The sequence below is a fragment of the Salvelinus sp. IW2-2015 genome, linkage group LG16, assembly GCF_002910315.2.
Source record: "Salvelinus sp. IW2-2015 linkage group LG16, ASM291031v2, whole genome shotgun sequence".
Taxonomy (NCBI): Eukaryota; Metazoa; Chordata; class Actinopteri; order Salmoniformes; family Salmonidae; genus Salvelinus; species Salvelinus sp. IW2-2015.
Genome location: NC_036856.1, coordinates 26,388,163 through 26,460,251, shown reverse-complemented (window position 1 = coordinate 26,460,251; position 72,089 = coordinate 26,388,163). Strand labels below are relative to the sequence as shown.

Here is a 72,089-nt window from a genome sequence, read left to right as displayed (position 1 = left end):
AACAAGATTATAATGGAACTTGTCTTATCGGTATTGTCCCTGGGCAAAGTCCCCATGAGATTACCCTGCTATTCAAACTACTGTGTGAATAGGGAAAGCATCACCTACAGTAAAGTTAACGTGTGAGTTTGTTTGTCTAGCTGGTGTTAACATGATCCTGTAGGTTGTGAGGGAAGGAAGTGTGGTATCCCTACACTTAAGATTATGGACAAACAGGATGTTTGGTTGATACTGGGTTGAGAGAGATGTACAGTAGGTAGGGTATGATAACAAACTTTGTGATTGTGTGTGTGTGTGTTGTGTGTGTGTGTGGTGTGTGTGGGTGTGTGTGGTGTGTGTGTGTGTATGTGTTGGTGTGGTGTGTGTTGTGTATGTGTAGTGTGTGTATGTGGTGTAGTGTGGTGTGTGTGTGTGTGTGTGTTGTGTGTGTGTGTGCATACGTGCGTGCGTGTGTGTGTGTGTGTGTGTGTGTGTGTGTGTGTGGTGTGTGTGTGTGCGTGTAGTGTGTTTTGTAGTGTGTGTGTGTGTAGTGTGTGTTGTAGTGTGTGTCACAGGCACAAAGGGTAATTTAATATTTAAACATCATAAACAACTACAGTTCCCTTTTCTGTCCAAATATAAAAAAAGTATTGATCCCTTTATCAGTAGCCTACATCATCTCACCCTGCCTTTTCTCAGACTATAGGTGGTGTTTGGGGAAGATTATGTGGCTTACATGAAGATAAGACCACAGCACAAAATGAGTGAAAACAATATTGAGGAACCTAGATTCACACATTTATTAACCAGTGGACCAAATGGAGCAAGAACATTTATTGGTATTTCCATCACAATGGTGTACTATGCTTATAGTACCTGCGTCATAGTGTTTATGTGAAATAAGAGGCTAAGAATAGACCAAGAAAGAGAATGGGTTGTTTTGTTGTAAGCAGAAGTCACTGTAGGTCAAAATCACATCTCTAATGTCATCATATGACCAATGACCTTTAAAACCTCTTAGCGCTAGGGTTTTCTTTTCAAATAACGTACCCAACGTAAACGACCTTTCTCTGGCCCAGATCGTAGAATATGCATATAATTTACAGATTAGGATAGAAAACACTCCAAAGTTTCCAAAACTGTCAAAATATTGTCTGTGAGAAAAATWATATTTATTCTGCAAGCGAAATCCTGAGAAAAAGTTACCCGGAAGTGATATTTTTCAAAATAAATCTTTGTTTCCTTTCCCCTCTAACCTCCATTTAAGGGGTATCAACCAGATTCTTTTCCCAATGGCTTCCTCAGGCTGTGACCAGGCTTTAGACATAGTTTCAGGCTTTTATTTTGAAAAATGAATGAGATTTTTCAGAAGTAGTCAGGTGTACTCTGAATATTTCCTGCACGGCAGAGGGGAGCTCTCCATTTTCCTTTTGTCTCTTAATGAATAGGTTATGCTCCGGTTGAAATATTATCGATTATGTTTGTTAAAGACAACCTGAGGTTTGATTATAAAAAACATTTGGAATGTTTCTACGACAATTTCGGATATTTTTGGGGATTTGTCGAACGGAACACGGCTTTTGTTTTCTCAAAATATTGCGCAAACCTAATGGCGGTGTTTTGTGATAAAAGTTATATTTATCGAACAAAAAMAACATTTGTTTTGTAACTGGGAGTCTCGTGAGTGGAAACACCCGAAGATGATCAAAGGTAAGCGATTAATTTGATTGCTTTTCTTACTTTCGTGACCAAGCTAGCCAAGCTAAGGCTAAACTGTTATAGCATTGAAAGCTACACTCACAAAAGCTTGGATTTCTTTCGCTGTAAAATATATTTTCAAAATCTGACACGATAAATGGATTAACAACAAGCTAAGCTGTGTTTTGGTATATTTCACTTGTGATTGCATGATTATAAATATTTGTAGTAATATTTTTTAATCTGATACGTTTGGAAATTTCCGTTTTCCTTTCAGGACCGGAATGAGGCTGTAGTTTTTTTCATCATAACGCGCAACACAAATGGCGTTTTTTTTGTGATAAAAGTAATATTTATCGTACAAAAATAAGATTTGTTGTGTAACTGGGAGTCTCGTGAGTGGAAACATCCAAAGATTATCTAAGGTAAGCGATTCATTTTATTGCTTCTCACACTTTCGTGACCATGCTAATTTGGGGTTAGCTGATGTAGCATTGAAAGCTACACTCACAAAAGCTTGGATTTCTTACGCTGTAAAATACATTTTTAAAATCTGACACCATAGGTGGATTAACAACAAGCTAAGCTGTGTTTTGGTAGATTTCACTTGTGATTGCATGATTATAAATATTTTTAGGAATATTTTTGAATTTGGCGCCCTGCAATTCAGCGGTTGTTTAGGAAAGTGAACCCGTATTCGGTATCCGTAGATCAGAGAAGTTAACAGAGGATTTAAGTTTTCTGAGTGCAAATATACCCCCAGGCAGTTTTCAAGCCCTATTACATTAGAACGCAAAAAACACTCCACCATGGTCTGACTAGAGAACTGAAAGTTAACATTGACGTAAATAGATACAGTGCCTTAAGAAAGTATTCACACCCCTTGACTTTTTCCACATTTTCTTGTGTTACAGCCTGAATTTAAAATGGATTGTGTGTCACTGGCCTACACACAATACCCCATAACATCAAACTAGAATTATGTTTTTAGAAATGTTTACAAATTAATAAAAAATGATAGGCTTGAGTCAAAAAGTGTTCAACCCCTTTGCTTTGGCAAGCCTACATACAGTTGAAGTCGGAAGTTTACATACACTTGGGTTGGAGTCATTAAAACTCGTATCTCAACCACTCCACAAATTTCTTGTTGACAAACTATAGTTTGGGCAAGTCGGTTAGGACATCTTCTTTGTGCATGACACAAGTCATTTTTCCAACAATTGTTTACAGACAGATTATTTCACTTATAATTCACTGTATCACAATTCCAGTCGGTCAGAAGTTTACATACACTAAGATGACTGTGCTTTTCAACATCTTAGAAAATTCCAGAAGATTATGTCATGGCTTTAGAAGCTTCTGACAGGCTAATTGACATCATCTGTGTACCTGTGGATGTATTTCAAGGCCTACCGTCAAACTCAGTGCCTCTTTGCTTGACATCATGGGAAAATCAAAAGAAATCAGCCAAGACCTCAGAATAAAATTGTAGACCTCCACAAGTCTGGTTTCCAGACGCAATGTCCAAACGCCTGAAGGTACCACGTTCATCTGTACAAACAGTACGCAAGTATAAACACCATGCGACCACGCAGCCGTCATACTGCTCAGGAAGGAGACGCGTTCTGTCTCCTAGAGATGCATGTACTTTGATACGAATCCCAGAACAACAGCAAAGGACCTTGTGAAGATGCTGGAGGAAACAGGTACAAAAGTATCTATATCCACAGTAAAAACGAGTCCTATATCGTCACAATCTGAAAGGCCGCTCAGCAAGGAAGAAGCCACTGCTCCAAAACCGCCATGAAAAACCAGACTACGGTTTGAAACTGCACATGGGGACAAAGATCATACTTTTTGGAGAAATCTTTTCTGGTCTGATGAAACAAAAATAGAACTGTTTGGCCATAATGACCATTGTTATGTTTGGAGGAAAAAGGGGGAGGCTTGCAAGTCGAAGAACACCATCCCAACCGTGAAGCACGGGGGTGGCAGTATCATGTTGTGGGGTGCTTTGCTGCAGGAGGGACTGGTGCACTCCACAAAATAGATGGTACCATGAGGAAGGACAATTATGTGGATATATTGAAGCAACATCTCAAGGCATCAGTCAGGAAGTTAAACCTTGGTCGTAAATGGGTCTTCCAAATGGACAATGACCCCAAGCATACTTCCAAAGTTGTGGCAAAATGTCTTAAGGACAACAAAGTCAAGGRATTGGAGTGGCCATCACAAAGCCCTGACCTCAATCCTATAGAAMCTTTGTGAGCAGAACTGAAAAAGTGTGTGCGAACAAGGAGGCCTACAAACCTGACTCAGTTACACAAGCTCTGTCAGGAGGAATGGGCCAAATGTCAGGACTTCTACCGAAGTCGGTTCCTCTCCTTGTTCGGGCGGTGTTCGGAGGTCGACGTCTGCGGTCTTCTAGCCATCGCCGATCCATTTTTCATGTTCCATTGTTTTGTCTTGTTTTCGCACTCACCTGGTTTCAATTCCCTAATTACATGTTGTATATTTTCCCTCTGTTTTCCCCCATGTCCTTGTCGGGAATTGTTRGTTGTATGTATTGGTGCCAAGTATGTTATGGTGTGCGAAGGGTTTTTACCCAATTTCTTTATTTTGTATGTTGGTTTTCGGAGTTTGTAAGAATTTATTAAATAACTCAGTTTATACCAATTTTGTTCTCTTGCGCCTGACTTCCCTGCCACCAGCACGCACCCCATTACACCAAAATTCACCCAATTTATTGTGGGAAGATTGTGGAAGGCTACCCGAAATGTTTGGCCCAAGTTAAACAATTTAAAGGCAATACTACCAAATACTAATTGAGTGTATGTAAACCTCTGACACACTGGGAATGTGTTGAAAGAAATGAAAGCTGAAATAAATCATTCTCTCTACTATTATTCTGACATTTCACATTCTTAAAATGAAGTGGTGATCCTAACTGACCTAAGACGGGGAATTTTTACTGGGATTAAATGACAGGAATTGTGAAAAACGGAGTTTAAATGTATTTGACTAAGGTGTATGTAAACTTCCGACTTCAAGTGTAAGTTAATGAGTAAAAATGCGCTTAACATGTCAAATAATAAGTTGCATAATGACCAGGCACCCTTCATTTACAAAATGTTTAATGATGTCTGCAATAATAGTGTTTCACATGACTTTTAAATGACTACGCCATTTCCTATCCCCACACATACAATTATCTGTAAGGTCCCTCAGTCGGGCAGTGAATTTCAAACACAGATTCAACCACAAAGACCAGGGAGGTTTTCAGATGCCTCGCAAAGAAGGGCACCTATTGATAGATGGGTAAAAGACAGCAGACACTGAATATCCCTTTGAGCATGGTGAAGTTATTAATTAGACTTTGGATGGTGTATCAATACACCCAGTCACTACAAAGATAAATGCGTCCTTCTTAACTCAGTTGCTGAAGAGGAAGGAAACCACCCAGGGATTTCAGCATGAGGCCGATGGTGACTTTAAAACGGTTARAGAGTTTAATGACTGTGATGGGAGAAAATTGAGGATGGATCAACAATATTGTAGTTAATCCACAATACTAACCTAAATGACAGAGTGAAAATACATGCATCCTGTTTGCAATAAGGCACTAAAGTACAGTAATACTGCAAAAAATGTGGCAAAGATGAACTTTATGACTTGAATACAAAGCGTTATGTTTGGGGCAAATCCAACACAACACATCACTGAGTACCACTCTTCATATTTTCAAGCATGGTGGTGGCTGCATCATGTTATGGGTATGCTTGTCATTGGCAAGGACTAAAGAGTGTTTAAGAATATAAAGAAACAGAATAGAGCTAAGCACAGGCAAAATCCTAGAGGAAAACCTGGTTCAGTCAGATGTCCAATAGACACTGGGAGACAAATTCGCCTTTCAGCAGAACAATAACCTAAAACATACAGTAAGGCCAAATATACACTGGAATTGCTTACTAAGATGACATTGAATGTTCCTTAGTGGCCTAGTRACAGTTTTGACTTAAATTGGCTTGAAAATCTATGGCTTGAAAATCTTGACAGAGCTTTAATAATTTTTGAAAGAATAATGTGCAAATATTGTACAATCCAGGTGTGCAAAGCTCTTAAAGACTTACCCAGAAAGACTCTCAGCTGTAATCATTGCCAAATGTGATTCTAACATGTATTGACTCAGGGGGTTGAATACTTATGTAATCAAGGTATATTAGTGTTTTTGTCACGCCCTGACCTGACTCTGTTATCTTTATATTTTGGTTAGGTCAGGGTGTGACTAGGGTGGGTACGTTAGTTTTTGTATTGTCTAGGGTTTTTTGTAAGTCTAGGGTTTTTGTAGGTCTAGGTATTTGTATATCTATGGTGGCTTGATATGGTTCCCAATCAGAGGCAGCTGTTTTTCGTTGTCTCTGATTGGGGATCATATTTAGGTAGACATTTTCCTTTTGGTGTTCGTGGGTTCTTGTTCTATGTTTAGCTGCCTGTCTGCACTACTAATATCAGCTTCACGGTTCGTTTTATTATTTTGTTCGTTTGTTCAGTTTTCGTTCTTATAATAAAGAAGAATGTACGCTTACTACGCTGCGCCTTGGTCTCCTCCTTACAACGGCCATGACAGTTTTATTTTTCAATAATCRTTTAAAATTTTAGAATTAATCGTCCACTTTGACATTACAGAGTATTTTGTGTAAATCGTTGACAAAAAATGACAATTAAATCAATTTTAATCGCCACCTCTACAACAAGAAAATATGGAAAAAGTAAAGGGTTGTGAATACTTTCTGAAGGCACTGTAGATATGATAATTGGAAAACTATTAGCTAGGTCTACAGACTCCCCAAACATATCCCTGAGTGATCCCACTTTGGTGGCACCTCTGGTGCGGGGACCCTCGTCGCCGACCCCGGACTGTGGACCCTCGTTGCGGGCCCCGGACTGGGACCCTCGTTCGGGCCCCGGACTGGGCACCCTCGTTGCGGGCCCGGACTGGGCACGCCTCGTGCGGGCCCCGTACTGGCACCCTCGCTGGGGGCTCCGGACTGGAGACCGTCGCTGGAGGCTCCGACGGGAAGCCGTCGCTGGAGGCTCCGGACGGGAGACCGTCGCTGGTCCTTTCTTGCCCTGGATCATCACTGGAGGCTCGTGCCATGGATCATCATGGAGGCTTCTTGCCATGGATCATCACTGGAGGCTTCTTGCCATGGATCATCACTGGAGGCTTGTGCCATGGATCATCACTGGAGGCTTCTTGCCATGGATCATCACTGGAGGCTTCTTGCCATGGATCATCACTGGAGCTTCGTGCCATGGATCATCACTGGAGGCTTCTTGCCATGGATCATCCTGGAGGCTTCTTGCCATGGATCATCACTGGAGTCTCTTGCATGGATCATCACTGGAGGCTTCTTGCCATGGATCATCACTGGAGGCTTCTGCCATGGATCATCACTGGAGGCTTCGTCATGGACACACGGAGGAGGAGACGTATGGGCATTCTGGTACGTGGAGCTGCCACACGGGCCTCACCAGCTGGGGAGACATACAGGAGGTTTAGTTCTGGGCGCAGGCACAGGACTCACCAGGCTGGAGAGACATACAGGAGCCCTGTCCTTGGCAGAGGCACCGGATACACTGGGCCGTGGAGGCGCACTGGAGGTCTCGAGCTTGGAGCCTGCACAACCCGTCCTGACTGGGTGGTTAACTTCACCCTGTAAATGCGGGGCGCCAACACAGGACGCACTTGTTGTTTTGTTCAGTTTTCGTTCTTTAAATAAAGAAGAATGTACGCTTACTACGCTGCGGCTTGGTCTCCTCCTTACAACGGCCATGACAGTTTTTTTTCAATAATCCTTTAAAATTTAGAATTAATCGTCCACTTTGACATTACAGAGTATTTTGTGTAAATCGTTGACAAAAAATGACAATTAAATCAATTTTAATCCCACCTTCTAACACAAGAAAATATGGAAAAAGTAAAGGGTTGTGAATACTTTCTGAAGGCACTGTAGATATGATAATTGAAAACTATTAGCTAGGTCTACAAGACTCCCCAAACATATCCCTGAGTGATCCCACTTTGGTGGCACCTCTGGTGCGGGGACCCTCGTCGCCGACCCCCGACACCCTCTGCGCACTGAGACGTACTAGCGGCCAGATGCGCTGAGCCGGCACCCTCCAACCTGGCTGGATACCCACTCTAGCCTGGCCGATACGGGGAGCTGGAAGGTAGCGCACCGGGGGCTCCACCGTATAACACGATGCCTGACCAGTACGACGCTCGCCACGGTAAGCACGGGGAGTTGGCTCAGGCCTCCAACCTGACTCAGCCACACTCCCTGTGTGGCCCCCCCCAAAATGTTTGGGGGGCTGCCTCTCGGGCTTCCTTGCTAGCCGTGTCCCTTCGTAACGCTGCCGCTCTGCTTTTGCTGCCTCCAGTTCCTCCCGTGGACGGCGATACTCCCCAGCCTGCCTCCAGGGTCCCTTACCGTCCAGGATTTTCTCCCAAGTCCATGAATCCTGAACACGCTGCTCCTCCTTACCACGCTGCTTGGTCCGTTGGTGGTGGGAAATTCTGTCACGGCTGTTGAATGAAGTAGACCAAGGTACATTTTCTTCTTTATTAGAAATGACGCCGACAAAACAGTAAACAATACAAAACAAACTGTGAAGCTTAAGGCTATGTGCCATAAACAAAGTCAACTTCCCACCAAGAGAGGTGGGAAAAAGGGCTACCTAAGTATGGTTCTCAATTAGAGACAACGATAGACAGCTGTCCCTGATTGAGAACCCTACCCGGCCAAAACATAGAAATACAAATAATAGAACATAGAATACCCACCCCAACTCACACCCTGACCAAACCAAAATAGAGACATAAAAAGGATCTCAAAGGTCAGGGCGTGACAACAGCCTAGAGCTCAAACATGACATGGAAAAACACTGAGCACCAGATGCCAGGAGCAGTGGTGTAGAATATAGTAATAGTGACAGCTAAATCATCTGTATTTTTCCTCATCCAAACATCAGTTCTACCAACCAGACCATTAGTATGCTTTACTGACTTTAGGTCTGAGTTCAGACAAGGTCCTAAATACCACTTTAATTATGTTGACCCCCCCATCATCAACCTGCTTGTAGTACTAAACAAGTGGGTGTAATTAAAAAAGGTACAATGTCCTTGGGGTAAGAGCAAGACAGACATATCAGATGACTGGGGAGGAGTTATGAGGAGCAATAAAGCATGATTTATGTCTGTGCAATCAGTAGGAAATGTGGGTAAGAGAGCTGTCTTTTATGTTTTTATGCTGCAGTAACCTCTCATGGATAAAATAGAAAAGGTCTCGTAATTCATTGTTTAATAACCAGAATACAGTGAAAGACACTCATAAATGAATTAATGTCTACAAGCTAGGGGGAGTGGAAAACACTGTAACTGATGCACTCACACAGCCACATGACTGATGATGACACCAAACAAGCTCTTCAAAGGCTTGATTACTGTTTAATATGGATTCAGTGGGTGTGTAATTATTCAGTTATGAAGGGAGTCTAAGTTTAACACACACACAATGGCTTGTAGGGGATGCATAGTCCTCAGGACAAAGATCACAGTTGTTCAACAGCTAACAGAGCTAGTCTGAGTGACTACTCTCTCTGAGTGGCAGTGGTTAACTAGCAGCCTTAACCCATGGCCCAGGATAAGTCCTTCAATACAACCAAAAAAGAGGGCTAATTTATGCAATTCTTTCTAGATATGATCTGCATAATATTTATTGAAAAGGCTCATATATTTGCCTGTCGTCCAAAGAGATTTACAGACACCACATTAAAGGGTAATGATCCATCTGACACGTGTCAATATTAATTATCACACTGTTGCGTTCAGTCAAAACATACTGCCTGCCCAATGCCCAGGGGCTAGCTAGCATTTGTTGCTTAGGCCACATCTGTTTCAGTACAGTAATATGTTGACTTCTGTCTTTATGAGAGGAAGAGAGGCATGTTGCACAAACTAATCTGGATGTCACACCCTGATCAGTTTCACCTGTCCTCGTTATTGTCTCCACCCCCTCCAAGTATCGCTTGTTTTCCCCAGTGTATTTATCCCTGTGTTTCCTGCCTCTCTATGCCAGTTTGTCTTGTTTGTTTATCAAGTCAACAAGCGTGTTTTTTCCCGTACTCCTTTTTCAATTATCCTTTTGCTAGTCCTCCCGGTTCTGACCCTTGCCTGTTTTCTGGACTCCATGCCCGCCTGCCTGACTATTCTGCCTGCACTGACCTCGAGGCTGCCTGCCCTTCGGTACCCCCTGAACTGGTTTTGACCTTTTGCCTGTCCACGACCATTCTCTTGCCTACTCCCTTTGGATTTATTAAACATCTTAAACTCCAACCATCTGCCTCCTGTGTCTGCATCTGGGTCTCGCCTTGTGTCATATTACTGGATGTGTCTGAACCTTCCTACCGAAACAAGAGCACTTTCCTGAGTGAGACCTAAAATGACAGGGGGCTGACAGATCATTACTGCTCACAGACATCTGGCTTATTTCACTTCACTGACAGAAATCTAACAGTGAACTGATTAAATCCGTGGCGCAGAAGATCTGCATTGTAGCACGATTGAAATTTAAAGTCAATGTGTCCGCATTCGCTGAGTCTGCATTCACGGTAAACGCTGCACACAGTATGTTGGCTCAATCGGATATTACCTTTAAATTCAACCGCGCTACAACACAGATCTTTTGCGCTATGGATTGAATCAAGTAACTAATCCTACTGACACCTAAATGACAGTAGAGTACAGTAGGTCTGATTCTATTTCAGTCCCTAGATCCTTCTCCTAGACACTACTCCATATGTGTTCACTGATCTGAAAGGAGGAGGATGGGGTAATCAGCACTGTTATGGTCTTCGCGTAGCCCTTCCTTAGTGGAGCTAATATTATATTGCTTTCATCTATCCAGCCCTTATCAGATATGTGAGGATTGAAGGGTTAGGGTCAAGGAGCTAGGGGAAGGGTATAGCTACTCAAATAGAACTGGGCCTGATGTGATGTTATATCCCTTACCTATCAATCACAATGTTCTCTGAGTTGAAAGGGAACATGTTCCCTCCACAAATGAATGTGTCCTCAGTTTGAGGTTCAAGTCAAGCTGATCCATAATGTCTCTTGACTGACCCAACCTCCAACCTACTAGTCTAAGTATCCTGGGCTTTGGGTTACACTTATGTGTGACTGTCCCTGCTGGTCAGCCAGGACGAGACCCCAGGTTTTCCTTCAACCCCTGACCATCAGCAAAACAGACTTTTGCTCCATATGTCTATATTAATGTTGGCCAGCTGACTGAATAATGCTAGTGTGACAACTGAGAAACAACATAGGCATCAATATATCAAGGTTGTTTGATGGTAATTTAATGAATCTCACGGGACATTATACATACAGTATGTAAAATAAATAGTACAGAACATGTTTTCCTGAAGGAATGGTGTGCTCAGTTACACACCAATACTAACATAATGTACAGAATAAGGCAGTAGCAAAGTGTGCCACACCTTTTATAAGAAACATGGATAAACTTTTGGCAAATGGATGTGAAACTCAGCAACACAAGGATCCCTTGTGTGAATTCTGCCTGTCAACACAACCATTGAACAGAGATGTTGGTCAACACATACCGCACTTTAATCTAATCTCAAATGCTTGGTTCAGGTCCATGAAAATGAACCGAATGTTGAGGAAAGCCAGCCAGGTTCCCATGGGGCCCAGATCTAGTTTGGCGGAACACACAGCTGTCAAGCCTGGGATGAGAGGTCAAAGGTCAGATGGCAACGTGATATTAACCTTGTCACAATGAACTGACGACATCTCTTATCATCACTGCTTCCAGGGGTTAACTAAAACACACCAGTCCTCCCAGGTCATCCATCTCACTCTGGACTTCTAATCCTACACCTGGAAACAACATGAGGGTTATTCATGATGACTGAAAATAGTATGATTATGACTATTTCATATTTTACTTAATAGCAATGTCTTAAATAACATACAAAACACAATCATTTGATCTTTATAGTGCAACTTTCAACCGTTAGGTCTTGATGACATGCTTATGAGTGTACATTTAAATCTAAAGCACAGAGAGAAAACATGTGATGAAGAGAGGCATTCCAAATTCACCACAGCCTCAGTGTATCCCCCATTTATTTCTTTATCTTTACTGATGTACTGTTGTTCTTGGTCCTCCCAGACTGGGACTGTGTGTACCCTGTGCCCTCCCAATGTCTATGTGTGTACATACAGGGGGCTGAGGGAAGGAGGGAGCTGTCTGGATTACCACAGGAGGAAGTGCAGTGTACCTTAGATAAATTAAGCCTACTCCCCTGCCCCCTGTTCCTTGGTGCCCCCCTCACCCTTCTCTTTCCTGTACCCCCGCTGCGGTGTCCATATCTTCAAGCTTCTGGCTTGCAGGCTGTGGTGTCACCCCCAGGTCACACCAAGCCGACTGCCCGTCCCCACACACACAGAGGCACATGCTTCCTGAGCAGCTGGATGAAAGAGYGAAATGGTGGTGAGCCACAAACACACCCATATGTGACATTTAGCCCCTTCTACACTACTCACAGTTAAACCGATAAAACTCCAGAATGATCAACCAAAAAATAAGAGAAGATATACATTAGAGAATCAACATGTACATTGCAGAAAATTCTCTTTACTTGTTGTCACCTGTAAATGTAAGTGGAGTACAGGCTGAGATGTTTCACGTTGGAGACAACATGATGTACCTGGCCCAGGCTATGGAAAACAGGAAAGGAGTAGGTCCCTATCACAGGCAACTATAGCTAGTCTCTATAGAGGCTCACCTGTTTAATTAAGTATGGGAGTTAAAGATAATGATCTACTGTGATGTCTAATCTGTCATTGTGCTCTAGAATATTCTGGGACCCCGAGGGGCAAAATACTAAATAGAGAATGCTAGAGAATGCTGTGCTTTCATACAATCATACAGAGACAGTTGGGTCACTCCACGACAGTAGTGACTTTTGCATCCCTTTGATATTTTAAGTAGAAATTGTGCATCAATATTTATGAAGTGCCCTTTAATATGGACAACAAGGATAATTTAATAAACCTGAATAAAGACTTGCTAAAGTGTAAAAATTCAGCATCCCTGTCACGCCCTGACCTTAGTTATCTTTGTTTTCTTTATTATTTTGGTTAGGTCAGGGTGTGACGAGGGTGGTATGTGTGTTTTTGTCTGGTCTGAGGTTTTTGTATGTCTAGGTGTGTGTGTAGTCTAGGCATACGTAGGTCTATGGTGGCCTGGATTGGTTCCCAATCAGAGGCAGCTGTTTATCGTTGTCTCTGATTGGGGATCCTATTTAGGTTGCCATTTTCCAGTTTGGTTTGTGGGTGATTGTCTATGTTGATGTTGCATGTCTGCACTTGTTATTATTAGCGGCACGTTATTTTGTATAGTTTGTTAGTTTAACAGGTTAAGTGTTCTTCGTGGAATTAAAATATGTATTCCAATCGCGCTGCACCWTGGTCCACTCCTTTAAACGGCCGTGACAGAATCACCCACCACAAACGGACCAATCAGCGTGGTGAGGAGCAGCAGCGTTATCTGGACTCATGGACATGGGAGGAGATTTTGGACGGCAAGGGACCCTGGGCACAGGCTGGGGAGTATCGCCGTCCGCAGGAGGAATTGGAGGCAGCGAAGGCTGAGCGAAGACACTATGAGGAGTTAGCACGGCAGCGCAACAGGCACGAGAGGCCTGTTTGGGGGGGGTCACACGGGGAGATTGGCGGAGTCAGGCGAGAGACCTGAGCCAACTCCCCGTGCTTTCCGGAAGCGGCGTGGCACTGGTCAGACACCGTGTCGCCAGTGCGCGCTCATAGCCCGGAGTGCTATATGCCAGCCCCCCGCAAGTGCCATGCGAGAGTGGGCATCCAGCCAGGGCAGATTGTGCCTGCGCAGCGCGTTTGGTGTCCGGTTCGCCGTTTCGGTCCAGGGTATCCTGCGCCGGCGCTGCGTACTGTGTCTCCAGGGCGTTGGGAGGGTGCAGTTCGCCCTATGCCTGCCCTCCACCCGTGCCGGGCGAATGTGGGCATTGAGCCTAAGGGAGAGGTGCYTGTGGTATGCACCAGATCTCCAGTGCTCCCCCACAGCCCGGTTCGACCTGTGCCTGTACTCTGGAGGGTCCGGGCTAAAGTGGTCATCRAGCCTGGAGGAGTGGTGCCAAGGCTGCGCATCAGAGCTCCAGTGCTCCCCCACAGCCCGGTCCATCCGGTGCCTCCTCCACGCACCAGGCTTCCTGTAGGTCTCCCCAGCCTGGTGGGTCCTGTGGCAGCCCCACGCACCAGGCTGTCTCTCCGTCTCCTCCCTCCAAGTTCTCTCTCCAGTCCGGAGCTGCCAGAGCCGCCCGTCAGTCCGGAGCTGCCAGAGCCGCCCGCCTGTCCGGCGCTGCCAGAGTCTCCCGCCTGTCCGGCGCTGCCAGAGTCTCCCGCCTGTCCGGCGCTGCCAGAGTCTCCCGCCTGTCCGGCNTGCCAGAGTCTCCCGCCTGTCCGGCGCTGCCAGAGTCTCCCGCCTGTCCGGCGCTGCCAGAGTCTCCCGCCTGTCCGGCGCTGCCAGAGTCTCCCTCGTATTCGGGGCCCGCTGTAAGGGTCCCCAGTCCGGGGTCGGRGGCGTGGGTCATAAGTGGGCCAGGACTAAGGTGGAGTGGGGTCTACGTCCCGCACCAGAGCCGCCACCACGGTGAAATGCCCACCCATATCGGAGGATATATAGGTTCAGGTTTTGCGGCCGGAGTCCGCACCGTTGGGTGTCACGTTCTGACCTTAGTTCCTTTTTTATGTCTTTATTTTGGTTTGGTCAGGGCGTGAGTTGGGGTGGGCATTCTATGTTCTATGTTTTATTCTATGTGTTGTATTTCTGTGTTTGGCCTAGTATGGTTCCCAATCAGAGGCAGCTGGTCAATCGTTGTCTCTGATTGAGAACCATACTTATGCCCTCTTCACAACTGTCTTGGTGTGTTTGGACCATGTTAGTTTGTTTGTGACGTGGACACCAAGAAACTTGAAGGTCTCAACCTTCAACCTAGGTAGCCTGTGTTTGTGGGTAGTTGATTTTGTGTTTGTTTCACCATTCAGGACTGTTTCGATTTTTGTTGTCATTCACTTTGTTATTTTTGTCTTTTTCCCGTGTTCAGTTAATAAATTTAACATGGGCATTTTGGTCCGATCCTTCATATTCCTCATCGGAAGAAGAAGAAAATCGTTACAATCCCACTTAAGCCCAACATTTCTCCAAGTTGTCACCATCATCTACACACAATACCACATAATGGCAAAGTGAAAACATGTTTTTAGACATTTTAGCAAKTGTATCGAAAATTAAGTACAGAAACATCTCATTTACATGTGTATTCACACCACTGAGTCAACACATGTTAGAATAAACTTTGGCAGTGATTACAGCTGTGAGTCTTTCTGGGTAAGTCTCTAAGAGCTTAGCACACCTGGATTGTACGGTACAATATTTCTAATCAAATCAAATCAAATTMTATTTGTCACATGCACCGAATACAACAGGTATAGGTAGACATTAGTGAAATGCTTACTTACACGCCTTTAACCAACAATGCAGGTTTTAAGAAAAATAAGAGTTAAGAAAATATTTACGAAATAAACTAAAGAAAAAATTAATAAAATAGCAACAATAAAATAATAATAATGAAGCTATATACAGGGGTTACCGGTACCGAATCAATGTGATGGGGTACAGGTTAGTCAAGGTAATTGAGGTAATATGTACATGTAGGTAGGGGTAAAATGACTATGTATAGATAATAAACAGTAGCAGCAGCGGGGGGAAAAGTGTGTGTGTGTGGGGGTTGGCAATGCAATTAGTCCGGGTAGCCATTTGATTAGATGTTCAGCAGTCTTATGGCTTGGGGGTAGAAGCTGTTAAGAAGCCTTTTGGACCTAGACTTGACGCTCCGGTACTGCTTGCTGTGAGGTAGCAGAGAGAATAGTCTATGACTAGGGTGGCTGGAGTCTTTGACAATTTTTAGGGCCTTCCTCTGACACCGCCTGGTATAGAGGTCCTGGATGGCAGGAAGCTTGGCCCCAGTGATGTACTGGGCCGTACGCACTATCCTCTGTAGAGCCTTGTGGTCAGAGGCCGAGCAATTGCCATACCAGGCAGTGATGTAACCAGTCAGGATGCCKTCGATGGTGCAGATGTAGAACTTTTTGAGAATCTGATGACGCATGCCAAATCTTTTCAGTCTCCTGATGGGGAATAGGCGTTATAGTGCCCTCTTCACAACTGTCTTGGTGTGTTTGGACCATGTTAGTTTGTTTGTGACGTGGACACCAAGAAACTTGAAGGTCTCAACCTGCTCCACTAAAGCTCTGTCGATTTGATTAGATTTGTGATTATCTCTTTTAGTCCTCATTTGGAGTCCTTAAACATTAAAATACAATTTATAATACGATCACATTTGAACAGATAACACACTGTTACAAACAGACATAATACACTGACACGTCGATGAGAATGGGGGTATGCTCGGCTCTTCTTTTTCTGTAGTCCACAATCATCTCCTTTTTCTTAATCACGATGAGTGAGAGGTTGTTGTCCTGGAACCCCACTGCCAGGTCTCTGACCTCCTCCCTATAGACTGTCTCATCATTGTCGGTGATCAGGCCTACCACCGTTGTGTCGTCGGCAAACTTGATTGTGATTGATTGTGAATGATTGTGTTAGAGTTATGCTTGGCCACATAGTCATGGGTGAACAGGGAATACAGGAGGGTCTAAGCACGCGCCCCTGAGGGGCCCCTGTGTTGAGGACCAGTGTGACAGATATATTGTAACCTACCCTTACCACCTGGTGGCGGCCCGTCAGGAAGTCCATGATCCAGTTGCAGAGGCAGGTGTTTAGTCTCAGAGTCTTTAGCTTAGTTATGAGCTTTGTGGGCACTATAGTTTTTAACTCTGAGCTGTAGTCAATGAATAGCATTCTCACATAGGTGTTCATTTTGTCCAGGTGGGAAAGGGCAGTGTGGAGTGCAATAGAGATTACATCATCTGTGGATATGTTGGGGTAGTATGCAAATTGGAGTGGGTCTAGAGTTTCTGGGATGATGGTGTTGATGTGAGCCATGACTAGCCTTTCAAAGTACTTCAGGGCTACAGACGTGAGTGTTATGGGTTGGTAGTCATTTAGGCAGGTTACATTGATGTTCTTGGGCACAGGGACTATGGTGGTCTGTTTGAAACATGTAGATATTACAGACTCAGTCAGGGACAGGTTGAAAATGTCAGGGAAGACACTTGCCAGTTGGTCAGCGCATGCTCGGAGTACACGTCCTGATAATCCGTCTGGCCCTGTGACCTTGTGCATGTTGACCTGTTTAAAGGCCTTACTCACATCGGTTACAGTCGTCCGGAACAGTTGTTGCTCTCATGCATGCTTCAGTGTTGCTTGCCTCGAAGTGCACATAGAAGTCATTTAGCTCGTCTGGTAGGCTTGTGTCACTGAGCAGCTCGCGGCTGGTCTTCCCTTTGTAGTCCAAAATAGTTTGCAAGCCCTGCTTGCAAAGTCTATATACAGCATGTGCAAATGAGGTAGGATAAGGGAGGTAATTTACATTTTTAAGATGAATTAGTCAACCCTGCAACTTAATTTGGCTGCACCACAGGTTCAGCAACAGCAGCTATCAAACTCTGGCAGACCTGCACTGGAGCTTTCCCTGAAGGAGCATAACACTAAAATATATGCAATATAAATTAAAGCCCCATACTTTCACAGCAAAATGTGCAGACAAAACACAACATTCAGGGGATTGTTTTAAAGAAGTACACACAAATACACACATGTAAGCATGAACACATGCACGCACAATCGCACACTCGCACGCATGCAAACACACGTAAACACGCACACACACACCATATCATGTGTATTAATGACATATTGCATCGTTTTGGCACTTGGCCCTTGTAACTAGATCATCCCAGAGAAAAGCAATGGAACTGCCACGATACAACTGGGTGTTTGTTTTTCCATCTTGGACAGAAGTATAATTTACCAGAGGCTATTAGAAAATAAATGAGACTATTGTGCTGGAATGAGGACCTGGACAGAATTCAAACCTTACTGAGACAGAAGGGAGAGGGATAAAGAAAGAAAATAAGGGTGCAATACACTGCGTCTAATTGGACTGTATTGTGAGAGTAATAACATATGAAAATCTCAACTGGGCCATATACAGATGTAAGATCTTCATTTGATCACCCTGTTGTTGCAGGACATTTCATATTAGACCAACAGTACAGTAGCACAAGTGTAAGTAGCTTTTGCTGTAAACGTCCAGTCTCAGTCTCGCAATGATCTTCAAATAATGTGATGAAATATTACAGAAAAGATTATTCTCCCTCTCTCAGCTGCTCTTTACTTTAAGCGACCACTCTGTCTCACTGTCACGTTCTGACCTTAGTTCCTTTTTTATGTCTTTGTGTTAGGTTGGTCAGGGCGTGAGTTGGGGTGGGTAGTCTATGTTATTTTTTCTATGTTGTTATATTTCTGTGTTTGGCCTGGTATGGTTCTCAATCAGAGGCAGCTGTCGATCGTTGTCTCTGATTGAGAATCATACTTAGGTAGCCTGTTTTCCCCATTTTGGTTGTGGGTGTTTATTTTCTGTTTTAGTGTCTGTTCACCTTGCAGAACTGTTTCCGTTTTCTCCTCGTTGTTATTTTGTGTAGTGTTCAGTTTTCAATTAAATTATAACGAACACTTACCACGCTGCATTTTGGTCCTCTTCTCCTTCACCAGACGAGAATCGTTACACTCACAAACTTATTCAATCAACCATTCTGCATCAATGGTGGGATTTCCTGTCCCTCTTATCAGATACTGTAGATGCTAGAACAATGGGCTCAGCCCACACAGTGACACGCACAAGGGCCCTCCGTCTGTCTGTCCACCGGCCTGGCCTGCTGGACAAGCCACTGTCCTAGCGGCGTTCCCCTACAGCCAGATGTCCCAAGCTGGACCCAAGCCAAAGACCCTGACAATTCTGGAGCAGGAAACATGATTTTATAAACAGATACAGTCAGTGACTGTAGACTAGTAWGACTGTACACTATCATGGGGAGGAGACTGACAGTGACCTGAGGCATCACCTGCTCAGAGGCTTGACACAGATGGCTGACAATATGACCCTCAGATCTATGTCAATCTAAATAAAATGACTCCACCAAATTATCAAACTGAATCAAAGGAGAAGACAGGAATGTCTTAAAAATGTACTAAACTGCACACATGAAAATAATAACATGAAAAAGTCACATATTACTAATACAAATCATGATTAACAAAACTATTTGAAGGGTTTCTTTTATTTATATTACAGTAACACAAGAGATAGCAACACATTGCAAATGTGCACAACAAACAACTTTGTCTCTTGTAAAATAAATATACAACAAATATACAAAATAAACTTATCTTTGAATAGGAGGAAAATACAAATGTCCTAAAAGTTTGAAAACAAGCATCATATTATATCAACTTTTCCAGCGTAACCTTGTTAGGGATAATCAGACAATATTTTGGTTGTGCTATCTTTAACAGTGTGATGAATGACACAGATAAACATGTAACTACTATATTATTAGTGTGTAATTACCTATTTTGAGGTCTCCAATTCCATGTGACAGAAGGGGGAATGGGGAATGAGCATTGCATTGATGTGAGTCATTGCCCTACAGCTCTACTCGTCCTTGCTTGTAATTAGCCAAATTAGAACAATATTTGCTATTGCCATGAAAGTATGAAGTGTTCCTGTTTGGGGCTGAAAACAAACCTGATTTTCAAGGCAAAGCTGTACAAAAGCATTTGAAAATAAAGAACAAATGTTTTGGCCTGCTTGTAGGAGACAGCATGTGATGGTTAGCCAAGGGGAAAATGACACTACACAAGGAATCTACAGCAATGTCCAAACAAAGACATCTACAGTTGTCACAAGAAAACAGAAAAACAAGCAGCTTACCTCCAAAGAAGAAGATGTACAGTATATATTTAATGGATGTATCTCTGTGTATCTATTTGTGGTAGGAAATGTTTTATATTACAGAATATCAGAGGTGTGCATTAAATATACCATATTAATAGAAAATAAAACATTAAGACAGCATCCACATTACTTTACATTGTATTCACACACATATTTACAAAGAGCCAGCTTTGAGAAGGAGACAGGGTTGAAAAGCGAGATGGGTAAATGTCATACATTTCATACTGTGGCACCTACACACACAGACACACGGACGCACACACTTTCAGTCTGTGCATTTCCAGGTGCTCTTCACAACAATATCTCAGTGTGGGAAGAGGGAAGTCCTAGTGATGGGAGTCTGAAGTGATACAGAGCTCTGGCTGAGAGATGGTGGAAGTGACACTTCCGTCAGAGGAAGCAGCTGGACATAAAGAGCGGAGGGAAGGCTGAGAAAATAGCTACTGGRGGATGGGATGGGAGCACTGAGGGAACTGCCCACAGGACTGTAGGGAGCTATAAGACATGTCACAACCTTGTTTGATTAGACAGCTCTAACATCGAACACCAAATTGGCTATTCATCTGAGCAGCATTCCTCCCATTGGCTTTTTCTCAGAACAGTTTTTGGTTTGTTCTGCAAGCTTCACATTGGCATTTGAAACGAGCATCATTGACTTTTTGTCTCAAAACAGAAAGCCTTCTTTAACAATCTTTAAGAGTAGAAAGCATCCACTGGCTAATCACCTTTCCCTTATACAGTATGCTCATCCTAACCATGTACTGTTTCAACCTTCCCCATCTTTGGTGACAGTTTTTAAACTAAAGAAACCCCATAGTGATATGGCAGTACCTGTCTGATGACAAATGTAAACAAGGGTCACATACTGTAAAAGACAGAAGAGGTGCCGACACAAGCAACATATTTACATATTTACAAGGATTCTCCAGCAAGCAACCTTTGCTGAATCTAAGCTAATGCTACCTTTCACATCATACACTTATTACGAGTCATACACAAGGTCAATATATACACATATAAACAGTCATAGTACCATGCTTATCGGTTCATTAGATTGAGACGTTTTGAGATTTAACCTACTGAATATAATTTCAGCCATTGGTCCTAGAAATGTCTCTCCTTCACATAATCACCAAAACTGAACTTGTGGAATAATACTAACATTCTATTTTTTAAAGATGCAACAGAAAAAAAGGTCAACTGAAAACTTCATTACATGATGCCTACATCTGGAAAGATGTTACATTTCAAGTACTTTCACCTCCAACGATAATTGTATTTCAACCATTATAAATGCTACATTATTTCGTTTTAGAAAAAAATATATTTAAAACAAAACAACATAGTAATTCAGTTTAATACATTGACAACGGAAATGTGAAACAAACAAAAACATTGTATGAAACATATAAGATACAGTAACAGCAACATTGAGGAAAGTCCTCTGAAAATAGCACTACTATGGAGCTATAAACTATACTGTCCATTTCAAACAGCACATCAAAATTGATATGCAGTAATGATCAAGGAATGGTACCCCCTATGGCGGCCAGGAGCAGAGGTTTTGAGAGGATCCTTCTTTAAACCTCGGTCTGAAGGGGGAGGCTAACTGCTAGGCATAAGGTTGGGAGGCGGTGGCTAATAGCTAGACACAGTATATGATTGGAATAGGGTGTGGTGGGTGTTCGGGATGGCACTGAACAGGCACTTTATGGGGCAGCCATCGTGGGTGGGGCCTTACACCTGGTGGACCCTGAGCCCGGTGGCCATCTCCCCCAGAAAGATGTCATCGCTGGCGCTGGCCAATAGGGGCTGAGTGGAGGCGTTGCTGCTGCCCACAGAGTTGAGGCAAAGGATGTTGGCATTCTGCGTCCCCTGGTCCACACTGGTAACCTGTTGCCCCATTGTGACCGGAAACCTGGAGCTGAAGTTCAGATAGATCTAGACAGAGAGAGGGAGAAACGGAGAGAAACAGAGAGAGAGTTCATACAATATACTATGTAGTGCTGAAGGGGTGTTTTCATTGCAGTTCTGCTTACTGAGTGAGAAACATGCAGCATGGTTAAATAAAGAAGGTGACTGTGTAGCATTCTGGTCTGAAGGTGTGAAGGGYAAGGCGTGAGAAGAGAAGGCCTGCTCTGTATTATCTAAATCGCTGGCATGTTTCAGAAGTGAGAGGTGAGCTGAGTTCATGAGGAGAGGTCATCATGATACAGTGAAAGAGGTGATTATGTCACAAGTGATCAATCCTATTCATCACTTCCTAACTGTCATGAGATGTTCAGTGGCTACTGTATGTGTGTGTGTGTGTGTGTGTGTGTGTGTGTGGGGTGCAAGCATGTGTGTGTGGCGCGTGATGTGTGTGACGCGTGTGTTAATTGAGGGTTGACACATTTCTGTGTGTTAACTGCTAGTCTGACTAGTCTGGTGGTAGCCTAAACATGTGGCCCTGGGTAGTTGGGGTGGAGAAACCCACAGGCATGTTCTTTGTACTCTGTTTGGACTGTGTAGACTGTAAACCCCAAGGCATGTTTTACTTAAATACTTGTAGTAAGTTGAACTCAAAGTCAACGAAAAGTAATTATTACTGAAAAAGTTTATGAGATACTGACTCAAAACTAAATGAGAAGTCACATCAACTACATTTTTGTCAGTTAAGATAACAAATACACTTTTTCCCAACATGTAGATTTTTTAAAATAGTTTTTAACATCTGTGTTTTTTTCATGTACATTGAGTGATTGATTAATCTTATGCTACACAAAGATAAATAACATACATTTTCCTAAACTAATCCAATAATTTAGTTAATTTAGTTACATTTATTGCACCTGTTACAGAAATGGTTCTTACTGTTTAAATGGTTTAGGTAGTCTCCTCACACTGTTCCTAACCCTGGCAGTCATTATGAATGCAGGTTTCAGGAAATTAAAAATGTAAATTGTTGGATATCCTAACTCTGGCTGGATTCCAATAAGAATTACACATCACTTTGCAAGCCAGCATAAAGGGATTTGCAGGTAGGGTTGAAAAATTCTGGTTAATTATATTCCAAAAATCCCAGTTAGGATATTCCTGGAAATACAGAATTTTTCTAACCTACTTGTAAACCATGAATGTCAAGCCACTGTATTTGTCACGCCCTGACCTTAGTATTCTATGTTTTCTGTATTATTTTGGTCAGGTCAGGGTGCGACGAGGGTGGATATTATTGTTTTGTATTGTCTAGGGTTTTTGTATGTCTAGGTGTGTGTGTGTAGTCTAGGCATATGTAGGTCTATGGTGGCCTAGATTGGTTCCCAATCAAAGGCAGCTGTTTATCATTGTCTCTGATTGGGGATCCTATTTAGGTTGCCATTTGCCAGTTTGGTTTGTGGGTTATTGTCTATGTGATGTTGCATGTCTGCACTCGTGTCATTTAGAGTGCACGTTCATTTTATATAGTTTGTTCAGTCTTCTTCGTTATTAAAAAGAAGATGTATTATCATCACGCTGCGCCTTGGTCTCCTCACTACGACGATCGTGACAGTATTAGGGTAAAGCTAGGCCTCAAAATAAGGCCTTGTGAAATATGCAATGTATTATCATAAACAGTTTACTTATAATGATAATATTAGCCTAGGGACTTACTCGGTGAAGGCCACAGGACTGAAAATGAATGAATTCAACAACCATGGGTCTCTGTCACGAACAAATACAGTCATGGGAGGTAATTCTACAATTCACTCAAAGATAAGGCACACAAGGAAATTATATTGGAGGCGTGGCTTAGTGGGGCCATTCCTCCAAATTTAAAGCCGATACAACTCAACCCCTACAGGGTCGCAGTGACTCCATCAGTTTGAGTAATGACTACAAAAACACTAAGTACAGTTGAAGTCGGAAGTTTACCACGTACATCTGTACAAACAATAGTACGCAAGTATAAACACCATGGGACCACGCAGCCAGAATCCCAGAACAACAGCAAAGGACCTTGTGAAGATGCTGGAGGAAACAGGTACAAAAGTATCTATATCCACAGTAAAATGAGTCCTATATCGACATAATCTGAAAAGCCGCTCAGTAAGGAAGAAGCAACTGCTCAAAAACCGCCATAAAAAAGCCAGCCTACAGTTTGCAATTGCACATACATCTCCAAGATGGCATAGCAGTCAGACGTCCTTTTGTCCTCGTCTTGTTGTGTCCCGTGTATATATATATATTTACACCTTTCTTCGCATATCTTTTATATATTGTATTTTCCAAAAACTCAACTTCAAAACGCTTTCCTGCAACCCGCCTCACCAATTACAAAAAATATATATTATTTACCTCAAATTTGAAAATCCACAATAGAAGCTGGCCAGAAGCTAACCAGAAGCTAGCCTGAAGCTACCCAGAAGCTAGCCAGTTTACTGGCTAACGTTAGTATTACAGCTAACCACGGTTTGTGGTCATCAGCTATTCCTTTAGCTCGATAATCTATCACCACTTTTGTAGAACGCGACACAGACCAGAACATACCGTACCTATTTTTCTCCATATCCCCGGATTTCAACCGCAAGCTCTGGACATTTACACCTTGATTTCGCAGCTAGCTAGCTGCTACCCGTGCAACTATTGGCTTACGTCGATCCCAGAGCAAACATCAATTATTCCGGAGCTAGCCAGCTGAAGAGTTCCATCAGCCACTCCTGGGCTACAATCACCTATCCGGACCCGTTCTACTGCCAATGCGGAGCCCCACCGGGCCTTCACGGCTGACTACCGACGTTATCTGCCCGAGGGAGTTATCCAACTGGCACCTCCGTCGCGACGTTACCTGAACGCTCATCTGGGGCCCGCTAATTGTTAGCTGTCTTATCGGCTGCTATCTGAATAAGTTTATCGGACAATTTGTCTTGGGTCACTATAACTATATCTATTTTAACAATTGGATTGATCCCCCCGACCACACGGAACCCCACTAATCTACCGACGGAAACGCACGAGGTGGCTAAAAACAGACCTCCATCCTATGCTAGCTTGCTACCGATAGCCCGGCTAGCTGTCTGAATTGCCGGGACCCCAACCAACCTCTACTCACTGGACCCTTATGATCACTCGTCTTAGCATGCCTCTCCTTAATGTCAATATGCCTTGTCCATTGCTGTTCTGGTTAGTGTTTATTGGCTTATTTCACTGTAGAACCTCTAGCCCTGCTCACTATACCTTATCCAACCTTTCAGTTCCACCAGCCACATATGCGATGACATCACCTGGTTTCAATGATGTTTCTAGAGACAATATCTCTCTCATCATCACTCAATACCTAGGTTTACCTCCACTGTATTCACATCCTACCATACCTTTGTCTGTACATTATTCCTTGAAGCTATTTTATCGCCCCCAGAAACGTCCTTTTACTCTCTGTTCTAGACGTTCTAGACGACCAATTCTCATAGCTTTTAGCCGTACCCTTATCCTACTCCTCTGTTCCTCTGGTGATGTAGAGGTGAATCCAGGCCCTGCAGTGCCTAGCTCCACTCCGATTCCCCAGGCGCTCTCTTTTGATGACTTCTGTAACCGCAATAGCCTTGGTTTCATGCATGTTAACATTAGAAGCCTCCTCCCTAAGTTTGTTTTATTCACTGCTTTAGCACACTCTGCCAACCCGGATGTTTTAGCCGTGTCTGAATCCTGGCTTAGGAAGACCACCAAAAATTCTGACATTTTCATCCCTAACTACAACGTTTTCAGACAAGATAGAACGGCCAAAGGGGGCGGTGTTGCAATCTACTGCAAAGATAGCCTGCAGAGTTCTGTCCTACTATCCAGGTCTGTTCCCAAACAATTTGAACTTCTACTTTTAAAAATCCACCTCTCTAAAAACAAGTCTCTCACCGTTGCCGCCTGCTATAGACCACCCTCTGCCCTCAGCTGTGCTCTGGACACCATATGTAATCTGATTGCCCCCCATCTATCTTCAGAGCTCGTGCTGCTAGGTGACCTAAACTGGAACATGCTTAACACCCCAGCCATCCTACAATCTAAGCTTGATGCCCTCAATCTCACACAAATTATCAATGAACCTACCAGGTACCACCCCAAAGCCGTAAACACGGGCACCCTCATAGATATCATCCTAACCAACCTGCCCTCTAAATACACCTCTGCTGTTTTCAACCAAGATCTCAGCGATCACTGCCTCATTGCCTGCATCCGTAATGGGTCAGCGGTCAAATGACCTCCACTCATCACTGTCAAATGCTCCCTGAAACACTTCAGCGAGCAGACCTTTCTAATCGACCTGGCCGGGGTATCCTGGAAGGATATTGATCTCATCCCGTCAGTAGAGGATGCCTGGTTATTTTTTTMAAATGCCTTCCTCACCATCTTAAATAAGCATGCCCCATTCAAGAAAATTAGAACCAGGAACAGATATAGCCTTTGGTTCTCTCCAGACCTGACTGCCCTTAACCAACACAAAAACACCCTATGGCGTTCTGCATTAGCATCGAACAGCCCCCGTGATATGCAACTTTTCAGGGAAGCTAGAAACCAATATACACAGGCAGTTAGAAAAGCCAAGGCTAGCTTTTTCAAGCAGAAATTTGCTTCCTGCAACACAAAATCAAAAAAGTTCTGGGACACAGTAAAGTCCATGGAGAATAAGAACATGTCCTCCCAGCTGCCCACTGCACTGAAGATAGGAAACACTGTCACCGCCGACAAATCCACTATAATTGAGAATTTCAATAAGCATTTTTCTACGGCTGGCCATGCTTTCCACCTGGCTACCCCTACCCCGGTCAACAGCAACAGCTACTCGCCCAAACCATCCCCATTTATCCTTCTCCCAAATCCAGTCAGCTGATGTTCTGAAAGAGCTGCAAAATCTGTACCCCTACAAATCAGCCGGGCTAGATAATCTGGACCCTTTCTTTCTAACATTATCTGCTGAAATTGTTGCCACTCCTATTACTAGCCTGTTCAACCTCTCTTTTGTGTCGTCTGAGATTCCCAAAGATTGGAAAGCAGCTGCGGTCATCCCCCTCTTCAAAGGGGGGGGGGACACTCTTGACCCAAACTGCTACAGACCTATATCTATACTACCCTGCCTTTCTAAGGTCTTCGAAAGCCAAGTCAACAAACAGATTACCGACCATTTTGAATCCCACCATACCTTCTCCGCTATGCAATCTGGTTTCAGAGCTGGTCATGGATGCACCTCAGCCACGCTCAAAGTCCTAAATGATATCTTAACCGCCATCGATAAGAAACAATACTGTGCAGCCGTATTCATTGACCTGGCCAAGGCTTTCGACTCTGTCAATCACCCACATCCTCATCGGCAGACTCGACAGCCTTGGTTTCTCAAATGATTACCTCGCCTGGTTCACCAACTACTTCTCTGATAGAGTTCAGTGTGTCAAATCGGAGGGTCTGTTGTCCGGCCTCTGGCAGTCTCTATGGGGGTGCCACAGGGTTCAATTCTTGGACCGACTCTCTTCTCTGTATACATCAATGATGTCGCTCTTGCTGCTGGTGAGTCTCTGATCCACCTTTACGCAGACGACACCTCTGTATACTTCTGGCCCTTCTTTGGACACTGTGTTAACTACCCTCCAGGCGAGCTTCAATGCCATACAACTCTCCTTCTGTGGCCTCCAATTGCTCTTAAATACAAGTAAAACTAAATGCATGCTCTTCAAACGATCGCTGCTGCACCTGCCCGCCTGTCCAACATCACTACTCTGGACGGCTCTGACTTAGAATATGTGGACAACTACAAATACCTAGGTGTCTGGTTAGACTGTAAACTCTCCTTCCAGTCTCACATCAAACATCTCCAATCCAAAGTTAAATCTAGAATTGGCTTCCTATTCCGCAACAAAGCATCCTTCACTCATGCTGCCAAACATACCCTTGTAAAACTGACTATCCTACCAATCCTCGACTTCGGTGATGTCATTTACAAAATAGCCTCCAATACCCTAATCAATAAATTGGATGCAGTCTATCACAGTCGCATCCGTTTTGTCACCAAAGCCCCATATACTACCCACCACTGGGACCTGTACACTCTCGTTGGCTGGCCCTCGCTTCATACTCGTCGCCAAACCCACTGGCTCCAGGTCATCTACAAGACCCTGCTAGGTAAAGTCCCCCCTCATCTCAGCTCGCTGTCACCATAGCAGCACCCACCTGTAGCACGCGCTCCAGCAGGTATATCTCTCTGGTCACCCCCAAAACCAATTCTTCCTTTGGCCGCCTCTCCTTCCAGTTCTCTGCTGACAATGACTGGAACGAACTACAAAAATCTCTGAAACTGGAAACACTTATCTCCCTCACTAGCTTTAAGCACCAGCTGTCAGAGCAGCTCATAGATTACTGCACCTGTACATAGCCCATCTATAATTTAGCCCAAACAACTACCTCTTTCCCTACTGTATTTATTTATTTATTTTGCTCCTTTGCACCCCATTTATTTCTATCTCTACTTTGCACATTCTTCCACTGCAAATCAACCATTCCAGTGTTTTACTTGCTATATTGTAATTACTTCGCCACCATGGCCTTTTTTTTGCCTTCACCTCCCTTATCTCACCTCACTTGCTCACATTGTATATAGACTTATTCTTCTACTGTATTATTGACTGTATGTTTGTTTTACTCCATGTGTATCTCTGTGTTGTTGTATGTGTCGAACTGCTTTGCTTTATCTTGGCCAGGTCGCAATTGTAAATGAGAACATGTTCTCAACTTGCCTACCTGGTTAAATAAAGGTGAAATAAATAAAAATAAACATGGGGACAAAGATTGTACTTTTTGAAGAAATGTCCTCTGGTCTGATGAAACAAAAATAGAACTGTTTGGCCATAATGACCATCGTTATGTTTGGAGGAAAAAGGGTGAGGCTTGCAAGCCGAAGAACACCATCCCAACCATGAAACACGGGGGTGGCAGCATCAAGTTGTGGGGGTGCTTTGCTGCAGGAGGGACTGGTGCACTTCACAAAATAGATGGCTTCATTAGGATGGAAAATTATGTGGATATATTGAAGCAACATCTCAAGACGTCAGTCAGGAAGTTAAAGCTTGGTCGCAAATGGGTCTTCCAAATGGTCAATGACCCCAAGCATACTTCCAAAGTTGTGGAAAAATGGCTTAAGAACAACAAAGCCAAGGTATTGGAGTGGCCATCAAAGCCCTGACCTCAATCCTATAGAAGATTTGTGGTCAGAACTGAAAAAGCGTGTGCGAGCAAGGCCTACAAACCTGACTCAGTTACATCAGCTCTGTCAGGAGGAATGGGCCAAAATTCATCCAACTCATTGTGGGAAGCTTGTGGAAGGCTACCCGAAACGTGTGACCCAAGTTAAACAATTTAAAGGCAATGCTACTAAATATTAATTGKGTGTATGTTAACTTATGACCCACTGGGAATGTGATGAAAGAAATAAAAGCTGAGATAAATCATTCTCTCTACTATTATTCTGACATTCCACATTCTTAAAATAAAGTAGTGATCCTAACTGACCTAAGACAGGGATTTTTTACTCTGATTAAATGTCAGGGATTGTGAAAAACAGAGTTTAAATGTATTTGGCTAAGGTGTATGTAAACTTCCGACTTCAAGTGTTAGTGTACTTAGATACATTAAGTGCAATAGGTTTCATCAAAAGTTTTGAGTAATGACAGCACATAGTGGTTTACAGTGTGGCCCTGTGGTAATTCATTAACTCAGTCAAAACAACTAGATCAGTCCTAACATTCTGTGACACATGCTGGAATGCCTGAACAGATGACTGGTCAGCAGTGTTCAGCAGTTGGGACTCTTTAATTGTTAGGTGGTATTTTAAAAGCACTTCTGTCAGGTTTCAAAGAGAGGTGGGGAGACTGTCAGAGGACTCACATTCTTCAACCACTGAGTGGCCTTACAAAAGGATAGAGCAGTAGGCTAACGCCACTGGGCACAGACATCAACTTGGTTCCACATAATATCATTGTATTGTATTTGTATTTATTAGGGATCCCCATTAGCTACTGCCTTGGCAGCAGCTACTCTTCCTGGGGTCCAAACACATTAACACACTTACATTACATATCAAACAAATATAAAGCAGTACATCATATAAAATGAATACACCACTACAATACATAATTGAAATTATGTGGAAACGATTCAACCAGTGTCTGCCCAGTGGGACGTTACTAAAACATGAAGGCAGGTAATATTTTATTGAATTTGTAAAGTACAGTGGCTTGCGAAAGTATTCACCCCCTTGGCATTTTTCCTATTTTGTTGCCTTACAACCTAGAATTAAAATGGATTTTTGGAAGGTTTGTATCATTGGATTTACATAACATGCCTACCACTTTGAAGATGCTAAATATTTTTTATTGTGAAACAAACAAGAAATAAGACAATAAGATAACTGAAAACTTGAGCGTGTATAACTATTCACCCCCCAAAGTCAATACTTTGTAGAGCCACCTTTTGCAGCAATTACAGCTGCAATTCTCTTGGGGTATATCTCTCTAAGCTTGGCACATCTAGCCATTGGGATTTTTGCCCATTCTTCAAGGCAAAACTGCTCCAGCTCCTTCAAGTTGGAATGGTTCCGCTGATGTACAGAAATCTTTAAGTCATACCACAAATTCTCAATTGGATTGAGGTCTGGGCTTTGACTAGGCCAATCCAAGACATTTAAATGTTTCCCCCTAAACCACTCAAGTGTTGCTTTAGCAGTATAATTAGGGTCATTGTCCTGCTGGAAGTTGAACCTCCGTCACAGTCTCAAATCTCTGGAAGACAAACAGGTTTCCCTCAAGAATTTCCCTGTATTTAGCGCCATCCATCATTCCTTCAATTCTGACCAGTTTCCCAGTCCCTGCCGATGAAAAACATCCCGACAGCATGATGCTGCGACCACCATGCTTCACTGTGGGGATGATATTCTCGGGGTGATGAGATGTGTTAGGTTTGAAACAGACATAGCATTTTCCTTGATGGCCAAAAAGCTATATTTTAGTCTCATCTGACCAGAGTACCTTCTTCCATATGTTTGGGGAGTCTCCCACATGACTTTTGGCAAACACCAAACATGTTTGCTTATTTTTTCTGGCCACTCTTCCTTAAAGCCCAGCTCTGTGGATGGTACGTCTTAAAGTGGTCCTATGGACAGATACTCCAATCTCTGCTGTGGAGCTTTGCAGCTCCTTCAGGGTTATCTTTGTTCTCTTTGTTGCCTCTCTGATTAATGCCCTCCTTGCCCGGTCCATGCGTTTTGGTGGGTGGCGCTTTCTTGGCAGGTTTGTTATGGTGCCATATTCTTTCCATTTTTTAATAATGGATTTAATGGTGCTCCGTGGGATGTTCAAAGTTTTGGATATTTTTTTATAACCAACCCTGATCTGTACTTCTCCACAACTTTGTCCCTGACCTGTTTGGAGATCTCCTTCATAGTGCTGCTTGCTTGGTGGTACCCCTTGCTAGTGGTGTTGCAGACTCTGGGGCCTTTCAGAACAGGTGTATATTGAGATCATGTGACACTTAAATAAGTCCACCTGTGTGCAATCTAACTAATTATGTAACTTCTGAAGGTAATTGGTTGTGCCAGATCTTATTTAGGTGCTTCATACCAAAGGGGGTGAATACATATGCACGCAAGTTATTCTTTTAATTTCACTTCACCAATTTGGACTATTTTGTGTATGTCCATTGCATGAAATACAAATAAAAATCTATTTAAATTACAGGTTGTAATGCAACAAAATAGGAAAAACGCCAAGGGGGGTGAATACTTTTGCAAGGCACTGTTTGCTACTATTAAATACAGCACAATCTCAAGGTGGGACCTTTTGSCACTTAAAAAAAAATCTCAAGAATATGGATTATGGAATTTACTGCTGGTAAACTCTTGTGAATACCTTAAATCCATAGTCTGTCAACATGTGTAAACAAGCAGGTTAGAGGAGATCTGTGACCTACGTGTTTGGTGGTGTCTGACAGCTGTTGTTCAATCCTCTCCACCACCTTGCTGAAGGAGTGTCTCTTAAAGGGGTTCGAGTCCCAGCACGACCTCATTATCTCATACCTGAAACCACAACACACATATTTAGCACAGGCGCAGGCATGGCACCAAGCACATACACCTGTTACCTCTCTTGTCTCTCCCCCCTCTTACAAAGTGACACTTTACATGCTTTTCTCTAAGTGTATTCTCCTGAAAATGGAATGTATGTAGCTAACATCTAATAACGAACTAAATAATAATTTAGCTTTCATGGTGAAGTTTATGGTGAAATTCAGCAAATATGCAATCTGCTTAAATCCCACATATTCACACCCCTGTAAAGTACACCCACGCACACACTGTCTTTCTCAAGATACTTAGACACACACACACACACACACACTCACATTTCACTCGGTGCAAACTCTGGTGCATCCATTCTATATCCTTCCTTAATCATTTTGTAGAACTTTGAGTCCACAAGCATCCCAGGATATGGACTGCTTCCTGTAGGCCATGAAGAAAAGATAATAAAAATCAATGAAAACACACACATGGACAGGTACTCGCACACACGGACACACACGGACACACACACACAGAGGGTAACGTGGACGTACGTACCGAGTGAGAAGATTTCCCAGAGCAAGATGCCATAGGACCATACGTCACTCTCAAATGTGTACACACATTCAAAGATGCTCTCTGGAGACATCCACTTGACTGGGAGGCGAGCCTGCATGGAACACAAACCATCACAGCCAGTCTAATATGTCAGATGCACTTCATGTATTCAGAAAATGCATCAAAGCAAATATCTTGACATCTTTGAAGTAATCCATCATCTCTATCACTTCAGCTGTCTACAGCTGTGAAGAGTGTAGAACTAGAGAGAGCAAATAATTAATGCAGATGCTGTTGATTAATCTTGAATTTTGGATCAGAAATGTTCAAAATTGCTTGTTCTTGTATGAGAGGAGAGGTACTGTATTTCCTTAGTTTCAAGAGTAGGTTAAAACTCCCCTAAGGTGCTGAATGTTTGAGACACATACTGTATCTGGTGACCCATACCAGTGACATTTGAAAGAATTCAATGACATTTAAAGGAATGCATAACCACACACCTGCCAGAGTGCACATTACAATGTGAGATCCATCAGATACACACTGAGTGTAAAAAAACTTTAGGAAAACCTTCCTAATATCTAAAGCATTCCACAGGGATYCTGGCCCTGAATTTGCCTGGTCAGTCTATGTCAGGGAAAGAGCAGGTGTTCCTAATGTTTTGTACACTCAGTGTACATACATACATACTGTACTTCACATGCCATGGAATTGGAACATACAGTTCTAGCCCATGATGGCCCCCGGGCTCATAGCTGACACTGGTTTTGAGAGGCTTTATATCAATGCTGTGCCTGTGCTTGACTATTCCATTGATGGTTTTCACTGCAAAATATCCATGCTGTATCTATACATCACATTGAGATCTACAGTAGTAAGCGATGGGCCAGACTTACATTGCCTTTGACTACATAGTTGGAGTCTGTGGTGATGTCACGGGCCAGGCCGAAGTCACAGATCTTTGCCACTCGCCCCTGAGTCAGCAGAATGTTCCGGGCAGCCAGGTCTCTGTGGATGCACTGAACACACACACACAAATAATAAAACATCATGTCACGTAATAAGATAACATAAGGTAACATAAGATAACATAAAACTTTTAAACACTACTAATACATGGTGACAGTAAATGTTCTTCCCCGAATCTGTTCCACACACACTGATTGATACAGGGCCTGTCTGTAGTCTGGTGTCCGCTTGCCTCAATGGGTTATACATTTTTCAGCAGAATGCTCAACATGCATTCTGGACCTGTTGACCAGCTATGGAAATGTGATCCTAGCATTGTTTGGAAATGAAGAAGATGGAACTAATGTGTGTGTGTGTGGCTTAGCGTGTATCTAAATTTAATCTGATACATAGAACAAACAATATCAGTGGAAATAGTGCTTTTCTTGGTCTACGTGAATGTACAGTACTTACAGAATGAAAATATTTAGAGAATGGTTGGACATTATCTACCATCATGGATTTAACTTGCTGGATTTAATTGCAGAGTGAAAATAGACCTGTTGTTTTGAATAGCTAGTGGTGGGGGCTTTCAGGAGCTATATTAGGAGAGGAGAGCTTCTGTGAGGAAATTAAGGGCTTACATTTTTGGAAGCCAGGAAGTCCATGCCTTTGGCCACTTGATAGGAGAAGCTGAGCAGATCCTCAGTGTCCAGAGAGAGACTGTCCTCATGGAGCATCTCACTCACAACATCAGGCTCACTACTGGAACCACCTGAGAGAAACATAGTGATAGAGCAAGATAATTCGAGTGGTACGTAGAAGGAGCGACATTGTGTATTAAGGAAGCTTAACTATGTATAGAGGGAGATACTGCACATTGCAGGTTGTATAAATTAGCTTTCTCAAGTGACATATGTGATAATGATCAATAAAAATTAAAGTGGATGTCTTGCCTGGTCTGCGTATCGAGATTCTCTTCTCTGAGGAGAAGCCATTGGGCAGGACACCAGCGACAGAAGGCCTCATATCCATGTATCCATTCCTGCTGTCTCTGCAAGGAGGAATTAAGCAGTCTGGTCTCAGTTCAGTCGCCATCAAATACTACACATAACTACGACACACTAGGTAAGAAATACTCCCTAACAAACATTTGTGAATCTCCAGAGACATTTACATTTACTGTAAGTATTTTTCTCAATAACAACAAAGAGTAGTCGGTTTAGTGTAGGCGTGTCCTGCCTTATAGACCATGAAAGTACTGTATGCTTAGTTAAATTGGGGAATTTTCCAGTGGGTGGGAGAACAACGGCAGTGGTATTTACTTTTGTGAGCAGTTGAGATGACACAAGCAACAGTACATATATACAGTATAAACTGTGCAGTGAAAATGACAGTATATACCACCCAACTACCACCCTCTCCTTGTAAACATAATGAGTCCACACTGACCCATCTGACCAAGCTGTAGCTGTCTCCCTCTGCAGCATGACATTCCTGTAGTAGCAGTCCTCCCCTAACGTGTCACAAAAGAACGTCTCCCTCTTCCTTCTCAGAAAGTTGAGGAGGTCACCGAAGCAGCAATACTCTGTGATCACCAGGGTTGGGCCTGAAGACAAGGAGACAAATAGCCATGGTCAGTCACATGAATGTCATCCACCAAGAAACAACACACTAAAGACAAACAAGACAAACAAAACACCTTGAAATATAGACACCCAAACAAGTACAGCAAGTTTCAGGAGCACCACTCCTACAAGTACGGCAAGTTTCAGGAGCACCACTCCTATATCATAAACATTAATACAATGAATAGTAAACAATACTTACGCCCAACAAGCAATGTTCCCTGAGCAAATTTCTGGTCTGCTGAGCTGAAGGTTGTGGAAATTCTGTGCAACTTCCAGCACGCGTTTACATTGAACACTGAGGCTGTACCTGCTTTAAGTTAGTTTTAACTGTGGCCAAGTAGGCTACTGTGGCTATTTGATCCTAATGTTGGCGTACCAGGCCTTCCAGTGGCCTACCATAAAAAACTATGGAGAAAATGCATTCCATAATATTTTAACAGGGAAATAGCTGTTCTATCATTCAGCCTTTAGTAGCAGCCAACGTGTGGTGTTCAATGTAGGCCTACATTCCATGAGAGAAAAAAAAACATGCAAGGCTTGAAATCAACCTTTTAATCCACTTGTCCTTCAGACAAGGAGGTGACTGAAAATGTAGTTTTGTGTTTGATGCAAGAAACCACTTTACAAAATAAAATGTATTATTATTCCCATACCATTATTACAGAGAATCAGACAAATTATGCTACCATCTGCCAATTGGCTACTTAGATTATTCAAGCCTGTCTCAAAATACAACACTACCCCTTTAAGACAAAAAAAAGCTCTTTACCTCTTAATCTTTTCAAAGATGTCTAGAATTGTACACGTTTTGCAGGAAGCAATCACTCCCCTATTGTTGACTACAAATGATCTATAACTGGGCTAATAACTCACTAACTAGCAAAGGATATGAACAAAATGTGCACATGTGGCTACATCCAGCTCTTGCCATAATCTCAAAACAAGTGCATCTACTCACCAAGGCAGCTGTAAACTCAGTCCATTTCAAAGTAAATGGCACAGATCCATATTTGGCAAGCTGCCTACTGCAGCTCTGATTGATAATGCTGAAACGGTCTGTGTAGAGTATTGGGCTGAGTATGGGCTGAGTCATGTGCAGAAGAATCATACTCCGATGCGTTGTGCCGACAACAACATCTTTTGCATAGTTCGTTTTGTTTCGGTATGTTGCATTGAAAGTGGCTAATATTGAGTGGATTCAACACAATTGCTACAGTAAAGAGAAACGTTGATAGTGTTAACTAACAGMGAAAATTCTAGAAAGGCTGATATTTCGCCAACAAGTCATACAATCCTTGGTGATAAAAGGGTGGATTGTTCAGATTATTACTGTATCTCAAAAACCTCTGCCAACTGTAGTTCCCAGATTGATAGTAGCATAGATTAGAATGAGAATAAGCGCTACAGTCCTCTAGACATACTGCTCCTTACCTCCAACAGTACAGGCTCCCAGCAGGTTGACAATGTTCATGTGGTTTCCCAGGTAACTGAGAACTTTCAGCTCTGACATCAGAGCCTCCTTCTCAGTGGCATGGGCACTGGCTGTGGAAACACCACCAGAACATGATCATTTAAAAGTGCTTCAAAGTCATCATCAAAGAAAACATCACAGGAAGTATGGCCTCTGGCTGGTTTAGTGTAACAAGCATACATGACCAAAAGAATGTGGACACCTGCTCGTCGAACATCTCATTCCAAAATCATGGACATTAATATGGAGTTGGTCCCCCCTTCGCTGTATAACAGCCTTGACTCTTCTGGGAAGGCATTCCACTAGATGTTGGAACATTGCTGCGGGGGCTTGCTTCCATTCAGCCACAAGAGCATTGAATGAGGTTGGGTACTGATGTTGGGCGATGAGACCTGGCTCTCAGTCAGTGTTCCAATTCATCCCAAAGGTGTTCGATGGGGTTGAGGTCAGGGCTCTTTGCAGGCCAGTCGAGTTCTTCCACACCGATCTCTGTATGGACCTCGCTTTGTGCACAGGGGCATTGTCATGCTGAAACAGGAAAGGGCCTTCCCCAAACTGTTGCCACAAAGTTGGAAGCACAGAATCGTCTAGAATGTCATTGTATGTTGTAGCGTTAAGATTTCCCTTTACCGGAACTAAGGAGCCCGAAACATGAAAAACAGCCCCGGACTATTAGTCATCTTCCACCAAACTTTACAGTTGGCACTATACATTCGGCAGGTAGCGTTCTACGGGCATCTGCCAAACACAGATTCATTTGTCGGACTGACAGATGGTGAAGCATGATTCATAACTCCAGAGAACGAGTTTCCACTGCTCCAGAGTCCAATGGCGGCGAGCTCTACACCACTCCATCCGACGCTTGGCATTGTGCATGGTGACCTTAGGCTTGTGTGCGTCTGCTCGGGCCATGGAAACCCATTTCATGAAGCTCCCAACGAACAGTTTTTGTGCTGACGTTGCTTCCAACTTACTTGTTGGAAAGGTGGCAACTTATGACAGTGCCACGTTGAAAGTCACTGAGCTCTTCAGTAAGGTCATTCTACTGCCAATGTTTGTCTATGGAGATTGCATGGCTGTGTGCTCAATTTTATACACTAGTCTGAACCGTGTGTGGCTGAAATAGCTGAATCTACTCATTTGAAGAGGTGTCCACATACCTTTGTATATACAGTGCATTCAGAAATTATTCAGACCCCTTTTCCACATTTTGCTATGTTACAGCCTTATTCTAAAAATGATTAAATCGTTTTTTTRCCATCATCAATTTACACTCAATAGCCAAAAATGACAATGAACATTTATGCTAATTGATTAAAAATAAAAACTTACATATCACATTTACATAAGTATTCAGACCCTTTACTCAGTACTTTGTTGAAGCACCTTTGGCAGTGATTACAGCCTTGAGTCTTCTTAAGTATGACGCTACAAGCTTGGCACACCTGTATTTGGGGAGTTTATCCCATTCTTCTCTGCAGATCCTCTCAAGCTCTGTCAGGTTGGATGGGGAGCGTCGCTGCACAGCTATTTTCAGGTCTCTCCAGAGATGTTCGATCTGGTTCAAGTCTGGGCTCTGGCTGGGCCACTCAAGGACATTCAGAGACTTGTCCCAAAGCCACTCCTGTGTTGTCTTGGCTGTGTGCTTAGGGTCGTTGTCCTGTTGGAAGGMGAACCTTCACCCCCAGTCTGAGTTGCTGAGTGCTCTGGAGCAGGTTTTTATCAAGGATCTCTCTGTACTTTGCTCTGTTCATCTTTCCCTCGATGCTAAATAGTCTCCCGGTCCCTGCCGCTGAAAAACATCCCAAAAGCATGATGCTGACACCACCATGCTTCACCGTACAGATGGTGCAAGGTTTCCTCCAGACGTGATGCTTGGCATTCAGGCCAAAGAGTTCAAAATTGTTTTAATCAGACCAGAGAATCTTGTTCCTCATGGTCTGAAGTCAGTTGGTGCCTTTTGACAAACTCCAAGTGGGCTGTCATATACCTTTTACTGAGGAGTGGCTTCCGTCTGGCCACACTATCATAAAGACCTGATTGGTGGAGTGGTTGATGTTTGACCTTTGGAGGAACTCTGGAGGTCTGTCAGAGTGACCATCGGTTTCTTGGTCATCTCCCTGACCAAGGCCCTTCTCACCTGATTGCTCAGTTTGGCCAGGAGGCCAGCTCTCGGAAGAGTCTTGGTGGGTCATAACTTCTTCCATTTAAGAATGATGGAGGCCAATGTGTTCTTGGGTACCTTCAATGCTGCAGACCCTTCCCCAGGTCTGTGCCTTGGAGCTCTATGGATAATTCCTTCGACTTCATGGCTTGGTTTTTTCTCTGACATGCACTGTCAATTGTGGAACCTTATATAGACAGGTGTGTGCCTTTCCAAAACATGTCCAATCAATTGGATTTACCACAGATGGACTCCAATTAAGTTGTAGAAACATCTCAAGGATGATTAATGGAAACAGGATGCACCTGAGCAAAGGGTCTGAATACTTATGTAAATAAGGTATTTCAATTTTTATTTAAGAAATTTGCAAACATTTATAAAAAACAGTTTTTGCTTTGTCATTATGGGGTATTGTGTATAGATTGATGAGGGGAAAAAACAATTTAATACATTTTAGAACAAGCCTGTAACGTAACAAAATGTGGAAAAGTCACAGGGTCTGAATACTTTCCGAATGCACTGTATAGTGTACATCAATGCAAACACACACACAAACATACACACACGGTCAATAGCTAGTCAAATACATTTAGTCAAATATCCGGGTGTTTAGCACCCATAGTTAGGGGCAGGGGTTCTCTCTGACAGTGTGACCTGACCAGGTCTGATCAGTCAGACACCTTAAAATACACACATCTATCACCAAAATATGTCTCTTTTTATTGCTATATCAACATTTTTACTATAATTTGTGACGTCTTACGTTTGAGCATTTTGACCGCCACTGTCATCACTGTATCAGCTTTGGACATTCCATAAGCAGTAGCCTCCACTACCTTCCCGAAGGCTCCGGAGCCCAGAGTTTTCCCTGCATGGAAACACAGACAGACAGACCAATGTTACTCCATCCTGTTCCTCTCCCACATCCTGGCTCCGCCACCTGTTACCAGGACATGCAGGATCCTGTTTGGGGTGGTTCGGATGAGAAAAAAAAAACTCCAAAATGTCAACAGAACGTTTGCTTAGAGGGAGGGGTTGGTGTTCTTTATTAAAGAAAGCAGCTACATTAAATACATCATGCAGTTAGTGTATGCTCAGGGCTATTGTAAAAGTGTGACCAACTGGTGAGCAAATAGAGTGTAAATCCATCATTTTGAGACAGGCCCTGGGGATAAGGTATGATGTCACAACAAAGATACATTGGCTGGCTCCAAATAGCAAAACAAAAAACACTTATTTCAACACCTGCTGCTATCGATTGAAACACATAAAATAGACCTAGATAATATTAAAACATACAGTATACTGTAAGAGATGTCTGGGGCATCCTCCCTGCTTGGGGATTACCAGTGCTTTTTCTGATGTGATGATAGCAAAGGAACTCACCGAAACGCAGTTTGTCCCGGGGGAACTCCCACTCGTGATCGTATGGGAGCTGGGTAGGGTCAATATACACGTAGTTGTTTCCGTGGATACCTTCAATGACTTTCCACTGGATCTGGTATTTGGGTTTCTGTGAGGCCAGCAGAGAGTTATATTAGGATAAGTACAGAGGACACCATTAAACTCACATCAATCGTGGTACTTCAGCATAGAGTTAGTTGACCTCTGTGAGTTAATGCGAATATGTTTTTAAAGGTGAGCTACTGTACCTTATCTTTGCCTATGACTTACTGAGTGTAATTTTCAAAGTTTATACAGGTGTGTAACCCTTTGTAGAAGTGGCTGTGATATATGAGAAGAGGTGAGTTTGGATAGTTACCTGAGTAGAAGCAGTGAGTTTGGGTAGTTACCTGCAGGTACTTGTAGAAGAGCACTATGAGGATGAGGATGAGGAGGGCGGTTGCTGACACTATGCCAATCAGCAGAGGTGTGAAGAGCTCATGGGGAACTGTTCTTTCTGCAGGGACACACACCAGAGAGAGAGAGACATACATACAGTATCAGTGTAGCGTTAGAGATAGCTATATAACAGAGAGATAGATAACAGAGAGAGATATCAGTGTAACGTTGGAGATAGATATATAACAGACAGATAGATAAAAGAGAGAGATATCAGTGAGGAACACTGATAGACAAATCAGTTTTAATGTTAGGCAACATATTGGCCTTTAGCACTGTGCAGTATCATATGTCCTACATTGTTGTCTTTCAGTGATCACTCAAAGGTAATCAAATCATATTACTTGAATCAAACTGTTTTCTGTATTTTGTTAATTATTTTGTATACTATTTATTACCCAATTCCTTAATTCCCATTCTAGTTGTGCAGCATGCAGTAATGCTGTGCAGCATGATGTGGTGGTGGTGCTGCTGCTGCTGTTGTTGTTATGTATAATATCTGTATAATGAGTCTTCTGTTCCTTTGTGTAGCGGTTTGTGATGTGTTATTGTTTTGCTAGCTCTGTACACTGGGGTGTAATAAGCTCTTTAGCCATAAGAGGCTTTCTCTCCATTTCAAATCATCTGAGAATGCAGAGTATGCAGGAACTAATCCTCTGTAAACCTGTTAGTGGCTTTTAAAGCTCTCCCTCCATCCCTATTTTATTCCCCTACAACTCCCTGGGTCCATGGAGGGCTGCGTCCAAAATTCCCACAGCATCTAAACACTCAGTGCGGCCAGGACTCCCACTGTGCGCCAGACTTCCCTGCACGTCTCCACACGTCTGTCCTGCTCTGCAGAGCGGATCGCTAAAGCCTGGGCACATGGTCCCCGAGGTCTGTCCTGCTCTGCAGAGAGGAGCGCTAAAGCCTGGGCACATGGTCCCCGAGGTCGTCACTGCTCTGCAGAGAGGAGCGCTAAAGCCTGGGCACATGGTCCCCGAGGTCTGTCCTGCTCTGCAGAGAGGAGCGCTAAAGCCTGGGCACATGGTCCCCGAGGTCTGTTCCTGCTTCTGCAGAGAGGAGCGCTAAAGCCTGGGCACATGGTCCCCGAGGTCTGTCCTGCTCTGCAGAGAGGAGCGCTAAAGCCTGGGCACGTGGTCCCCGAGGTCTGGCCTGCCTGGCTTTTTATTTATTATTTTTATTTATTTAACCTTTATTTAACTAGGCAAGTCAGTTAAGAAAAAAATATTATTTATAATGACGGCCTACCCCGGCCAAACCCGGACGACAGTGGGCCAATTGTGCGCCGCCGTATGGGACTCCCAATCACAGCCGGATGTGATACCGTCTGGATTCGAACCATGGACCGTAGGGACGCCTCTTGCACTGAGATGCAGTGCCTTAGACCTCTGCGCCACTCGGGAGCACGGCTACACGGCTACACACGGCTACACACACTCCTCGTCCATAATGCCCACCCACATACCCACTGTGTCCAGATACCCCTCCTCTACATCATACCAATCTTATCTTCATACCCACGCCAAGACAACTCTCTTTTCACTCTTGCTTCACCTGCCGTCATACTCCACTAGCGCATCCCACAGTATATAAACAGGATGTTCTAGATAGCTGGATTTGTGGTCCAAAAGTACTCTATACCCTACCACTGATGACCATGTATGCCAGTAAGTGATGACGCATTATCACAAATCACACACATTTGTGGTATGTCGCTCTGCCTATGTTTACATAAGAGACTCCAGGCCTATATCAGTGTTTAATCTTGAACCTCTATCAATGGGTAAGATCTATGTCAAAATCCAAGTCGTTCATAAACATTCAGATGAACCAAATTGAGAAATGGTTTGGGTGCGTGTTGATGGTGCGTATAACTTCAACAACCTTGATCCACATAAAGAGAAACAGCTGTAACTCTGCACCTCAGGTTAGACATAATGGGAGAAGGAATGAGCTGTCTGACCTAAATGTTATTGGGTTTATCTGTACAAATTACAGATGGAAAGTAATGTAGTTCATGTAATGTAGTTTAGTTAGTACTGCATTAACGACATTAATTTATCAATATTTCATATTAAGTATTGTCTATAAAATATATAATATGAGAGAGGCCTGAATGGGATAGCCAGTCTGTAGAGGAACAACAACCAAACACAGACACCTTCCTGTCACTGTGTCCTCTCTAGGTTTGTTGACACTGTATTTAATTCTAATCCCAAAGTAGGGATATCCTAGGGATTAACACCAAACACATCAATTTAAAAACACACGGACAGGCTAGCTGACACCAGGACCACCAAGCATCCCCCCCTCCGCCAACAACTCCAACTCCTTGTGTATACTGCTTGTGTATTTGTATTTATTATGGATCCACATTAGCAGCTGCCAAAGCAGCAGCTACTCTTCCTGGGATCCAGAAAACTTAAGGCAGTTCATACAATTTTAAAAACATTACATTCACAGATTTCACAACACACTGTGTGTGTGTGTGTGTGTATGTGTGGGTTGGTGTGTGCATGTGTGTGCATGTGTGTGCGAGAGAGAGAGAAAGAGAGAGGAGGGGGGTTACTTTAGTACTCTAGGAACCTTATGGCAGGTTTATGTACAGTAGATCACCTGAGTCCTCCTCAGGCCAACAGTTGTGAGGTACACAAATAGTCCATTGTTCACATTCACAAAACACAGCTGTCGGCTGGTAAGGAAGACATCAGTTTATTAATGTATATCTGGGCCAATATGAAAAAGACTGAATGCTAAGTTTCAGGGAATGGGTCCATAGGGATAAGTTGTCTGAGCCGGTAGAGTCAGGAAAGTGAGGTGTCTGTGTTTTTCTCATGAAGTCTGCAAAGTGCTCTGCTCGAGGTGAGACAAGGCAAGGCTATGCAACATTCACCTCTTAAGACAACACATTTTTACCGGTTGTGCGTGCATGTGTTTTGAAAGTGTTTATCCAGGAATAATTGCTGACACACACAGTCACGCACACACATAGCAGGATGATGAGCTTCAATCCTATCACAGACGTACAAACAGCACCTTCCCAGTAACTGTATGTGTGTGTATGTGTGTGTGTCACCACAACTCACCACTGATAGAGAACAGTGTGAAGTCCTGCTCTCCCTCCACGGTGGCCACACACTCCAGCGTGTGGAATCTTCCTGTGGTGATGTTCAGCCTGCTCTCCACCTCCGTCTTCCCAAAGGAAGGACTCAACAACGTCACCGTGACAATGTCCTGCTCCTCCTGAGTGGCGTTCATCTGGTGGGAGCACCTGAGGGGGACAATGGGACAAACTGTCTACCAAACTAGTGTAACTGAATTTGGGTGTTGTTTTCAGTAGCTTTGAGTCCATTGTTTCATGTGGCACTAAACACAGCAGTTGTTATTGTAAAACGGATGAATGTACTGTTATGTACTGAGTATACAAACGGGAGACTAAGGGTTCACATTAGATCATGGACATTTAAAAGTGAGGAATGTTTGATTGAAATGCAAGTCATTTAGAGTCAACCATCCCCTCTTTCCCCAATTATGTTCACCATAAGTGCACTTCAAAATAACAGCCAGGTACAGAGAGTCTTTGGACAGCACTGGGGCATGACGCATACGAACATACATTGGTCTTAAATCAATGTTCCCAGATAAAACATCACTGTCCCAGGCTAGATCAATCCATCCCCATCCATGCCAGTCTTCCAGCGCAAACTAAAGGAACCCATACGATCCTCCACATCAGCTAAAACAACATTACCATAGAGATACACAAAGTCCACAGAGTGAAAACATGCGTTATCCAATATCATCAAGTTACATTATGATGACAGCTATAATGTTGAAAGGGATTTGTCTGTTGTTTAAAGTAGAGCACAATGATTGGAAGAAGTAAAGAGTGCCCCATGCAAGGCTCCACATTTCACAGCACCGTACCAAAAACAGCAGCTGTTTTCCACATACTGACAGGCCAAGTCACACTTAAAGAACATCTCAGAGCTTCTTCAGTGTATGTGTGTGCAGTATGTGTGTACAGTATGTGTGTACAGTATGCGTGTACAGTATGTGTGTGCGGTATGTGTGTTCTTTATGTGTGTGCAGTATGTGTGTAGAGGTTGTGTGTGCAGTATGTGTGTGAGTATGTGTGTGTTAATAGTCTAATAAATAACATGAGCTGGAGCACACTCAGAGAACATTATTTAGTGTGGAGCTGCTGACTAACGGCAAATAAACTGCAAGCTATCAAAAAATAAATAAAGAGAGTCGCACACTCTATATATATATATAAACTCCCAGTAATTTACTGGGTATAAATTACTGGGAGTTTATATATAGAGTGTGAGACACTATTTATTTGTGTGTGCCAATAAAGTTGGATGTGTGGGCCAATAAAGGCTGATTTTAAACATTGAGGCATTCCAAAGACATTTCATACCATCACCTAGTACCTTAAGTATACAAAAAAATCAAATACACATGGCAAGGGTAACTGTAAGCATGTTTGTTTGAGTTGGACAGCTCTCTAAGTTGATTTGATCCTAATTGAAAGTGATTGGATAATGATTAGCCAATTGCCTCTGACTCATTATCAGTGTTTCCTGGGATTGGTGTTGCCATCATCATTATAAATAACTTCCGAGAACATACTGTCCAATCCCCAAATCATAARGTTCATCTCATTCCAAGCCAACAAACCAATCACAAATCACCTCTCTCCAAACCCTGATCACTTCAGTCCACCAACAAATAACACCTGTTCAATCCCACTTCTGCTTATTCTCTGGGAAGGTCAAGACAATTAGACAATTTTGAAACCCTCTCACTAAGGTCTGAAAAGACGTCTTCTCAAATCAAATCAAATTTTAATGGTTGCATTCACATATTTAACAGATATTATTGTGTAACAAAATTGTTGTGTTCCTAGCTCCAACAGTGCAGTATTATCTAACAATACACCACAATARACACAAATCTAAAAAGTAAAATAATGGAATTAAGATATATAGAAATATTAGGAAGAGCAACGTTGGAGGAAGTAGATAATGGGCTTCATTGCCAAAATCCTGAATTATCCCTTTAAGTCATTACAGTTAAATCTCTAAATTCCCTTGATCTATCAACACAGACCAATCATAGCATATCATTGGGAGTCTGTGTGTGTGTTACCCCAGTGATCTCACCTCATATAAGGCTGTTCACAGTAGTACCAGGTGATCTGTGGGGCAGGGTATCCCTCAGCTACACATCGCACCTGTCCATCAACTGGGCCATCATGAGATACAATCTCTGGTTTACCTGAGCACAAACATGTTAGTGTTGATGCCAGGTGGGTATATATAGCATATAAATCAACTGTGATGCTCTGGATTACTGCAGTTTTGATGGTTGGGGGAGGGGGGCGAAATAAGTGTTGGGCTTTAACACATATGCCAAATGGTCTGTGAAAATCTAGTCATAAATGCCATATCATGTTAATGATGAATTGCATCATATTGACAGTATGCAGAAGTGAAGTCTCGGACTGCCCATTTCCCAATATAATGTATGTGTGGCTCCAGGGCACCTTAAGATAATATAATGTCATGACTTACTGATAACGTAGACGGTAAATGACTGATTGATTGTTGCATCACCATTGGAGGCATAAAAGGTGTAGACTCCACTCTCTGACATTTTCAAACGCACCAGCCTGAGCTCACTGTTGTACCTGGTGATTAAATCAACCACAAAAATGTAAAAAGCAACTGGTGTTATTGCAGCTGATTTATTTAAGTAAACCACCTCATGATTAACACAGTACCAGGCTTGGTTCAGCAACTGCCCAATGATTCTTTACCACCAGAAAGCCGGTTATTTCCCCACAGTTTAACTGCACAGTATTACAGCACACACAAAAAGCCCAGAAGCACTAATTAATTTTTACTGAATTTCTCAGGCAGCTCTGGAGTGTGGTAAAGCAGGGCCAGGGAAAGGCTGGCTGTTGCATAAAAGTGTAATCATCTCTCAATGACCCAGGGCCAGTTAGGAACCAAAGGTGTTACATTTCAGTGAGAGGGTGTAATGAACATATTCATCATGTGATAGGCCCAGGGCAAGGAGAGTGTGTTTTTTTGTATTTGTGTGTGGACGTGTTTAACTATACTTGTTGGGACCAGAAGTCACCACGATAATAGTAAACTAATGAAAATTTGACCAACTGGGGACATTTTGTTGGTACCTACAATGTCAAATGCCATTTCTAGGGGTTTAGGGCTAAGGTTAGAATTAGTGTTAGAATTAGGTTTAGGAGCTAGGTTTAGGGTTAAGGTTAGGGTATATGTTAGGGAAAATAGGATTTTGAATGGGACTGAATTGTATGTGCCCACAAGGTTAGCTGTGCAAGAGTGTGTGTGTGTGTGTGTGTGTGTCAGGGTTTCCATTAGCCAGTAATTGCCGGATTTTGGCAGATTTCTTTATTCCGCCCAAATTCTCAGGGATTGCCCTGCGGCTGAGGAGGGAGAGAAAGCGAGAGAGGAACCTTGGCCTAGCCTAATGTTGATTGCGAAGATGGAGGCCTTTTTCATTGAGTAAAACAAAAGTTAGAGAGTACGCCTATAGTGAAAAGTCTACAAGGCAGGGCTCCAGACTGTGACCATTTAGTTGCATTTTGCGACCCTTTGACTTGGTTGTGCAAGTAAAAAAATGAATTGGTTGCATCGGTGCGGGCTGCACATTAATTCACCTCACTAAAAACATCATATTTTTTAGGAGGTTAAAAACATGATTAGGTCAAACAGTAAAGTTCATTATCCTCATGATTCCTGTCATGAAAGTGTGTGCCTGCCGGCCCCTGTACCTGTTTCGCTGGGGCCTGTTTCTGTGTCCAGCGAGCCACTCTATCTCTCTCTCCTTTCCTGAGGATAAAAAATGCTCTGGGAGAAAGAAAAGTGTTCTGATTGTATAACATTTGAATATCCAGTTGCTGGGAAAACACAGCTATACTGTTGTCACAGATGGAGTGAAGATGTTCTCAGCTTTCTGTAGGTATACTTTCTATTTCTCAACTCTTCAATTATAAGCTCAATAGCAACTATTTTTACAGATAGGGAGCTAGCGAAATGTGCATTGGCCATTGGGAGTGCATAGGCCTCATTGGACATTTCTTTGGACATTAAATGTACTGTTAAATCAATACATGGTTACTATGAGTGGGTATTATCTTTAGAGTTAGTGATATTGCTAATGTGTTTTGATTTTCCACTTACTCAGGTGGTGAATTAGCCTCAAATAAATTAGCCTATGATATTAGAGCACATAAGGATGCAAGCAAAAAAAAAATCTGAAAATTCTGGAGCTCTATTTGAAAAGTAAAATATAACAACAATTGCATCATTGTCTACCCACAATGCATGACAATCACTGGATTAGGTTGCACATTCAAATATTTTGAATCCCAACATCACAAGATAATGAAACAACATATTTCTTCAATACCATCTCAGTAGTCTATTACACTGTGAATGACTTTATAAGATGATAGGCCTACTATMTTTTTCTATTGTGTGATGGCACCATTTTTGGGGCTGGTGCCACCAGGAGAAAATGTTCATCTGGAGCTCTGCTACAAAGGTAAAGTCCTCCGTATGGAAAAGTTGTAATGTTGTAGTGAACAAAGATGAGAAGAATGTTGGCGTGGCCAAATGTAGGCTACTGTGCAACACACTCTTCAGGTAGGAAGCAATTTTTCATTAATTTATAATAATTTGTTTTATCATTATTTAATTTTAAAAAATCATTGTTATTATTGTAGGCCTATTTATTAACCCAAACCAGTTATTTAAAATATGCAAAACGTGTTTTGTTTCATTCTGTTGAGACATTTTCATTGGCTAAATTAAGTTCGATCTGTCTTTTTAATTGTGTGCTCTGTAGATGGTTATAAGTAGGCGTGTTGTAAAATAAATATCATTAACCCATTGCTGTCATTTGTTGGGTATAGTATGCACAAGCCTTTCTTGGTAATTGCTCCAATATAGCCTGTTCAAAACTTTTGTGAAGGTTTAAACCAGTTTGTAAGTGCATAGTTTAATTTTGTTGAGCCAGTTTCTTTGGCCAAAATAAGTTCCAACTGTAATGTTGTGTTTACCGAAATATAATTTATCCTGTTTGTATTTTCCAAAAAAACAATGGCTTGACATACTTTTGACATTACCCTAATGAAATGTAGAAACGTTTGTGAAGATTTGGTGTGGTGTGGCTAATAGCCTATTATTTTTATAGAATTTTTTATGTTATTTAACCTTTATTTAACTAGGCAAGTCAGTTAATAACAAATTCTTATTTACAATGACGTCCTACCAAAAGGCAAAAAGGCCACTTGCGGGGACGGGTGCTGGGATTAAAAATAAAAAATAAATCAAATATAAATATAGGACAAAACACACATCACGACAAGAGAGACAACACAACACTACATAAAGAGAAACCTAAGACAACAACATAGCAAGGCAGCAACACATGACAACACAGCATGGTAACAACACAACATAACAACAACATGGTAGCAACACAACATGGTAGCAGCAAAAGCATGGTACAAACATTACTGGGCACAGACAACAGCACAAAGGGCAAGAAGGTAGAGACATCAATACATCACACAAAGCAGTCACAACTGTCAGTAAGAGTGTCCATGATTGAGTCTTTGAATGAAGAGATTGAGATAAAACTGTCCAGTTTGAGTGTTTTTAGCAGCTCGTTCCAGTTGCTAGCTGCAGCGAACTGAAAAAAGGAGCGACCCATGGATGTGTGTGCTTTGGGGAAATAAACAGAGTGTGACTGGCAGAACTGGTGTTGTATGTGGAGGATGAGGGCTGCAGTAGATATCTCAGATAGGGGGGAGTGAGGCCTAAGAGGGTTTTATAAATAAGCATCAACCAGTGGGTCTTGCGATGGGTATACAGAGATTACCAGTTTACATAGGGGTATAGAGTACAGTGATGTGTCCTATAAGGAGCATCAGTGGCAAATCTGATGGCCGAATGGTAAAGAACATCTAGCCACTCGAGAGCACCCTTACCTGCCGATCTATAAATTACGTCTCCGTAATCTAGCATGGGTAAGATGGTCATCTGAATCAGGGTTAGTTTGGCAGCTGTGGTGAAAGAGTAGAGATTACGATAGAGGAAACCATGTCTAGATTTAACCTTAGCCTGCAGCTTTGATATGTGCTGAGAAGGACAGTGTACCATCTAGCCATACTCCCAAGTACTTGTATGAGGTGACTATCTCAAGCTRTAAACCCTCAGAGGTAGTAATCACACCGGTGGGGAGAGGGGCATTCTTCTTACCAAACCACATGACCTTTGTTTTGGAGGTGTTCAGAACAAGGTTAAGGGCAGAGAAAGCTTGTTGGACACTAAGAAAGCTTTGTTGTAGAGCATTTAGCACAAAATCCGGGGAGCCGCCACCTGAGTATAAGACTGTATCATCTACATATAAATGGATGAGAGAGCTTCCTACTGCCTGCCTGCTGTTGATGTAGATTGAGAAGAGCGTGGGGCCTAGGATCGAGCCTTGGGGTACTCCCTTGGTGACAAGCAGTGGCTGAGACCGCAGATTTTCTGACTTTATACACTGTACTCTTTGAGAGAGATAGTTAGCAAACCAGGCCAAAGACCCCTCGGAGACACCATATACTGCAGGTCTATGATATGAAGACAGTGCGCACCGGTGCTCCAAATGACTCCGACAGCTGAATGAGGTGAGGAAGAACGTTTTAGGCTTACCAGAAGGACTCCTATAATATAAAAATATGATGCTCATCTTTCAAAAAAATATTAAAATTGACAATTTACGATTTAGCCTCTTTCTGTACGCTTATATCTGTATAACAGACAGAGTAACCTATCAGACAKGTATAAATGAATTAATGTCAGTGTCGTAGCATGCCACAGGCATATCTCTATCTCTCTGGGGCTAGGCCTAAACTTCTCTTCCTTTATATTATTACATCAATAGACCTACCCAGCAAACAGGGAACGTCCTGATGACATTCGGCAACATTCCCACTATGTTATCCCACTAACATTCTGGGAAGGTTCTAAGAACATAATTTGATGGTACCAAGGGAATGTTCTCTGGGGGATCTTCGTCTAGTTCCCTGTAAGTTCACAGGACGTCATTGAGGACCATGTCAGGACCGTTTTTAGGACATTCTCAGGACTTTCATCTTACTAGTCCTCAGGAAATCGTGTAATAGCCCCAATGGACCTTTGTTTAGTTTCCTTGAAGTTCCCAGGATGTCACTGAAGACCATGTCAGGAACATGGCAGGAACTTTTTAGGACATTCATTTTACTAGTCCTTAGGATGTCACGTGATGGTCCCAATGAAACGTTCTCAGGTTTGTTCCAGGGATGTTTTTAGGACGTTGAGTCATGGTCCCCTAAAGGTTTTTTCTAGTTCCCGGTTGGTCCCAGGGACATTCCCGGGGATGTTTTTAGGACATTATTGGGATGTTGAGTCATGGTCCCCTGGAGGTTTTGTCTAGTTACTGGTTGGTCCCGCGGACATCCCCAGGACATTCTTGGGACGTTGTGTGAAGGTCCCCTGAACATTCTTGGGGGATTGTATCATGGTCCCCTGGAGGTTCTTGTCAGGTGATGGTCCCAGTTGTCTCAGTGTATTTTTATTATATATCATTTTGGGGGGGTATTTTACCTTATTTTTCTCCCCAATTTCAATCTTGTCTTATCACTGCAACTCCCCAACGGGCTCGGGAGGCGAAGGTCGAGTCATGCGTCCCCCGAAACATGACCCGCCAAACCACGCTTCTTAACACCCGCCACTTAACCCGGAAGCCAGCCGCACCAATGTGTCAGAGGAAACATTGTTCAACTGACGACCGAGGTCAGCCTGTTTGTTACCGGTTGGTCCCGGGGACATCCCCAGGATGTTCTTGGGACGTTGTGTCAAGGTCCCTTGAACATTCTTGGGGGATTGCGTCATTGTCCCCTGGAGATTCTTGTCAGGTTATGGTCCCAGTTGTCTTGGGAGGCCAATATCTGTAATTTATTGATGGCACGGGCTGCGTGGGTGGATGGCCTAATGGGTTACGCACCCAATGCATATGGATGACAGGTCAATTTCTTTCATGTCTGATAAATTAAATCTTACCGGTCACTTGTCCAGCGCCAAATTATCCTAACGGAAACCCTGGTGGATGAGTGTGTGTGTTTGTTTGCGTGTGTGTGTACCTGTGTTGGTGGTTCTGTTTGGTGATGACATGATCAGAGGTGTTCCTCAGCTGCTGGCCTGAGAAGCTCCAGGAGAAGGTGTGTGGTTTGGGATAGGCCTCCATGTCCACATGCAGGGACAGACTCTCCCCAGCACGCACACGCACAGAACTGTTATCTGACGGAGCCAGGTTGATGAAACCTCTATCTGGAAGACATACAATAACCCACAGGTCAGACACATTGACAGTCACCCACATGAAAATACCTTTGACTCTTCTTAACAAAACCACTCCATTTCCACTTAGATTTTCAAGTGAGTGTTGCGATAGTTTCACGTTAAGGAAATACATAATACAACCCATTCAAATGGAGAATTTCAATATAGATCAGAAGTGCACTGCAATGCCATATACTCACCATAGACGTCCAGCCAGATTGACTCAGAGCTGATCCCCCTCTCATTCTGACCCTCACATCGATATCTCCCAGAATTCTGTGTCCCGACAGAGTTGACTTGGAGTGTAGCGCTGCGGACGTGTGTGATGGGTTCAGTCAGGATGCGTGAGCCATTCTCCACTGCCGGTTGCTGTGGATACGAAGCCCACACGGCATCCTGTCAATCAACACCCAGAGATCTATAGAGATTAACCCTGTCTGGTCTGGGCTGCATTCCTTCCCTCCCCGGGCAGGGGGACAGGAGGGCTTACATCACACACACACACACACACACACACACACACACACACACACACACACACACACACACACACACACACACACACATGCACACACCTCAGGACCCTGAGACTCAGTAAACATACAAACACAGCCAACTGAACATCACACTAATTTCTCAAGATACTGATGTTTCAGACTTGGAACATTTTGGACTCTCTAGAAAATATAAAAAGACATTTAACTTTTGCTCTATTTCAGTAAAAATCTATTTTCCAATCAGTCTATTGGAGAGCTGTCCTATAGGTATCCCTCCAGCCTCCCTGGCCAACCCCTCAGAGAGAGGGCAAAGGGTTCTCACCGTGCCCGGCGGAGCGGCCCACTTCAGCTTGATGTCTCCGTTGACGTTGGTGGTGCTGCAGGTCAGGGTGAGATTCTGGCCCCGCGTCAGGACCACCCTCTTGGGCCCACGCAACTCAATCACAGGGGGCACATCTGGGACTGAGTAAAACATGTGAGAATATCAAATAAACTATGTCACAGATACAGTACTTCACATCCCAGAACACAAACACAGGAGTGATTGTGTTAGTGCCTACATGCACAGATGCACGCACAGTTAATGTTATTTTACCTGGTCGCACAGTCAGATCATAGCTGTGTGATTTAACGCGGGCACCGCCCAGTCTGCCAGTGCAGATGTAACAGCCCTCAAAGGCCTTCTTAGTGTCATAGATAACCATGCCCCGCTCCAGGCTGGCAGCATAGTGGAGATCATTAGGGAGGGCACCGCCATGGCATGGCTCCAAGCGCAGGTTGACCACTCTCGGGTCGGTTGCTAGGCAGGGGATGGAGGCACTGTCTCCCGCACGAGTCAGGATACTGAACACAATGGTCTTTCTAAAGACATTATCAGGATCTGCCAAAAAAAATGACTTTAAATCAACAGTGTGGTATGAAAACAGTCTCAGATATATGGAACGATGTCCAGAGTACATGTGCTGTATGTATAGTACTGAGAGAAGAGATTAGGAGATAGTGCTAATTATGTTATTCAAACATGGAGACAGATCCAGTTTGATCTTTAGCCAACAATCAATCAATTAGTGACACACATATACACACACAGGCACTTTCCAAGAAATAAGCAGTTATTTTTTTTATTTAACCTTTATTTAACTAGGCAAGTCAGTTAAGAACAAATTCTTATTTACAATGACGGCCTACCACGGGCAAACCCGGAAGACACTGGGCCAATTGTGCGCCGCCCTATGGGACTCCCAATCATGGCTGGATGTGATACAGCCTGGATACAAGCCAGGGACTGTAGTGATGCCTCTTGCACTGAGACGCAGTGCCTTAGACCGCTGCGCACCTCAGGAGCCCAGATGCGCTGCCATATGGACATGGCACGATCCAAAGACTGATCCAAAGACTGATCAATCCAGTAAACACCTTCATGCACAAACATACCCACACACAGTGCCCCTCCAAAAAAAGATTTCATTACTTGTTCTGCCTCAAATAAATGTTCACAAGCCTCTCAGAGGCTTACCTTTCTCGTATGCACACTTTCTCCCACCCACTCTTTCTCACTCACTCACGCACTCACTCATACCCTTATACCAGTGGATCTCAATCCTGGGGACACAAAGGGGTGCACTTTTTTGTTTTGCCCTAACACTACACACCCGATTCAAACCATCAACTCGTCATCAGGCTTTGATGATTTGAGACAGGTGTGTAGTGTTAGGGTGTGTAGTGTTAGGGGGAAAAAACAAAATGTGCACCCCTTTGGGTCCCCAGGACCAGGATTGAGAGCCACTGCCTTATACACATAAAAACTACCACATACATGCCCACACATGCAAACAGGGCTATGAATGTTGACTCAGAAAGAAACACACCTTTGACGTAGACGTAGATAGAGCTCTGCTCTCCGGTTCTCTCCTCCAGACAGATGTATCGGCCCATGTGGCCAGGCTGAGCTCTGGGAATTTTCAGGACGGACGACCCATTAGTCCGCTCCTCGCCCCTCAGTTTGGGGCGATCCTCCCGCTTCCACTGCACCACCTGGTCACCCTGGCAAAGCAGGCTGAAGGGGATGTTGAGTGGAATGACCAGGTGGAGGCCTCTGGGGGTGATGGTGGGTCTGGCGCTACCTGTAGTAACATGGTTGGGATGGTCATTAAAGTATAGATCAAATAGGCTCTGGATATCATGCACATAGTCACTGAAAACGTAATCACAAAACGCCACAGTCCTCACTCAGCGCCATATAACACACGTTTAACAGAATGGCGTAAATAAGTAAGTACAAGTGCCTATCATTAACAGCAAAGAGTGCACTGCAGGTACTTCAACAGTAATAATCGGCTAGAAATCAGAGGAGGCTGGTGGGAGGAGACATAGGAGTATAGGCTCATTGTAATGGCTGGAAGGGAATAAATAGAACGGTATCAAACACATCAAACATACGGAAACAACATTCATTTAATGTATTCCATTCCAGCCATTACAATGAGCCCATCCTCCTATAGCTCCTCCTACCAGCCTCCTCTGCTAGAAATGTATGTCAACACTAAGGACGGGTAGACAAGACCCTCAGAGCTTGTTTTGCATGCACTTTGATATTAATACAAATCATTATCATAGCACTCCTAGCAACATATTGACAACACTTTATGACTGAAAAATGACAGGTGAGTTATCGCTTRGGCAAAGATGTAAAACAATGCACCATGTACAATTCTTGGCACAACTTGAAATCTACCTGCAGCAATATCAGCACGGGAGGAGTGTCATATTGATTTTGTCTTGAACGCCAAACAAGTTATCTCCCGTCCCATTCCCTATGTGCCCTTCGGGCTCTCAACCCGACAGAAATGTTACGGTATGAAATAGTCAACTAGAACACTTTGAATAAAGCCTAAATAGAATTTGGCAGAGGATGGGTTAGAACAGTGGAAAAGAAAAATCACCCACAGGCAACACAAAATAAACTGCAGAGCAGACAACCCCTGCACAGGTGAGATGTAGGCAGAACTGGCCTACCTGGGCATTGCGTCCAGGACAAAGACTCGCCAGGTACAACGTACTGTGCGCTGCTCTCTTTAACAGACCACCAACCAACCAAAGCCCACCATGCAGAACAACCTGGACTCAAAGCACTTTGTATTATTATGTTCGTAAATCTGAGACACCCCATATTGCATTGCTTGTTATGTTTTGTATGGTATGTATTAATTTGTGGATGTCCATCACCCATTTAGTATGATACAGTGGTTTGCGAAAGTATTCACCCCCTTGGCATTTTTCCTATTTTGTTGCCTTACAACCTGGAATTAGAATAGATTTTGGGGGGGTTTGTGTCATTTGATTTACACAACTTGCCTACCACTTTGAAGATGCTAAATATTTTTTCTTGTGAAACAAACAAGAAATATCACACAAAAAAATAAAAACGTATCTAAGCATATCTATTCACCCCCCAAAGTCAATACTTTGTAGAGCCACCTTTTGTAGCAATTACAGCTGCAAGTCTCTTGGGGTATGTCTCTATAAGCTTGGCACATCTAGCCACTGGGATTTCTGACCATTCTTCAAGGCATAACTGCTCCAGCTCCTTCAAGTTGGATGGGATCCGCTGGCGTACAATTGGATTGAGGTCTGGGCTTTTTGAGGTCTGGGCTTTGACTAGGCCATTCCAAGACATTTAAATGTTTCCTCTTAAACCACTCGAGTGTTGCTTTGGCAGTATGCTTAGTGCCATTGTCCTGCTGGAAGTTGAACCTCCATCCCAGTCTCAAATCACTGAAACAGGTTTCCCTCAAGAATTTCCCTGTATTTAGCGCCATCCATCATTCCTTCAATTCTGACCAGTTTCCCAGTCCCTTCCGATGAAAAACATCCCCACAGCATGATTCTGCCACCACCATGGGATGGTGTTCTCGGGGTGATGAGAGGTGTTGGGTTTGTGCCAGACATAGCGTTTTCCWTGATGGCCAAAAAGCTCAATTTTAGTCTCATCTGACCAGAGTACCTTCCATATGTTTGGGGAGTCTCCCACATGCCTTTTGGCGAACACCAAACGTGTTTGCTTATTTATTTCCTTTAAGCAATGGCTTTTTTTCTGGCTACTCTTCCGTAAAGCTAAGCTCTGTGGAGTGTACGGCTTAAAGTGGTCCTATGGACAGATACTCCAATCTCCGCTGTGGAGCTTTGTAGCTCCTTCAGGGTTATCTTTGGTCTCTTTGTTGCCTCTCTGCTTAATGCCCTACTTGCCTGTTCCATGAGTTTTGGTGGGCGGCCCTCTCTTGGCAGGTTTGTTGTGGTGCCATATTCTTTCCTTTTTTTAACAATGGATTTAAATGGTGCTCCGCGGGATGGTCAATGTTTCTGATATTTTTTTATAACCCAACCCTGATCTGTACTTCTCCACAACTTTGTCCCTGACCTGTTTGGCAAGCTCCTTGGTCTTCATGGTGCTGCTTGCTTGTTGGTGTTGCAGACTCTGGGACCTTTCAGAACAGGTGTACATATACTCAGATCATGGGTCCCGTGTGGCTCAGTTGGTAGAGCATGGCGCTTGCAACGCCAGGGTTGTGGGTTCATTCCCCACAGGGGGACCAGGATGAATATGTATGAACTTTCCAATTTGTAAGTCGCTCTGGATAAGAGCGTCTGCTAAATGACTTAAATGTAAATGTAAATCATGTGACAGATCACGTGACACTTAAATTGCACACGGGGACTTTATTTAATTAATTATGTGACTTCTGAAGGTAATTGGTTGCACCAGATGTTATTTATGGTCTTCATAGCAAAGGGGTGAATACATATGCATGCACTAACCCCCCCCAAAAATTGAATTTCTTAAAAAAAWWTTTTTTAAATCATTTCACTTAACCAATTTGGACTATTTTGATGTAATGTCCATTACATGAAATCCAAATAAAAATACATTTAAATTATAGGTTGTAATGCAACAAAATATGAAAAGCGCCAAGAGGGATTAACACTTTTGCAAGGCACTGTATGTTACGAATTTGCAAAAAGTACAATATGTAATGAATTTGCAAAACGTGTTATATGTTATTAATTTGCAAAACGTACAATATGTTACAAATTTGCTAAAGGAATGATATGTATTACATTCTAGCTAGGTGGCTAACGTTTGCTAGCCTGCTAACGTTAGCTAGGCTAGAGGTTAGGGTTAGGGGTCAGGGTTAAGGTTAGGGTTAAGTTTAAGTTTAGGAGTTAGGTTAAAGGATTAAGGTTTGGGTTAGGGGAAGGAGAAGGATTAGCTAAAATGGTTAAGGTTAGGTGAAGGGTTTAGCTAAAAGGTTTAAGTTTAGGGTTAGGAGAAGGGTTAGCGAACATGCTAAGTAGTTGCAAAGTAGTTAAACGCAGTAAAAATTGAAATGTTGCAAAATTGTCTAAAATGCTAAAGTTGTCCGTGATGAGATTCAAACTCGCATCCCTTGGGTTGATAGACGTTCAGGCAGCAGGTTAGGTGAAGGTTTGGTAAAACGTCAGGGTTAGCTAACATGCTAAGTAGTTGCAAAGTAGCTAAAAACTTTCTAATTAGCTCAAATGCTAAAGTTGACCGTGATGAAATTCGAACTCGCAACTTTTAGGTTGATAGACATTCGCAGCATATGCCCACCAATCCACCCTACATTAGTTTTTGGTCAAGAACACTAAGGCAACCTGCCTAAATTACTACCGACCCGTAGCACTCACGTCTGTAGCCATGAAGTGCTATGAAAACCTGGTAATGGCTCACATCAACACCATTATCCCAGAAACCCTAGACCCACTCCAATTTGCATACCGCCCCAACAGATCCACAAACAATGTAATCTATATTGCACTCAACACTGCCCTTTCCCACCTGGACAAAAAGAACACCTACGTGAGAATGCTGTTCATTGACTACAGCTCAGCGTTCAACACCATACTGCCCTCAAAGCTCATCACTAAGCTAAGGACCCTGGGACTGAACACCTCCCTCTGCAACTGGATCCTGGACTTCTTGGCGGGCCGAAACCAGGTGGTAAGGGTATGTACCAACATATCCGCCACGCTGATCCTCAACACGGGGGCCGCTCAGAGGTGTATGCTCAGGCTCCTCCTGTACTCCCTGTTCACTCATGACTGCATGGCCAGGCATGACTCCAACACCATCATCAAGTTTGCCGATGACACAGCAGTGGTAGGCCTGATCACCGACAATGATGAGACAGCCTATAGGGAGGAGGTCAGAGACCTGGCTGTGTAGTGCCAGGACAACAACCTCTCCCTCAACGTGATCAAGACAAAGGAGTTGATTGTGGACTAAAGGAAAAGGAGGGCCGAGCATGCCCCCATTCTCATCGACAGGGCTGTAGTGGAGCAGGTTGAGAGCTTCAAGTTCCTTGGTGTCCACATCAAACAAACTATCATCGTCCAAACACACTAAGTTAGTCGTGAAGAGGGCACTACAAAACCTATTTCCCCTCAGGAGACTGAAAAGATTTGGCATGTGTAACGGATGTGAAATGGCTAACTAGTTAGCGGGTACGCGCTAATAGCGTTTCAATCAGTTACGTCACTTGCTCTGAAACCTAGAAGTAGTGTTTCCCCTTGCTCTGCAAGGGCCGCGGCTTTTGTGGAGCGATGGGTAACGATGCTTCGTGGGCGACCGTTGTTGATGTGTGCAGAGGGTCCCTGGTTCGCGCCCGAGGTCGGGGCAAGGGGATGGTTTAAGGTTATACTGTTACATTGATGTTGTTGACCCGGATCACTGGTTGCTGCGGAAAAGGAGGAGGTTGAAAGGGGGGTGAGTGTAACGGATGTGAAATGGCTAGCTAGTTAGCGGGTACGCGCTAAGGGTCGGGGCGAGGGGACGCCATAAAGTTATACTGTTACACATGGGTCCTCAGATCCTCAAAAGGTTCTACAGCTGCACCATCGAGAGCATTCTGACTGGTTGCATCACTGCCTGCTGTGGCAACTGCTCGGCATTCAACTGCAAGGCACTACAGAGGGTAGTGCGTACGGCCCAGTACTTCACTGGGACTCCCAATCATGGGAGCAAAGCTTCCTGCTATCCAGGACCTCTACACCAGGCGGTGTCAGAGGAAGGACCTAAAAATTGTCAAAGACTCCAGCCACCCTCGTCATGGACTGTTCTCTCTGCTTCCGCATGGCAAGCAGTACCGGAGCACCAAGTCTAGGTCCAAAAGGCTTCTTAACAGCTTCTACCCCCAAGCCATAAGACTCCTGTATAGCTAATCAAAGGGCTATTCAGGCCCCTCTTTAACGCTCCTGCTACTCTCTGTTTATTATCTATGCATAGTCACTTTAACTCTAACTACATGTACATATTACCTCAATTACCTCGACTAACCGGTGGCCCCGCACATTGACTCTGTACCGGTACCCCCTGTATATAGCCTTGCTATTGTTATTTGACTGCTGCTGTTTAAATATTTGTTATTTATATTTTCTGTTTTTTACTTAAGACTTATTTTTCTTAAAACTTCTTAAAGCATTGTTGGTTAAGTGCTTGTAAGTAAGCATTTCATTGTATTCGGTGCATGTGACAAATACCATTTGATTTGATTAATGTAACCATACCTAAAGTAAAGTCCAATTAGMAATGGGCCGACGTGTTAATGTTCAATCCTAAGGAACCAAAGTGTAATAGAAGTGAAGATTGGTGTTCTGTTTTTATATTTCTATAAGTGGAGTGTCTCGGATTTACGTACAGAATAATACGAAATGCTTTGACCAAGTTGTGCAGGGAAATTCCCTCCACTCTACTCCACTCTATAGACGAAAGCATTCCTCTATTTCAGGAAGCATCACTTCACAGGATAACTGACATTATTTATCTGCCTTTGCCTGATTTCAAGTGGGTGTTGTTTGGATTGATTATTCAACCATGTAAGCAATTACAAGCAGAGTTAGGCCTACCATTGACAACTCAATATTGCTCAATAAACCTTAAATGAAATCTATAAGTGAGGCATGTAATTATAGGTGAGACATTAAATTCACTGGTGAGGCATGTTGTAAGTTCTATAAAAAATGTGTTATATGGTACATGAAGCCCTAACACAAACACAATTACAAGGCTTAAAAAACGGAGATTTAATGCAAATGTTGATATAAAATTGTTGATTTGAAAATGTATGACAAAAGTTTCTCTGTATAGGCTAGGCTAATGGTCACAAAAATTATATTAAACGCTACAGACCCACAGGTCTATGCAAAACTAACTCTTAGAAAATGCCCCTGCTTATTTACCTACTTCTAAGAAATGTCTCGACATTTCCATAATGACAGTTATTGCTGAGATGACAAGATATGACTAGCACAGCGCTTATCTGAGCCAATGACTCGAGGCTCTTGGAAAATAACAAGCCATTTAGCGAGCATATACANAGCACAGCGCTTATCTGAGCCAATGACTCGAGGCTCTTGGAAAATAACAAGCCATTTAGCGAGCATATACAAACAGTCGTACTAGACTATTGAACTAACATTCCCAAATCATATAGTTGATCAAAACAAGTGTCATTCTTTAATTGAAAAAATATTCCTAATTGTAATGTCTAACAAGTATTTTAGACTACAACGAGGTCACTTATCATTCTGTGCATAAATAAATCGGTGTTTATTTACTTTTTGCCAATGTCTCCGTGCTGTGCCCGGTCCACTAGATTCATTATTGAGAAGAACGCAACCTGATGCTGAGCGCACAAATATCCAATTTCCTCATTAGGTTTCAGTGATTAACTAAAAATGTCCAGGTACAGGGTAACCAACAGGCTATCTCTACATCCTGAACGATAAAGTTCTAATCTGCTGAAAAAAAGTGTATGCTAGGCTACAATACAATTCTTAACTGTAGAAATTGCATATTTATAGCGCACCAATATATATATATATATATATATATATAATAATGAACAAAACAGTGGCAACAAATCTATTTAGTACAGTGACCAAGGTGATCATGTTCGTGAAGTGTGATCAATCACCAAGTGGTTAAAATAAACTTATGTAAAACAACAACTACCCCCACAACTGTTGGCAGAGAGACAATGTTGACCAATATTATGTCTTACCTGTTTGGAAGGATAACTGCAACAACACAGAAAACAGTACCCAGTGGTATTCCATTATTACAATTCCATCTATATTGCAGTGCAGTGCCAATGTCTGCTCTGAAGAGCTCGCGCTTGTAAATGCCGCGGATTGCTCCGCAGTTGAGTGAAGGCTTAAAACATGCAGATGAACGTCTTAAACGCTCATTGCACAGTGGTATTGTGTTGAAGTACTAGGATCAACGGGTGGTGATGTTGTGTTGAACTGCGTCTATAGAGGTCGTTCGTGGGCAGGGTGCGGGTTGTGTGGCATCAACAATAATAAGCATTTCAATTACATTCCATGCATGCCAGAACTTCACAGCAATACTTTGCATTGGAAGCATAGCCGCGGGAAGCACTGAAAAAAAAAATAATAATACTATATCATTTTTTATCAATATCTTTTCACAAAAGTAGTGGCTTTACTAGTATTAACATACCAATATAGACAATTACAATTGTTCAGCATCTCTGCTTTGGCAAAAAAGGTAGTTGTATAATTAAGAACAGTATCTTGCAGGATTCAATAGTTGGAATTGTAAGAGTTGTTGCCCTGTCCCTTTCTCTGCGATTGTCATTCTAATGGAATCCAGAATGAGCAAAACCCTGTCCTCAAACATTTACATCAAAATGTGCAAAGTTATGGGCAAAGACCCAAAACATACACATCAAATTAAATATTTGTATTGATTAAATAACGTGGTACATGAAGCCCCACCAAAACACCAAAAAACACCATTCCAAGGTTTAACAAACTGAGTTTGAATGCAAATGTTGAGATAAAAATTGTTGACATAAAAATGTATGACAAAAGCCTCTCTGCATAGGCTAGGCAGAGTAGGTCTATGCAAAACCAACTCTTAGAAAATGACACTGCTTATTTGCATACTTCTAAGGAATTCCTCGACATTTCCATAATGACAGTTGCTGAGATGACAAGATATGACTAGCACAGCGCTTATCTGAGCCAATGACTCGAGGCTCTTGGAAAATAACAAGCCATTTAGCGAGCATATACAAACAGTCGTACTAGACTATTGAACGAACGTTCCCAAATCATATAGTTGATCAAAACAAGTGTCATTCTTTAATTGAAAAAATATTCGTAATGTCTAACAATTTGTTTAGCCAACAACGAGGTCACTTATCAATCTGTGCATGAAGAAATCGCTGTTAATTTACTTTTTTCCAATGTCTCCGTGCTGTGCCCGGTCCAATAGATTAATTATTGAGATGAACGCAACCTGATGCTGAGCGCACAAATATCCAATTTCCTCATTAGTTTTCAGTGATTAACTAAAAATGTCCAGGTACAGGGTAACCAACAGACTATCTCTACACCCTGAACGATGTATAAACTATACAAAGTTCTAATCTGCTGAAAATAATGTGTAGGCTAGGCTACAATATCAATCAATCAATAAAATGTACTTATAAAGCCCTTTTTACATCATCCGATGTCACAAAGTGCAATACAGTGCCCTTCTAAAGTATTCATCCCCCTTGGCGTTTTTCCTATTTTGCTGCATTACAACCTGTAATATAAATAGATTTTTATTTGGATTTCGTGTCATGGACATACACAAAATAGTCCAAATTGGTGAAGTGAAATGAAAAAAATTACTTGTTTCAAAAAATTCTAAAAAATTAAAAACTGAAAAGTGGTGCCTGCGTATGTATTCACCCCTTTGCTATGAAGCCCCTAAATAAGATCTGGTGCAACCAATTACCGTCAGGAGTTAGTTAAATAGTTAAATAAAGTCTACCTGTGTGCAATCTAAGTGTCACATGATCTCAGTATATATACACCTGTTCCGAAAGACCCCCAGAGTCTGCAACACCACTAAGCAAGCTGCACCACCAAGCAAGCGGCACCATGAAGACCAAGGAGCTCGCCAAACAGGTCAGGGACAAAGTTGTGGAGAAGTACAGATCAGGGTTGGGTTATAAAAAAATATCAGAAACATTGAACATCCCACAGAACACCATTAAATCCATTGTTAAAAAAAGGAAAGAATATGGCACCACAACAAACCTGCCAAGAGAGGGCTGCCCACAAAACTCATGGACCAGGCAAGGAGGGCATTAATCAGAGAGGCAACAAAGAGACTAAAGATAAACCTAAAGGAGCTGCAAAGCTCCACAGCYGAGATTGGAGTATCTGTCCATAAGACCACGTTAAGCCGCACTCTCCACAGAGCTGGGCTTTACAGAAGAGTGGCCAGAAAAAAAGCTATTGCTTAAAGGAAAAAAATAAGCAAACACGTTTGGTGTTCACTAAAAGACATGTGGGAGACTCCCCAAACATATGGAAGAAGGTACTCTGGTCAGATGAGACTAAAAAGTTGTTTTTTGGCCATCAAGGAAAATGCTATGTCTGTCGCAAACCTAACACCTCCCATCACCCCGAGAACACCATCCCCACAGTGAAGCATGGTGGTGGCAGCATCATGCTGTGGGGATGTTTTTCCATCGGCAAGGACTGGGAAACTGGTCAGAATTGAAGGAATGATGGATGGCGCTAAATACAGGGAAATTCTTGAGGAAAACCTGTTTCAGTCTTCCAGAGATTTGAGACTGGGACGGAGATTCACCTTCAAGCAGGACCATAACCCTAATTATAAGGTTAAAGCAACACTTGAGTGGTTTAAGGGGAAACATTTAAATGTCTTGGAATGGCCTAGTCAAAGCCCAGACCTCAATCCAATTGAGAATCTGCTGTATGACTTAAAGATTGCTTGACACCACCACTGTGTAGCTGTACACTATATTGCAGTGCGGTGCCAATGTCTACTCTAAACAGCTCGCACATCTAAATGCCGCGGATTGCTCGGTAGTTGAGCGAAGGCTTAAGACATGCATTTGAATGTCTTGAACGTCCAATGCATCAGGGTATTGTGTGGAAGTACTAAGATCAACAGGTGGTGATGTTGTGTTGAACTGCATCTATAGAAGTTGTTCGTGGGCAGGGGAGGGTGCGGGTTGTGTGGTATCAACAATAACAAGCATTTCAATTACATTACTAGTATTAGTAGACCGATGTAGATACATTTTATCAGCATCTCTGTCACGTTCCTGACCTTATTTTCCCTTGCTTTGTATTTATTTAGTATGGTCAGGGCGTGAGTTGGGGTGGGTTGTCTATGTGTGTTTTTCTATGTTGGTTTGTGTTCGGCCTGGTATGATTCTCAATCAGAGGCAGCTGTCAATCGTTGTCCCTGATTGAGAATCATACTTAGGCAGCCGGGGTTTCACGTGTGGTTTGTGGGTGTTTGTTGCCGTGTTAGTGTTTTTTCACCACACGGTACTGTTTCGGTTTTCTGCACATCGTTTATTGTTTTTGTATTTCAGTGTTCAGTTCGGTTTTAATAAATCATCATGAGCACTTACCACTCTGCATATTGGTCCGATCCTTCTCGCCTCTCCTCGTCCGATGAGGAGGACGAAATAGACAATCGTTACAATCTCTGCGTTGGCAAAAAAGGTAGTTGTATTATTAAGAACAGTATCTCGCAGGATTCAATAGTTGGAATTTGTAAGAGATGTTTTTGCACTGTCCCTTTCCATGTGATTGTCATTCTCATTATCTGTACAAAACAGAAATCTGATAATACTTGTAGAATATAAAAATACTTGCTTGATATATGTTTTCCAGTTTCTTGAAATACTTTGCAAATGCAACTTATTTCTATGTAAAAACTGAAGTGGTCTAGACTCAAGTTAGAAATGTTGGTAAACACTTTAATACATTCAGTTTTCATTTTTTTCACAAAAGTAGTGCACTGGGCCTTTACTAGTCCTGTATTAGAGCAGCCCCAAAGTGCTTCCCGTGGCTATGGTTGGAAGCCCTAAGGTTAAGTCCATTAAAAAACTTTTTTTTGTGCATAAATCATACAGTATGAGAGTTTGGTATAGCCTACTAGGCATGTTCTCTACTTTTTACATCTAGAAACACCTTATGCAACCATGGAGGACATCCCAAATGCTATTTAATTTAGGTCATGGTATACTCAAGACAGTCATATTAACCATGTACTTTCTTGATTATTTTGTAATAGGTTCAAGTGGCACATATGGTCCAGATTAACTAAACTTTTGCACCAGGTACCTGCTTTTTTTCAGTAAAGGATTTAACACCTGAAACAAAGCTAAAACATCAAATTATCTTTATTCTTATTATTTTTCATAATCTATCCTCAATGTTTAATTTCCTTATTTTTTATGCTTATATGTGCTATTCATATGACTGGTGCTACTATTGTTTTATTAAGCTCTGGTAACTAACTGCAGTTGAGATTGCCCAGGTAACTCCTTCGTTGCTAGAGCAGCCAAATCATGAAGCAGAACAGTGATAGCCATTAGTTTGCATGGGCATTCAAGTAGGGTATCATTATCTCAGTATTTACTTCACACTTCTTCTAATCTAGACCAATTTTGTGGCTTTGATGTTGTGGCCCCAGAGTTTTAGTTCCAGGTAATCACTTTTGTTATGGGAAGAGAGATGCAGTACTTCGAAGCCAACATGCTTAATTGCTAATACCTTAATTAATTCAAGCCTCAACATTTTTATCAAGTCAAAGATTATTGCTCGCTTACACAGATTTGCAGGTGTTTATAACAGGTGCAGTGAAGTGCTTATAGCTGCAACAGTACAGTAGAACTAGTTCTAGCTAACCACGACGCCGGAGGAGATGGCTGCCGTTTTACGGGCTCCTAACCAATTGTGCTATTGTGTGTTTTTTTGTGTTATTTGTAACTTATTTTGTACATAATGTTTCTAACACCATCTCTTATGACCGAAAAGAGCTTCTGGATATCAGGACAGCGATTACTCACCTTCGTACTGGACAAAGATTTTTTCATTAACGAGTAGGACGCAAAGGATTTACTTCAGACACTGAACAAGGCCCACATCCTTGTCATTCGCATGAAGAAGAGACAGAGATATTGGGGACATATGTCAGAGTGCCTTGTAAGGATCCGACAGCAAGTGGGTAATCCGCCTCTACCATCAGTCCTATTAGGCAATGTGCAATCATTGGATAATAAATTGGATGAGATCCGATTAAGACTATCCTACCAACGGGACATTAAAAACTGTCAAATCTTACATTTCACCGAGTCGTGGCTGAACGTAAATAACAGCTGGTGCACAAAATCGAATATTAAGGAAGTCAGGGTTTTGCTCGCCTGAGGTAGAGTATCTCATTATAAGCTGAAGACCACACTATTTACCGATAGAGTTTTCATCTATATTTTCCGTAGCTGTCTATTTACTACCCCAAACCGATTCTGTCACATTCAATGAGCTGTATTCCGCCATAAGCAAACAAGAAAATGCTCATCCAGAGGCTGCGTTCCTAGTGGCTGGTGACTTTAATGCAGGAAAACTTAAATCCGTTTTACCTCATTTCTACCATGACGTTACATGTGCATCCAGAGGAAAAAAACTTTGGGGAAAAACGCCTTTACTCCACACACAGAGACGTGTGCAAAGCTCTCCCTTGCCCTCCATTTGGCAAATCTGACCATAACACTATCCTCCTGATTGCGGCTTGCAAGCAAAAACTYAAGCAGGAAGTACCAGTGACTCGATCAATACAGAAGTAGTCAGATGACGCAGATGCTAAGCTACAGGACTGTTTTGCTAGCACAGACTGGAATATGTTCCGGGATTCTTCCGATGGTATTGAAGAGTACACCACATCCGTCATTGGCTTCGTCAATAAGTGCATCGATGACGTTGTCCCCTTAGTGACCGTACGTACAAACCCCATCCAGAAGCCATGGATTACAGGCAACATCCTCACTGAGCTAAAGGGTAGAGCTGCTGCTTTCAAGGAGTGGAACTCTAACCCGGATGCTTATAGGAAATCCCGCTATGCCCTCCGACGAACCATCAAACAGGCAAAGCGTCAATACAGGACTAAGATTGAATCGTACTACACCGGCTCCAACGCCCGTCAGATGTGGCAGGGCTTGCAAACTTTTACGGACTACAAAGGGAAGCACAGGCGCGAACTGCCCAGTGACACGAGCCTACCAGACGAGCTAAATTACTTCTATGCTTGCTTCAAGGCCAGCAACACTGAAGCATGCATGATAGCAACAGTTGTTCCGGACAACTGTGTGATCATGCTCTCAATAGCCGATGTAAGACCAATATTCACAAGGTCAATATTCACAAGGCCGCAGGGCCAGATGGATTACCAGGATGTGTACCCTGAGCATGCGCTGACCAACTGGCAAGTGCCTTCACTGACATTTTCAACCTGTCACTGACCGAGTATATAATACCAACATGTTTCAAGCAGACCACCATAGTCACTGTGCCCAAGAACACCAAGGTAACCTTCCTAAATGACTACCGACCCGTAGCACGCACGTCTGTAGCCATGAAGTGTTTTGAAAGACTGGTCACGCTCACATCAACACCATGACACCAGAAACCCTTGACCAATTACAATTTACATAACGCCCCAACAGATTCACAGATGAAGCAACCTCTATTGCACTCCACACTGCCCTTTCCCACCTGGACAAAAGGAACACTTACAGTTGAAGTTGGAAGTTTACATACACTTAGGTTGGAGTCAATAAAACTCGTTTTTCAACAACTTCACAAATTACTTGTTAACAAACTATAGCTTTGGCAAGTCGGTTAGGACATCTACTTTGTGCATGACAAAAGTCATTTTTCCAAAAATTGTTTACAGACAGATTATTTAACTTATAATTCACTGCATCACAATTCCAGTGGGTCAGAAGTTTACATACACTAAGATGACCGTGACCTTTAAACAGCTTGGAGAATTCCAGAAAATGATGTCATGGCTTTAGAAGCTTCTGATAGGCTAATTGACATAATTTGAGTCAATTGGAGGTCTACCTGTGTATGTATTTCAAGGCCTACCTTCAAACTCAGTGCCTCCTTACTTGACATCATGGTAAAATCAAAAGAAATCAGCCAAGACCTCAGAAAAATTGTAGACCTCCACAAGTCTGGTCCATCCTTGGGAGCAATTTCCAAACGTCTGAAGGTACCACGTTCATCTGTACAAACAATAGTACGCAAGTATAAACACCATGGGACCACGCAGCCGTCATACCGCTCAGGAAGGAGACGCGTTCTGTCTCCTAGAGATGAACGTACTTTGGTGCGAGAAGTGCAAATCAATCCCAGAACAGCAAAGGACCTTGTGAAGATGCTGGAGGAAACAGGTACAAAAATATCTAAATCAACAGTAAAACGAGTCCTATATCGACATAACCTGAAAGGCCGCTCAGCAAGAATAAGCCACTGCTCCTAAACCGCCATAAAAGCCAGACTACAGTTTGCAACTGCACATGGGGACAAAGATCTATACTTTTTGGAGAAATGTCCTCTGGTCTGATGAAACAAAAATAGAACTGTTTGGCCATAATGACCATCGTTATGTTTGGAGAAAAGGGGGAAGCTTGCAAGCCGAAGAACACCATCCCAACTGTGAAGAACGGGGGTGGCAGCATCATGTTGTGGGGTGCTTTGCTGCAGGAGGGACTGGTGCACTTCACAAAATAGATGACATCATGAGGTAGGAAAATTATTATGGATATATTGAAGCAACATCTCAAGACATCAGTCAGGAAGTTAAAGCTTGGTCGCAAATGGGTCTTCCAAATGGACAATGACCCCAAGCATACTTCCAACGTTGTGGCAAAATGGCTTAAGGACAACAAAGTCAAGGTATTGGAGTGGCCATCACAAAGCCCTGACCTCAATCCTATAGAAAATTTGTGGGCAGAACTGAAAAAGCGTGTGCGAGCAAGGAGGCCTACAAACCTGACTCAGTTACACCAGCTTTGTCAGGAGGAATGGGCCAAAATTCAACTTATTGTGGGAAGCTTGTGGAAGGCTACCCAAAACGTTTGACCCAAGTTAAATAATATAAAGGCATTGCTACCAAATACTAATTGAGTGTATGTAAACTTCTGACCCACTGGGAATGTGATGAAAGAAATAAACGCTGAAAGAAATCATTCTCTATACTATTATTCTGACATTTAATTTTTTTTAAATGAAGTGGTGATCCTAACTGACCTAAGACAGGGAATTTGTACTAGGAGTAAATGTCAGAAATTGTGAAAAACTGAGTTTAAATGTATTTGGCTAAGGTGTATGTAAACTTCCGACTTGAACTTGATGTAATAATACTATTCATTGACTGCAGCTCAGCATTCAACACCATAGTGCCCTCAAATCTCATCACTAAGCTACCCTGGGACTAAACACCTCCCTTTGCAACTGGATCCTGGACTTACAGCCGCCCCCAGGTGTTAAGGGTAGGTAACAACACATCTGCCACGCTGATCCTTAACACGGGAGCCCCTCAGGGGTGCTTGCCATTCCCCTCCTGTACTCCCTGATCACCCATGACTGCATGGCTGAGCACGCCCCCATTCTCATCGACGGGGCTGTAGTGGAGCAGGTTGAGAGCTTCAAGTTCATTTGTGTCCACTTCACCAACAAACTAACATGGTCCAAACACACCAAGACAGTTGTGAAGAGGGCACTATAACGCCTATTCCCCCTCAGGAGACTGAACATTTTTGGCATGGGTCCTCAGATCCTCAAAAGGTTCTACAGCTGCACCATTGAGAGCATCCTGACTGGTTGCATCAACACCTGGTGTGGCAACTGCTATGCCTCCAACCACAAGGCACTACAGAGGGTAGTGCGTACGGCCCAGTACATCACTGGGGCCAAGCTTCCTGCCATCCAGGACTTCAAATATCAGGCGGTGTCAGAGGAAGGCCCTAAAAATTGCCAAGACTCTAGCCACTCTAGTCATAGACTGTTCTTCCTGCTACTACGCATGGCACCTCACAGCAAGCGGTACCGGAGCGCCAAGTCTCGGTCCAAAAGGCTTCTTAACAGCTTCTACCCCCAAGCCATAAGACTCTTGAACAGCTAATCAAATGGCTACCAGAACAATTTGCATTGACCCCCCCCCCCCCCCCCCCGTGTGCAAAGCTGTCATTAAGGCAAAATGTGGCTATGTGAAGAATCTAAAAAATAATATATATTTAGATGTGTTTAACACTATTTCGGTTACGACATGATTCCTTATGTGTTATGTCATAGTTTTGATGTCTTCGCTATTATTTTACAATGTCGAAAATAGTAAAAATATAGAAAAACCCTTGAATGAGTAGGTGTTATAAAACTTTTGACAGGTAGTGTATTTATATATTCTTAATTCCATTCCTTTACTAGATTTGTGGGTAATGTTGTGTAATTGTTAGATATTACTTGTTAGATATTACTGCACTGTCGGAGCTAGAATCACAAGCATTTCGCTACACCCGCAATAACATCTGCTAAACACGTGTTCTGTGTGACCAATAACATTTGATTTGATGCTGACATTGTGATGTTTTTGAAGATTGGAAATCTTGATTACATGAACGCTCTTGAAACTGCATTTGGAATCTGCATCTGAAAGTGCATCTGATCTTATGGCAAGGTTCAGAAATACGTTCCAGAATGAGGGAAAGAAACTTTCTGCATATTTGCTTAGACTGAACAAACTGCTGCACAGTGTGTTTTGCAAAGTTGGAATTGAACTGTCTGAGATGAATAGCAAATGCATTGAACAGGTTGTGAGAGGTGCACTGTCACATGACATGGTTGAGCTTTGCATACGGATGACCTAAAAGCTGCGTGATCCACCAACCTTCTCTGAGCTGCTTCACGGGAGGGAGAAGGAAGATATGATTCAAGACAGGACTGTTCCCACATGTGTTGTGATGTCATCAGCTGTCACTCCAGTTGTTGCTGCACCGGCAGAAGTCATGGAGCTGCTGAAGGAAGAACTGAATGGTTTGAAAACTGATATGACTCGTCTTAGTTCTGCTGCTGTCACCACAGGTAAGCCTGACACGCTCTCTCAGAAGACAGATTCCGCATTCAAAGGCAGAAGGAAGAACGCTGATCCATCTCAAGGTTCCACTAAGGATGAAAGCCGACCTGGTATCTAATGCTATACATGTGGAGAGGATGGACACTTGAAATGAGACTGCGAGGGCAAAGAAAATCGGAGGAAAGTCAACAAGTGTCTCATTAGCCAGAAACAGTCAATGGGAAACTACAGCCGGACCCAGTAAAGGAGCAGCCTGCTGTCCCCGTGAAGCCTTAGCTCAGAGCAATACCCCTATGATGGCTTTTTGTTGTTTAAGTTGGAGTTTTCAGGATCAGTAGTGGGGGTAACAGAGACCATAGAAGCACTTGTGTTGGTTTGTCCAGGCCCGGCCATGAAAGGTAAAGTCTCTATACTGTTTGGTACAAACACTTCTGTGGTGAGAAGGCTGATGATGGCCTGCAAAGTGAAAGAAAGTGGTTTCTTGAGCACACTATGAGTTCATTCTGTTATCAAATAGGCTGAAAGAGATCCCAACTGATATTGATGACAAGAAAAAAGGAACACTATGGTGTTCACAAACAAAACCTGTAACATTGCTCCCTGGTGGACTAGCAAGAGTCCCCCGGAATTCTGAAGTTTCCTGGATCACCTTGTACTCAGGCCATTTTGGTAGATAGGCCTGAAGAATCCCAGTGTCCAGAAAATTCCCAGTTTTCAGAAG

At 42.9% G+C, this 72,089-nt stretch overlaps 1 protein-coding gene across 1 annotated transcript; it reads right to left on the bottom strand.

The window, feature by feature from the left end:
• Window positions 1-19,080: 19,080 nt before the first annotated feature.
• On the bottom strand, window positions 19,081-61,652 carry LOC111976175 (mast/stem cell growth factor receptor Kit-like). Its single transcript, XM_024004945.2, has 21 exons — window positions 61,446-61,652; window positions 54,234-54,488; window positions 52,961-53,245; window positions 52,688-52,827; window positions 52,069-52,264; window positions 51,670-51,856; window positions 46,025-46,140; window positions 45,614-45,728; window positions 43,529-43,713; window positions 40,391-40,497; window positions 39,984-40,110; window positions 39,361-39,465; window positions 36,394-36,504; window positions 34,784-34,940; window positions 34,288-34,385; window positions 33,976-34,106; window positions 33,280-33,402; window positions 32,384-32,495; window positions 32,167-32,266; window positions 31,735-31,840; window positions 19,081-21,717 (listed from the first exon to the last, which is right to left on the bottom strand). Exons 1-21 carry the CDS (start codon window positions 61,498-61,500, stop codon window positions 21,514-21,516), a joined length of 3,015 nt encoding a protein of 1,004 aa, XP_023860713.1. The 5' UTR covers window positions 61,501-61,652; the 3' UTR covers window positions 19,081-21,513.
• Window positions 61,653-72,089: the final 10,437 nt, after the last annotated feature.

What these genes read in the sequence shown, in the direction of transcription:
- LOC111976175 (XM_024004945.2), bottom strand. Translation starts at nt 61,500, where the DNA reads ATGGAATACCACTGGGTACTGTTTTCTGTGTTGTTGCAGTTATCCTTC. An exon ending in CCGGGACAAACTGCGTTTCG is followed by an intron (nt 39,466 to 39,983) that starts GTGAGTTCCTTT and finishes GTTTCCATGCAG; the next exon opens with GGAAAACTCTGGGCTCCGGA. An exon ending in GAGTTTGCACCGAGTGAAAT is followed by an intron (nt 31,841 to 32,166) that starts GTGAGTGTGTGT and finishes TTGTGGTTTCAG; the next exon opens with GTATGAGATAATGAGGTCGT.